This window comes from Crinia signifera, chromosome 4, assembly GCF_055691185.1.
Source record: "Crinia signifera chromosome 4, ASM5569118v1, whole genome shotgun sequence".
Taxonomy (NCBI): domain Eukaryota; kingdom Metazoa; phylum Chordata; class Amphibia; order Anura; family Myobatrachidae; genus Crinia; species Crinia signifera.
In genome coordinates, this window is record NC_139220.1 from 278,980,129 (window position 1) to 279,045,535 (window position 65,407).

Genomic DNA, 65,407 nt, shown 5'->3' on the forward strand with positions numbered 1-65,407 from the left:
CTCAACTGTTTTGGTGGGGTTTAGATCGAGGTTGTTGCTGCTGCACCACTGTGTCAGCTTCTCCAGTGCATGCCTGTACAGGGTTCAGACAGTCGGGATCCCGACTGGCCGAACTTAGACAGCATGGCGAGCGCAACAAAGCCCCTTGCGGGCTCGCTGCGCTCACCACGCTGCGGGCACAGTGGCTCACTATGCTTGCCACCTATTCTATTCTCCCTCTATGGGGGTTGTGGACCCCACGAGGGAGAATAGACAGTGGCCGTTAGGAACCCGGCTGTCTGTGTTTTAACAGTCGGGATCCTGACTGTCGGGACCCCGTCCGGCACCCTTCAAAAGTACTTTTCAGTTCTTCAATATGTCTTTCACCCTTGTTTCCATGGCGTCTCACTAATAAAATTATATATATATAAAAAAAAGTACTTTTCAAAAAAGATTTTTTAGGAAATCCGTTTACAGTTTAATGTTCACAAATGATTTTCTGGGGTAGGGGATCCATATTCTCAGTTCACAAGATTAACAAAAAATGGTGATTTTGCTCCATCATGGTACATTGTAGGGTGGTTGTTTAAAAAAAAAATTTGACAAAAGGTAAAAGAATGTGAAGGTAGAAAATGGTGTTAATATATGCCAAACAAGGTAAAACATTTGATACTATTACAGGAAAAAAAATCAGCTGAAAGATGAAAAAGATGAAGAAACGGTGAAATATTGATGGTAGAAATAAAAGTTGGTACAGTACTAATAGAAAAGTTAAAAGATGGTTAAAGTAATATTAAATAAAATGTAGAAATGGTTGGTTATATTATCTGTACAAATTCTGGAATCCTGGCACAGACCCTAGCTAGCGTAAATACATCTGGAACTTGGTATAATAGCTATGTACCGCTTGCAAGGGTAAGCTATGTCTCTACTGACATCTACTGGCCAAAATAATATGGTCATACGCTTATCCTAGGATGCAGGGCCTATTTATCAATGAATATTGGTGGGATATCCCCAATAACATACATTTTTAGGGATATATGCAAATATTGTTTACCTGAAATAAATGTGCGGAGGAAAGCAGTAGATATAGCACAGTGGTTCCCAAACTTGATCCTCAAGTACCCCCAACAGTGCCCGTTTTCCAGGTCTTCTCACAGAATCACAAGTGAAATAATTAGCTCCACCTGTAGATCTTAAAATGCTTCAGTGAGTAATGAGTACACTGGTGCACCTCCCGGGTGACCTGGAAAAGGAGAGCTGTTGGGGGTCCTTGAGAACTGAGTTTGGGAACTACAGATATACCAGATATTTTCTGCTTTCTCCCATTAGTCCCAGTAGTTAATGCAATCTTTAATTCCGGACACATTAATTACACAGGTTTTGTGGTTGATTAAAATCAGGTGAAATGGAGTCTTGAAATCAGCCAGCCACAGAACCTGTGTAATTAATATGTGTCCAGAATTAACGTGATGAGGCGGTAACCCTATTTTACATGGTGTTGGCAGTTACAGATTATATAAGGGTTGCATAACTCCCAACATGTCCCATTCCAGGAGGGACACAATGCTCTGTTCCTGGACTTCCGTCTTAATTTATGATGACCATTTATGAACAGGTTAATTGCCCCTCCCCAGCAAGTGTCTTATGTGCCTAGTGGGAAATCCACCACTGGCCAACCCTCCGACTTACCTTCCACCTGGCTGTACCCTCGGGGATCATCTAATAATGATCTAGAACATTAACTATCATGGACATGTTTTAATTCCAATCACCTATTTTATAAAACTGAGGGGTGATAGAAATGTATACTGGAAAGGGACAAGTGGGGACAGAGCAGGGCAGCAAAAGTGAGTTGGCAAATTCCGGCTCAATCTACTATTAACCTGCCCCACCAGCTATGTACAGGCAGGTTCAAGAAACCCCTCACAATTTGAATTTAGGTTAATGCTCCTATTGGTCCATTCATTCGCTCCCATAAAGGCTGTGTGAGCAGCTTAGAGGAGTGGCTGCACAGACCAATAGGATTGCCTTTCAGATGGCCTGTGCGACTGTAACTGAGCCCCATGGAAAACTGCGGCAGGCACCTCCCATAAGTCACTTGCTTGGGGGCATGCCTTAAATTTGGATGGAACCTTGACTGATATAATAGCAGTGAATGGTGCCAGGCATTGCGGCCTAATAGGTTTTCTGAGGTTAATGGTTTGTCATTAAGATTCCTGGAATAAAAAAATGTTTTCAGATATAATAATTTCCGGAGACAAAGTTAGATTTTAATAACATGGTAACAAGTCCATATGTTATCTGTTTTGCCAGGCATACACCTCCTAGTGGTTACACAGTAAAACTACAGTAATTTATTTTCCTCCACCACAAAATCTGATAATAATCACACAGTAGTAGGTAGGTGTAGTGTGTGCAGAGCCTGATTAACCAATAGGCTGATTAGGCTGCAGCCTGGAACGTTGGGTCCAGGGGGGGACAATAGATTGGAGCTGGGGCAAAGCAAGGTCTCCGGAGATCTTCCCTGGGAACTGTGAGAGCAGCAGTGCCTGCTGGGATTACCGGTGTTACGAGGCAGGGATGCTGGAAGAGGAGATTCTGTGAGAGCTGTGGCTGGCCCAGCTACTGAGGCTGATTGATAGGGCAGTAAGTGGCAAAATGAATGGAGCTGAGGCCCAGGCCTGTTACAGATTTTTTAGATGAATATCAGCAAAATAATTGGTGGTGGGGATAAGGGGGGACGACTTCTGTATTAGCCTAGGGTGGTTGGAATCATCAATCAGTCCCTGAGTGTGTAGCAGAAACAAAGCATTTCCCTATTTTCACAGAAAGTACAGGAGTCACAAACGTGGGGGAACTCTGATGGACTCCAGAGAACAGCTCACTTTATTCATGGAGACTCACCGTGACGGTGGCAACACCTCTACTAAATACCATGGCATTAGCTCAGTCATTTAGTATGTATCCTACATATAACCCCGCTGCAGAGTGCAGTTAGCGCTCATGATCAATTGAGGAAACTGGCGATGAGCAGGATAGCAACGACGCACCCAGGCAGGCTTGGCCACCTCAGGGAATGAGATTAAGGAACCAAGGGTATAGGCAGGGCCGGATTTGTGACTAGGCCCGTGAGGCACCGGCCTCAGGGCGGCACCAATTAAGGGCGGCAGGCAGGCTGACATTCAGTTAAATAGCAGCATGGCACAGCTGGAGGGCAGCGGCGAGTGACGAACGCTGCCGCCGCAGGCATGAATTATATGTCGGCGGCAGCGCCGCTCGTCACTCGCCACTGCCCACCCACTCTGCCATGCACATTACATCACCGCTTAGTGGCTGGGTCCGTGGCTGGATCCCTGTGCTTCCAGAAATGTGGCTGGGTCCCTGCGATTCCAGAAATGGCTCAGGCTCACTGCTGCCGGCTCCAGCCCATTGGCTACTCTAGACACACACACAGTCTATTGGCTGCTGTGTATCCAACAGCTGAGCTGAGTGGCACGCAGATCCCCCCTGTGCTCAGTTGTTAGTCACAGTGTGTGAGCCGGAGAGAGACTGACGGAGACACTGTGCTAATCACTGTACTAATAAGTGCATCCCTCCCTCCTGGTCCTCCGTACCGTGAGCAGTCCAGAGTGCTTAAAAAAATATTAAGGTGGGCTACAGTTACATTTTAATGAAATATATAAATAACAAGGGGGGGGGGGGGCACAAAAGTGTTGTGCCTAGGGGCGACCTGACCCCTAAATTCGCCCCTGGGTATAGGCACAAAGCAGTTTACTACAGGACATACAAACAGCTTTGTGCAAACTATTCCATACTTCATTGTGTATAATACTTCAGCTAGTGAGGGTATGAGGACATTTTATTTCACCATGGCCGAAGCAGGGGATGCGGTCATTTGGTCTACTGCATTATGGTCGACAGTCATTAGGTCGAATCCATTAGGTCGACATGCTAAAAGGTCGACATGACTCTAGGTCGACATGGGAAAAGGTCGACATGATTCTAGTTCGAAAGGTCATTAGTTCGACAGGTCATTAGTTCGACAAGGTCATTAGTTCGACATTGTCTATGTCGACATTCACAAGGTCGACATGGAGTTTTTCACTGTTTTTTGAGCCAACATGTGCCGACAGGCGGTATTTCATGCCCTACCATCCACTAGGGCGTGGTGGGAGAATAAAATAGTGTGCCGAGCGTAGCGAGGCACCGTGCCCGACGCATAGCGAGCGCAGCGAGCGATGCGAGGGGATGCAGTGCACTTTAAACTGTGTCCATGTCGACTGTGTTGACATTCAGGTAAAAAAACAGTGAAAAACCCCATGTCGACCTTGTGAATGTCGACATAGACAATGACGAACTAATGACCTTGTCGAACTAATGACCTTTCGACCTAGAATCATGTCGACCTTTTCCCATGTCGACCTAGAGTCATGTCGACCTTTTAGCATGTCGACCTAATGGATTCGACCTAATGACTTTCGACCATAATGCAATAGACCAAATGATCCCAAACCCCGAAGCAGTAAGCAGCTGGATGAAACTGTGTGAATAATGCTGCTTTCAGACCGCATAACTGGCTTTGACCCTGTATTTGGAAACGTTTCCAAAAACGGGTCTGCCAGATAAAACCCCTTTCACACCGCAGCACTTAAACGGTATATTTTTGACACTGGCAGACCCGTTTTTGGAAACTTTCCAAATACAGGGTCAAAGCCAGTGCAGCCTTCAGCCCTCCCCTCCGTGCAGCTTCCCCCCCCCCCCCCCCCTCGCGCGTGTCGACGCCCCCACACCCCCCCACGTGTCGGCGCCCCCCCCCCCCCCCCGTGTCGACTTACCCCGTGCCGGTACCTCCGTTGTGGATCCCGGCACTGCAGCTCAGTATGCTCGGAAAGCACTTATGAAAAAAGTGTCTTCCAGAAAATGGCTGCCCCATAGGAAACCCTGTTTAAAAAAACTGTCTTTCGTATGGGGGCAGCCATTTTCTGAAAGACACTTTTTTCATAAGTGCTTTACTGAGCTGCAGTGCCGGGAACCACAACGGAGATACCGGCACGGGGTAAGTCGACACGGGGGGGCGCCGACACGCGGGGGGCGTCGACACGCGCGGGGGGCGTCGACACGCGCGCGGGTGTCGACACGCGCGCGGGGGGGCTCCAGTGCTGTGAATACTTAATGAGCGCTCATTAAGTATTCACTGTGCTGAATTTAGGACCCAGCTCATTGGCTGGGTCCTAAATACCGTTTCAGAACCGATTTTGAGCCTAAAATACCGGTTCTGAAACGGGTAGGACCCTGCATTTTAACCGGTTAGAAAAAACAGTTTTTTCTAACCGGTTAAGTGGTCCTGCACCTTTCAGACCGCACACATTACCGTTTTAAAACGGTAAAAAAACGGCAATATACCGTTTTTAAAGTGCGGTCTGAAAGGGGCATAACACTACAGGCAGAGGGACATATGAAGTTACTGTGCTAGGCACTTCTAGGGGATAATTTCCATTCTAAGTATTGCAGGAAACACAGAACATCGTTATGACACAGAAAACCTCAGGCAAAGAGAATGAAGGAAACCGGCTGTCTGTGGGCTGAGGCTTCATACCAACTTATATTAAATGTCTCCATTCTAGGAGCGTCTGACAGGAATGGGATCATTCGTCAGACTGCATTTAGGTCTACAGTCATTAGGTCGACCAGCAGGAAGGTCGACCTGGCTTAAGGTCGACATGGGCCAAGGTCGACATGACTTAAGGTCGAATTTGCATAAAGGTCGACATGAGGAAGGTCGACTGTTCATAAGGTCGACATGGGTTTTTCACTGTTTTTTGATCCGAATGTCGACACAGTCGACATGGACACAGTTGGCAATGAGAATCGGACCCTCGCATCGCTCGCTTCGCTCGCAATGCTTCGGGCGCGGTGCCTCGCTGCGCTCGGCACACTATTTTATTCTCCCACCACGCCCTAGTGGATGGTAGGGCATGAAATACCGCCTGTCGGCACATGTCGGCTCAAAAAACAGTGAAAAACCCATGTCGACCTTATGACCAGTCGACCTTCCTCATGTCGACCTTTATGCAAATTCGACCTTAAGTCATGTCGACCTTAAGTCAGGTCGACCTTCTTGCCAGTCGACCTAGTGGGGTCGACCTAATGACTGTAGACCTAAATGCAGTCTGACGAATGACTGCATCCCGTCTGACAGACCCTGATGTTGCCGTTCTAAAGGTGCCCACAGACACTACAATTATCGAATGCGTTTTGTACTTTTTAAGCACAAATTGCATCTTATGTACAATTATTGGATGGTGTTTATGTTCCCTGGAGCCCGATATTGTATGTCTAAAAAAGTACGTGCTGCACGTACTTTTTAGACTACATCTGAAATTTAACATTACAAACATGGGTTCATCACATGCATCCAAGTGCACATCTCATAGCAAGCTGGAAGAAAAATTGTATAGAACCATTGTACAGTCAAAAACGCATAGCACAGTACAATTGTAGTGTCTGTGGGCACCTTTAGTTCTATCAGTTACTTTTACAATATAATATTTTGTAATGATTTGGATTAATATGAGCTTTTAGTTAGAACATTATCCCTTTGTTTTATTGCTGCTTAAGGCAATGGTTCCCACACTGTGTGCTGTGGCACCCTGGGGTGGCTTGGGGGACTTCCTGCGGTACCCGCGATCAGTGGTCCATGTCCATGCAAAAATTACTAAGGCAAAATGTGGACAGAAGTGAATCCTGTCCATTACCACACAACTGACACGGAGGATTGAAGATAAACGCAATGTACTTCATTATATATAAAATAATATTTATTTTCTGATTTTATCAATGAGAACCTTGTGCTCTAAGGGTGCTGTGAAAAAATTCTGATGGTCAAGGGGTGCCGTGATTCCAAAAAGTTTGGGAACCACAGCCTTCAGGAATGGAAGTCATTTGGCCCCGTTCCGCCATATGAAAGCCCAGTGTATGGTTTTACGCTCTGACGCTCTGTAGTGTGCCTTGTCTCTCCTAGTCAGACTCAATACGTCTTGCATCTTTCACATCAAGCTCTTTTAGGGGCTGTAATTTGAAATGTAATTTGCTATTTGTTCTCTGCCTGTTGTTGATCCATTCAGTGAATAGTGACAGCGGCCATGCTTCAACATAGCGGGTAGCGCTGTCACACTGAAAACTACACCTACTCGATCGATATCCATTGTATCTGGTGGCAATGAGTATATATTAGAGGTTTTTCATACCCTACAAATTTATTAATTTATTGCATCGCCTATGACAGTAGGAGCATATCAGTTTTGCTGCTTTCAGACCGCATAACTGGCTTTGACCCTGTATTTGAAAACGTTTCCAAAAACAGGTCTGCCAGGTAAAACCCCTTTCACACCGCATCTCTTAGACGGTATATTACCGTTTAAGTGCCATTTTTTTTTCACTGGTAGACCCGTTTTTGGAAACTTTCCTACGGGGTGGGGGTGTGTGTGTGTGTAAGTGTAAAACGCTGCCACACAGCGCAGGTTCCCGTTAGGGAATGTGAAATGAGTGCCGGGGTCCCTGCGGAGACCCCGCCACTCATTTCACATTCCCCAAAGGGACCCTGCGCTGTGTGGCAGCGGGGGCCACCTGCAGCCCCACCCCCGGAACGAGCTGCCAGGGGACCCCCCTCCCCTGGTACCTTGGCAGTGTGGGGTCCTAAATACCGTTTCAGACCCGTTCAGACTGCAAAAAAACAAACAAACGGGTAGGACACTGCTTTTTTACAGTTTCCAAAAAACGTTTTTTTTGGGAAACGGTAAAATCACTCTGCACCTTTCAGACCGCACAGATTACCGTTTTAAAACAGTTAAAACAATCTGCAAAATACCGTTTTTTTAGTGCGGTCTGAAAGGGGCATTTGAGTAGGTGGTCCCAAAGTTTACCAGTGTGTATTTATTTTGATAATCCAGGGTGCGGACATCCATTTATAAATAGAGTTAACATCACTCTAAACAACCAATATATTATATCAATTCCCTCTTGGAGGGACCTGCACCAAACTGGTCTCAATAGATTTATCTATCACTGGTAATATGTGCACAGGTCCTGTCTCTGCACGAAACAGTTTCTGACCACCGAACAATACTTATTAAACAAATGTAACAGAGTGATTCTTATCTAATGTAGCTTTCACATCACATAAAACATTTTGAAACGTTTTGAAAAACTGTAATTTTAAATGGTATTTTAAACGGGTCTAGTGTTCATATTGCAGCAGATTACCATTTAAAAATACCGTTTAAGTACCATTCACATCACCAGTCAAGCCGTTTAACCTCTGAACACGTTTCTACCCACAGCTTATTTCCTGGTTCAGGGAAGGGACAGAAGACAAGGGACAGCCTATCACAGTGCTCTAACCTTTATTTTTTACTAAATACCATTTCAGTGCCATTCATGCCCCTTTCAGACCGCACTTTTAAAACGGTAAATTGCCGTTTTTTTACCGTTTTAAAACGGTAATGTGTGCGGTCTGAAAGGTCCAGTCCCACTTAACCGGTTAGAAAATGCCGTTTTTTCTAACCGGTTAAAATGCAGGGTCCTACCCGTTTCTGAACCGGTATTTTAGCGCAAAAATCGGCTCAGAAACGGTATTTAGGACCCAGCCAATGAGCTGGGTCCTAAATTCAGCACAGTGAATACTTAATGAGCGCTCATTAAGTATTCACAGCACTGGAGCCCCCCCCCGCGCGTGTCGACACCCCCCGCGCGCGTGTCGACGCCCCCCCGCGCGTGTCGACGGCCCCCCCGTGTCGACTTACCCCGTGCCGGTATCTCCGTTGTGGTTCCCGGCACTGCAGCTCAGTATGCTCGGAAAGCACTTATGAAAAAAGTGTCTTTCAGAAAATGGCTGCCCCCCATACGGAAGACAGTTTTTTTAAACAGGGTTTCCTATGGGGCAGCCATTTTCTGGAAGACACTTTTTTCATAAGTGCTTTCCGAGCATACTGAGCTGCAGTCCACAACGGAGGTACCGGCACGGGGTAAGTCGACACGGGGGGGGGGGGGCGCCGACACGCGGGGTGGGGTGGGGGGGGGCGTCGACATGCGCGGGGGGCGTCGACATGCGCGGGGGGGCGTCGACATGCTCTCGGTCGACACGCGAGGGGGGGGGGGGAGCTGCACGGAGGGGAGGGCTGAAGGCTGCACTGGCTTTGACCCTGTATTTGGAAAGTTTCCAAAAACGGGTCTGCCAGTGTCAAAAAATCGGCACTTAAACGGTAATATACCGTTTAAGTGCTGCGGTGTGAAAGGGGTTTTATCTGGCAGACCCGTTTTTGGAAACGTTTCCAAATACAGGGTCAAAGCCAGTTATGCGGTCTGAAAGCAGCATCAGACAGCACAAAAAACGGCTCTGAATTGGCTTTAAAACGGGTAGGACTCTGCTTTTTAAACGTGTTGAAATACCAGTTAACTTTAAATGGTATTTCAACTATGACACTTTCACACTGCAGCCTTAAACGTTTTAAAAGGCAAAAAAACGGCAATATACCGTTTTTAAAGTGTGATGTGAAAGCTACATATTAGTGAACGTATTTACATTTAAACAGAAACTGTTGCCACATCAAGACAGAGTTTAACACATTATATTGTATCATATTCTTATAGAGACGTATTAAAAACACACAAGTCTCCGCATGTGCTGTTTTTAAACACGCACTACTTTCACTTTGTCATTTATATGTTTTTTTTATATTTCGCATTTTTTTTTTTTAAATATCCAAATAAAGGCTATATTTTATTGGTATCATTTATTTTCTTATGGTGCACCACATCATTACACACTTCTCTTTCCTTTTGCATATTCTAAGGGAACAGGAACTGCATGGGTTTTCAAAGATGGCGGGTGCTAGAATGAACACTGAATCATGTCACTGAATATTGTGGTAAGATACCCGCTATTGGACAGTTTTGTTATGCCATTTCACCTTCCTCAGTGACCATGGAAGAGAATCAGGAACTCTACACAAATATGGCGTCCTTGCGATTTTTTTTTTTTACCTGCCTAACTGGAACGAAAAAAAATAAAAAATAAACTGATAACTGGTGCCGTGACACTTTTAATGCACAAATCTGTGAACTTTTCACAGATTCCGTCTGTTGCCACCCTACTTTAATGGGTGTTAACAAGTTCAACTGAAAATCCTCAGACGTTACATCCCAAAGCTACCTCCATTTTTGACCTGTGGTAATTTACCACAGATAATTGAATAATGGCCTAAGTGTTCAGTTAATTTTACCAAGCATTGCTTAAAAATTACAGTCCGGCAGCCAATCAGGAGCGGCATTGGTGGCCGCCGGATCGCGAGCTCCTATTGGCTCGCGGTCCAGCGGGAGCAGATTTGGCTAACCTGCTGCTTTGCTTAGACTATACAGCCGCGCAGCGCACAGCTCTTTCTGCCCAGCTGTCATTTTTTTAAATTGTGTGTGTGGCAGCAAGCGGTCTAATAGGTGGTCCGGTGCACCCCCAAGCCCACCCCTTAGATTCTCCTATGCCAGGGAGTGAAGGTCACACAAAGCTCTGTGGACTTTTTTGTACTGCTTTACCCAGCATGCTCTGTCACACTTTCATGCCTGTTCTGCCCAGCCCTCATGACAAAGCTGCCCTATATACACCCCATTACTGCACAACATTTTACAGTGTTTCACAAGAAAAGAAAAGTTCAGGCAATTAACAATGAGGGCCCTAGTTGTAAAGGCAACCAATGGCAAGTTTCTAAATACGACAGGGCTACTGTAACACGCACAGATACACACACCTTGTAAATCTTTGCAGAACTGATGGAGGTAATTGCAATGTGCACTGGGCACACCACACCACCAGTCACTGAAACAACATGGAGACATGCTACAGATTAACTGGAATTTAATGGAAAAAAAATGTTCATTCAGCAAATACCACTTGCAAGATAAGAATAAAGTCCACATGATGTTGGTAATATAGAGGTAATGCGATGGAATGACAGAATTGTGCAGTGATCAAAACACATTATACCCCTCCTGAAACATATTGCTACCGCCCCACACCTAAAAAAATAAATAATTGTTATAAAATAAAACTATCCCAAACCAAACAATTCACATGTCATTTTTTTCTCTTCACAGTGCAAAACTGACCTTTTCGGCTAAAAAGTGTTCCCTAAAGCTGGCAGCTGATCCCTCAATGTGCGTAGCTGCCCAAACACAGGCAAAAATCCATATTTAAACAGGTATCAGAATTTAAACATGTGGCAAAATGTACGATTTTTTTCAATGTAGCACTTGCGCCAAATGGCTGGCTAACTTTATAGACCGTGGTTGTCCCACAGCGATAAAAGGGGGTTCACCTAACAGTCACAGATGTGTGGGACACACAAACCTGTGTACTACGTATTTCTGAAGGGTAAAGGCACCCACAACACAGCTGTCTGATGATTTGGCACAATCACCAAACAACCAGACCAGTGAATATTTTGGTCTACAGCAAATTGTAGTGGACATAGAGAAATTAAATGGAATCCCATTTAGACACGTTACGATATAATATATTTGGTCACTTTGGTAGATTAACCAATCAAAATAAGCCGCCCGAGTTAGGCAGCAGTGCGGAATGCCAGCCGAACTCTGATTTTTTTTTTTTTAAAGGGGCAATCACTGACTAGGAAAACCCATGCCTTATAAGCAATTGCCCCTTTAAAAAAATGTCAGTTCGGCATCCTGCCCCTTGTGTGGGCAGCTTAAATGCACTTAAACTGGTCTGTACATATTATCTCATACAGAGGGAAGCACAGCCCGTGTAAATGTTGGTATTGCCTAAAACCAATCCACAGAGCTTGTCTAGGATATATATTAGAGAATCCCACTACAGTCCCCATAATTCATAGTCATGTCCCTAGTGCCCAATCAGAATAGGGGGTTCCTGGACCAGTCAGAAGCTCAGACAGTCACGTAACATAAAACAGCATCTGTACTAGGTAACTGAGGAGTGTTGGCTGGAACGGCCTCAGTATTACTATCTGCTGTACTATTGGTCACTACTCAGCTACACTACACCATTTACCTTTATCCTATTCTGGCCTTGTGCAAATATCCCAATTGCTGTATGTGCCATATAGGTTTTCTGCATGAGGCTTAGCCTGGATGAGCAGCCCTGAGCATTTTATATTCTGTGCATCATACGTGCTATGTAGCTTAGTGTTTACATGTGTCACACATGAGCTGTAAAACTATGCTTCATGTAAGCAGTACACAAATGTCTCCCTACTCTGCAGCCTATGTCCTTCCCAGGCTCCTACACTGCAGACATGGATGATGAGCATTTAGCAGACAGCAGACATTGATGAGCTTAGAATCCCAGCAGTACTACTATGGTGCCTACATTATTCCCCAAGTCTCAAATGAGCCTGTCCTCCTGCACCTGTTGCTCACAGACCCCGGTAAAACAGATCCCCCCTGCTTCTCCGTGGTTTCCCTCGTGGCTGGAGATCCGTTGTTCAGTGGAGTGGTTTGACCAGATTTCCAGAGGCAGATCTTTGGGCAGAGGCCGCTCTTTTAGATGGACATCTAGCTGGCGCAATAGTTCTCTTGGCTTCCTCTTGGCAAGGGCTTCAACCTCTACAACAGGGACAAGACAAAAGTAGTTCTGTCAGTACTACACGGAACTCCGCACAGCCATGTTCTGGTGCAACAGATGTGGCAGAAGGTATTTCCCTCTTTCAGTCAGACAGGGCACCGTACGAAGGCTTGGGTACACAATAGAACCATATCAGGATCATTGGCCACAAACAATCTACATGGTCTAGTGTGTATGGCCGATTGCACACTTCATGCAACATCTTCTGGTTGGCTGTGCTGCATGGCCAATCAGACAATATCGAACAGGGATTCTAATAAACACACGGTAATCTCTCATCTCTCCCTCAAGGTTACTGACTGGGAATTCCAAGTGAAAATGATAAAAGTACAATAATTCCATAGTTTCCTTCACTACCAAACATCGGTCATGTAATTATCACAATATTGGGAAACTGGCAGCTTTATCCCTGCATTTTCTCTCATATTAGAGGGATCCAACTTCCTCCTTTACAAACGGGTGAAGCCCAGGTACACATAATGAGAACACAAAGGGGTCTGATAGAATGAGGAGCTTGGAACGTGAGGATGCATCCTCCTAGATGCATGCTGGTCTATTGCTTGACCGTGGCAAGGCAGCTTCATACGCTTCCAAGCGCTTTGCCCTCAGCGATCCCCAAGGAAGGCTTGTTCCTATATCCACAGGGCAAGCCTTGATCCCTTACTTGTCTCTGGATAGAAGCGTCTCTCCTGTGTACTAACACATGTTGCAAGCAGAACTTGTGTCAGCGGTTATACAAATAAGAGGACTTTGTCTCGGAGATGGACATTTAGAAGCAGCGTTGCACAATCACACTCACCTTTGAGGATGAAGCCGGAGTCGCTGATTGTTTTGTTCTGCGTTTTCCATAAATGGTAGAGGTGGTAGAAGATGGCCACATAGAAGTCATTAAGCACAGCAAAGACCTGCTGCCTGCGGTTACACTCCCTGCAAGCACAAGAGGACACCGTGCACTCACAGGTTACTCACCTTCCTGAAATAACACATCCAATAGCGGCACAAGCAGGAATAGAGAGATGCATTTTCCAGGTCATAGCCGCAGTGGCGTCACTAGAGGGGTGCAGAACGCACCGGGTGACACCATCCAAGGCGGCGACACCAAAATAGCAGAGCTGCTCTGCAATTTTGGGGACAACAAGCAGCAGAAAGGAAGTATGTGTCATACACAGTGTGTGGGAGAGAGTTGGGGTTTCCCAGCAGCTTCCCATGCACTAGGCAAACCAGTGACGAGAACATTGCAACCATGCCACCAGTACACGTGTGTCCAAGTAGTCCACAGTGCCACACTGACACCAATCCCAGTGACTCTTCGCATAGGAACTGTAAAGATGAGGAGCTCTGTGATCTGGTCTGCCCATATGACACCCCCCTAGGCATTACTTAGTGTAGCAGTGCTCCTCATAGTGACTAAGTAGGAGGATTTGTTTATACCTCTCTGGATATTGGAATTCCATACTCTTATACCAGCGATCATAGCTATAAGACACACACACACAAACATACAGATGTCTGTCACTCACCTACTTACACGCTCCTCTCTTAGAGTCTGAATACAGATTCTGGTGATGTTAATAGACATGATACAGAATGGGAAGTTCTGCAAGAGACAACATTTATATCCAGAATGAGCATATAAACCAGAACAAGAGAGGGAGAGAGAAGGCAATGTGGCAGAGTAGACAGGAGGGGTCCCAGGGGAGGAAGAATAGTGGTAAGGGGAAGGGAACAGGGCAGGATAGAGAGAAGTGAGCAGGACAGGAGAGAGGGGAGAGAGAGAACGGTGTGACAGGGAGAAGAAAGCAGGGCGGGATAGAAAGGAGGGGGGGGGGGGGCAGGGCCGACAGGAATACCATCTGACCCGGCCCAAAATACTAGTGTCACATACTGGGTAGAATGACAAACACTAAAGCATGAGGACATACAATTCAAGACAGACCTGTGTGTGGTGCTGAGACAGGCGGAAGATATCATGTGCCAAAGGCAGTGTTCTGGGCTCCATCACCATGTACAGCGGGTGCATCAGACCTAGCAGGCCAGCAGCTCTCAAGTCAGTGCCAGGATCCAAACCTGCAGTGGAAGGAGATGGGCACCTCACACACGTGTTGGCAGCACATATTACCACACACAATGGAAGCAGCCATTTTAACGCTGATACAATACACAGGGCTAATTATTGATCAATGACCTAATTCATAACCGTGGTGACATCTTCGAGGACTGGACCCAGGACCAACATCTCGTCGCAGTTGTTTGCTAGTGGGAATTTGATTTTGCAAGTTTAAACGTCATTTTATTGTGCGTTTTATGTACAAATTAAAAGTTTCACCTGTATCATAATACTACACTATGATGTCTTTTTGTGTTTTGCCCCTATTGTAAATACCCGTCACTGGGTAAGGGGTGCCTCATGCTTCTCATCATTTCAGACATCCGTCATTTTATTTCAACTGCTGGAGACATCCAATGAGTTACGTATTGCTTTGTATTCCTCACCTAGAGGTGACACCCTTTGCACTTTGTAAACAGCTAGATGGCGCTAATTCAGTCACCAATACCTTGTTCACTGTCTATCTGTTTTTACTGGTTTGACAAACACTGTTTCTGATAAGCTGCATGTCCCAGCCACTTGCGCCCTTCTTTAGCCACTTGCGCCCTTTGTTTTTTATAATTCATAACCGATTCCCTCAGTGCTAATGGCACTACTCAGACAGGAGTCTGCAATGTCACCAGAACGGTATCTAGTCCCTGGGTCAACTAGGTCGACACCTATGAATGGTTGACATACCTTAGGTGGACACCGTTGACACTCAAAACATCGACACGTTTTTCATGTTTTATTTTGGTGTTTAGACCGACTTGGTTCATACTTTACTATACAAGTGGGTATAGAGTGAGAATAGAATAGTGTGCCGTGCACAACGTGGCACCGTGCCCGGAGCATGGTGGGCACAGTGAGCCATGCGAGGGGACGTGGTACACTTATACGGTGTCCATACATAAACTAAAAAAAAAAGTGAAAAGCTTGTGCCGACCTTTTGACTGTCGACCTTAAGCCTGTGTCAACATTCTGTCAATGCAGACCGATGGTGTGTCGACCATTTTCAGGTCTCGACCTAGTGACTGTTGACCATTAGTGATCGACCCCCTATACCATGACCCACCAGAATCTAAGCAGTACATAGCATTGAGTCTACAAAATGGCTGCCTCCACGGTTTGAAGTATGTTTGTTTTCACATTAGTCTCTGAATGTGGGGATTACATATTTCCTAATCTGGTCCATTTGTGGCTCGTATTCCCCCATCTGTCCCACAGCTCACCTTGGAACCCCAGCTGGTCCCAGTGCGATCCATACAGTGGACAGTCAAAGCGGGCACCAGTCAGCTTCTTGTATATGGTCTGTAGGACTCGAATGTGAACCTGCTGACTGTTATCAAGGGGACCTGAGCAAAAACACAAAACATTTACTGTAACACACGGGCCTGATGGGGAAAACAAAACATATTGACCACTGATGTTATCTGGAAAATGCTGAATAGTGTAAACTGCCTCAGTTCCTGAGAACACATTAACCTCGGCTGCTCTCTACACCTGACGTGTGTCTGAAATACCTTACCATGACAACTCCCCCCTCTCAATGCTTACACTGTGCTATGGCCAGCACCAAGTCTCTCTCTGCATGGAGTTCTTTATTAAGTCGTGGAGGTCCAAACAGCAGATGTGCGATTGCAGAGAAGCCGGAGCGTCGGGCAGTGGGCTGAATCTTCTTCTGCAAGAAGAAAAATCAGCATTATCTCAGACAGTCCTACTCCAATACTAGAAGTAAGAGGACGTGCTACGTTTATATATAGCTGCTTCCACTGCTTGCTAAACACGTCTCTGGGGCAAAGTTAGAGGCATCCAGCAGGAGGAACCTTTCCTACAGTGTTATGTACATTAATCCCACTGTTCAAGACAGAATATAACATGGAGTATTGAGGTTCTCTGCTGCTAGCCTGTGAGGTTAGTGCAGAGGTATACAGCAGCTGTTGTGGAACTACACATACCAGAATGTCCTAACACCAAAACCGTGGCACGGCATGCTGGGGGATGTGTAGTTCCAAACTGGATCACATAATAATTACCACTGCCTTACAGGGTATCTGTAGGCAAAAAGCCCTGGAAATGGTGTTCGGGTGAGGAGGGCAGAATTTACCATTCCCGTTCCAGTCTCCCTGTTATAGTGTTACTACTGAGCTGCTCCTGTATAGTATCCATGGCGTGCGTCAGCCATGACAGGCTAGAGTGGATGATAAATGGAGGAGACATAAAGGAAGTACATAAGATTTCTTCCTTCTTGTTGCACAGATGCCCCACCATGCACACAAAGTAATTACTAATATACCCAGTACATTTAGGGTAAGGATACCCAGTGCTATATTTTCAAACACAGCCTGTAACATGACAGTTAAGCCCCATAAACACTAGTGATATTTTATCGGATATCGCTAATGTCAGTCCTGTGCGATATAGTTATATCATGAACACAGGCCTCCCCCCCACCTAGTCACATACACAGGTTACGGTCACTGGTACATGGTAGCACACAAATACCCAATATCTTCCTGGACAAATGTTACAAGTTATTCCAGTTTGACTGGAGTGTTCTTTACAAAGATTCCCAGCAGGGAGTGTGACCCAGGGGCTAACGTACTAAAGGGGCCTACACACAGGGAGATGCTGAAGCGTTCTGAATGAGACTAGATCACTCAGAATGCTTCAGAAAGCGTTCATAGCACACAGCAATGTGTCAGCTGCATGTGCTGAACGATCTTTGAGGGCCAGTGTACTATCTAGTGAGATCGCCCCATGTGTAGGCCCCATAAGCCTTTGAAACTATTAGCCAATAAGCTCCTAATTGTCATTTTACAAGCAGCGTTTGAAAAAATTTCAGGAGTTCAAGGCTTGGTAGTTTCTCTCTCTAAAAGGTGCCCATACACTAGTAATGGGCCCCATACATCAGCAATTAATTGTGACAATTTTCAGATATGGAGATGATTGCCACAATTAATTTTAGATGTGTGGGCTCCCCCTTTTGGCAATCCCAATCAAAATCGCCAATCGATTGCTTAATCAGGTTTTTAAACATGTTTAATAATCTGGTATTATCTGCAGATCTTTTTTATATGTGTGGGTATTCCCAATTCGTCTTCTTCATCTATTTACATTATGAACAGCAATCGATTGGGCAATTTCCAGATATGAAGATGCAATCTTTAGATGGAAAAATCTGCCGATCACCGAAATAATCTGTAATGTGTGGGCAAAGTCAGATAGATTGTAAAATCCATTTGGTACTTATGTAGTATCTGGGCGTCCGATTTAGAAATCGGATCGCATCGCATGCGACCAAATCGTATGCGATGCGATGGTCAAGATTTTTCCATAGGATTCAATGTTAAAATGGTCTGAGTCCATTTTAACATAGAATTCAAAAAGGTCCTTTTCCTTTCCCCACTATCCAAGTGGGCATGGAGTTGGATATAAACCTGTGGCGAGCGTAGCGAGCCACCGAGCCCGAAGCGTGGCGAACGTAGTGAGACCCGCGAGGGGACACAGAATACTTTTTAAGAAATATGCGGCCCCTCGCCACGCTTCGGGCTCGGTGGCTCGCTGCGCTCGCCACGCTATATAAAATCAACTCTATGCCCACTTGGATAGTGGGGAAATGAACAGGACCTTCTTAACATTGAATCCTATGCAAAATCGCATCAAATCGCATCGCATCTGATTGTATGCCTTAAGGTAAGGCATACAATCACAAAATCGGCAGCCCAGATACTACATAAGTACCATCCATTTATCTAGCCAAAAAATCCCTGTATCTGAAAATCCATAAATTGTGATTGCTGATGTATGGGGCCCTTAATGATTTATCTTCAGATCTGGCTGGTTGGAACAAAAACATGGTTATGGATGAGTGACAGTTTGTCATTTTTCCAGCATTTCCAAGCAAATGGTCAACTGTCATTTGCTCTCATCCATAACCAAGTTTTTGTTCCAACCAGACAGATCTGCAGATAAATCTGTGTGTGTATGGCCACCTTAAGCCTTAGTACATCTGCACCCTTGTGCATTATGCCGCAGTGGCGGTCACTAGTTTCAGACCTATAATATCCATGGCAATGACATTGCAGAGGGCGATGATATTTAGAAAAATAATTATACGGAATGAATGCAGAGCAAATGACATCATTAAGCCGTGTTTACATGAATTAGAGGGATTGTGAATGCTAAACCCAGATACATACCATGTACTCAGACAGGTCTGCTGTCTGGAAATATTGCAATGCTTCATTAAAAGAGATCAGAGGTGTCTGTCCAGGAAGATCTCCCAGGAGCGCTGACCACAGAAATGAAGTGACATGTTAGTATAAGTGCACAACATATCATTCTTTACCATCACCCAACCCCATGTCTTACTTATCTGCTGCAGTGCAATACATCTTTGCTACATCTGTACTAACATCTTACAACAATCAATAAATAACCAAACGCTCGAAAACCACCAGAGACAATAAGGTATATTTCTGCAGCAATGACCAAAATACAGGCGATTGCCATCCTCATATACAAAACATAAGAATCACAGCACTGATATATACACCTTTCCTATAAACACTTCATTAAAGACTACTAAAACAGGTCAAATTACCACCTTGGTCAGACAGTAACAAACTAGAACCCCCACTTCCTTTCTAGATTTGCCTCCATCATCACACAAGGATTGGTCCATCTCCAAGTAAGTGGGAGTGGGGTGGAAAACTTGGCCCAGAGACAATAAGGAACCTGGATATTTTCTGGTACAGGGATCATATGGATGATTGGGGGTGCTGCCGGGGGCACTGGAGTGGTGCAGAGGAGGCCAGACAGCATGACAGGTATTTGGCACAGACATAAGAGAGTGGATGGCTAAGATTGGGCCTATGGAAATAGATCCGCTGCTTTCTGCAGAAACATGCTCTCCATATATTACACTGCCAAGAACTCTCATGACCAGGAGTGGACAGTGGTGTCCACACCATCTAGCCTTAAGCTCCGGGGAGGTGGCCAAGAAAGTAAAACTATAAAATAAAATAATTTCTAAACTAGGACGAGTGTGGTGCGCACCCTCTACTCATGGCACGGAAAGAAGAACCATAGGGAAAGGATTTTACATGTGTTCTATGTGTAGAACATAATCCATCTGTGCTCCTTCTGCCCAACCAGGAGACTGACATCTCAGAAGGAGAACCTTATGTCTAAGCTTAGCATAGATCTCTGGTACATACACAGACCTCACACTATATTTATCTAATCGTAGAGAATGTATACATACCGGATTTCTCACAGTACAGCCCTGGAAGAAAGTCAGAGCTACAATTACAATGTAAATTAATTCAAATAAAATAGTAAATAATCTGAAAAATAGCAGTAACAATATGGAGCAGATACTATTAGCTGCACATTGGTCTGTAGAGCCCGAAGCTATTCCATCACAGACCTAGGACCCATGAGCAGCAGTGTTGCAACACCCATGTATTGCTGCTCACACTCAACCAGCAGCTGTGGCTCAAGTCATTTACCTAGCCAAGAGCATGTCGTGTAATGCTCAGAGTCCACAGGATGGGATCAGGCAAGCAAGCTGCACACCTATCCCCAACAAAGGCATGCTGGGAATGGACGGAATGCAGAGAACATTATCTTCTCCGCTTAGTTCCCCAACACACGGAAACTTTATTCATCACATGCCTCTCCTTCTAGCCTCAGCAGATACCCGTGCTCCCATCCGGATCATAATTGTTTGTTTGCTCCCCATCACATAGCGAATCAACAGCACATTATAGTCACACTATTATTATTACAATTATACAGTAGATGGCCTATGCCATGTAGGCTGGGTTAACCACTGTGCTGGGCTTTAGCTCACCACTTTACAGAGTCCTCTTATAAAGCACAGACATGGTCACATGATGTAAAACTGACCTGACTGTATATTATCCAGGGCATCCCATTCCTCCTCTGCTCTGAGGAGTTCTTCATTTTCTATGGTCAGAGAGAATACATTCATGTAAGTACACTGCAAGCCGATTGTGCTGGACACAGGCAGACACGGTCATAGTTTACGATATATGTTAAAGCAACATTTTCCTATGTACTAATTCCTTAAAAGCAGAGGGGAAATCGCCTGTGCCGCAAGTACAGAGATCTGTGCAGTTCGTGAGATTCAAATTTTTTTTTTTTTACAAAGCCAAACCTAGCACTGCCATTAAAGTAATTACAGCTTCCCATCTAATTATATGAATGTCTTAGTTTGGAATATTTGATTACTTGCTGCAAATCAGTGACTATTACATTTTGCCCAGCATTTCCTTATTTTGGGAATCACTGCGTCTTATTAAATAAACGTGCTTGCGTGGGTTTTCTCCGGGTGCTCCGGTTTCCTCCCGCAATCCAAAAATATACTGGCAGGCTAATTGGCTTCCAACAAAATTAACCCTAGAATGTCTGTGTGTGCATGTGGTAGGGAATATAGATTGTAAGCTCCACTGGGGCAGGGACTGATGTGAATATTTAAATATACTCTGTAAAGTGCTGCAGAATATGTGTGCGGCATATAATTAACTGGTAACAAATAGGCTGACGGTTCAGGACCAAATACAATGTGATAGGTAGAAGTAGTGTTAGCAGCTGTCACACATAAGATAGAAGGAAAGGCAGAAGCAGAACGAAGCAGTATCTTGTCTAGTAAGCACACTTTCTCCAACAGGACTGTCTAGGGCCCCATAAGGTCTAACAATTCCCAGCACTAGATTTCTGCCTCTGCAGAGTACTTTAGCGCGAGTGCATCCAGTTAGGAATGAAAGCGACATACCCAGCTCTCTCTCAGGCTCCTCATCTTTGCTCACCAGGTTCAGTAAGATGCTGCTATGTTTCACAGCAGAAATCTATAGCATGGAAAGAAATCAGCAGAAATGGTCACATTGTTACATGGCACTAATGCCATACGCAGCTGTACGTGTACTGATCCAAACAGAAACATATACTAGTACACTGCACGACATGCCACATTCATTCTGACTGAGCTGCTTCATTTACAGGAAAAAAAAAAAAACACAGCTGTAATATAAATGGGAGTAATTCTATATAAGGTCAGGATACAAGAACCATAGACCAAAGGTATAGGATATATTCCATATAATAAAATGAACAGGTAAGCACGGAGTATCAGGTGTTTGCGAGATCGGTGTGCGAGACCAGTGGGCCCCCGCGCACAGTGCAAGACCAGTGTGAGCCGCGCATAGTGCTCAGTGTGCGAGATCAGTGTGACCCGTGCATAGTGCTCAGTGTGCGAGATCAGTGTGACCTGTACATAGTGCTCAGTGTGCCCCTGTGTATAGTGCTCAGTGTGCCCTGTGTATAGTGCTCAGTGTGCCCTGTGTATAGTGCTCAGTGTGCCCTGTGTATAGTGCTCAGTGTGCCCTGTGTATAGTGCTCAGTGTGCGAGATCAGTGTGACCCATGCATAGTGCTCAGTGTGCGAGATCAGTGTGACCCATGCATAGTGCTCAGTGTGCTCCGTGCAGTGTGACCCATGCATAGTGCTCAGTGTGCTCCGTGCATAGTGCTCAGTGTGCGAGATCAGTGTGACCCGTGCATAGTGCTCAGTATGCCTTGTGTATAGAGAACAGTGTGCCCCTGTGTATAGTGCTCAGTGTGCGAGATCAGTGTGACCCGTGCATAGTGCTCAGTATGCGAGATCAGGGTGCCCCTGTGTATAGTGCTCAGTGTGCGAGATCAGTGTGACCCGTGCATAGTGCTCAGTGTGCGAGATCAGTGTGCCCTGTGTATAGTGCTCAGTGTGCCCCCATGCATAGTGCTCAGTGTGCGAGATCAGTGTGACCCGTGCATAGTGCTCAGTGTAACCCGTGCATAGTGCTCAAAATGCCCTGTGTATAGTGCTCAATATGCGAGATCAGTGTGACCCGTGCATAGTGCTCAGTGTGCGAGAACAGTGTGCACTGTGTATAGTGCTCAGTGTGCCCCCATGCATAATGCTCAGTGTGCGAGATCAGTGTGACCCGTGCATAGTGCTCAGTGTGCGAGATCAGTGTGACCCATGCATAATGCTCAGTGTGCGAGTTCAGAGTGCCCTGTGCATAGAGCTCAGTGTGCGAAATCATTGTGCCCCTGTATATAGAGCTCAGTGTGCGAAATCATTGTGCCCCTGTGTATAGAGCTCAGGGTGCAAGATCAGTATGCCCCTGTGTATAGAGCTCAGTGTGCAAGATCAGTGTGCCTTGTGTATAGAGAACAGTGTGCCCCTGTGTATAGAGAAAAGTGTGCGAGATCAGTGTGATCAGTGCGATATCAGTGTGACCCGTGCAGTGCTCAGTATGCGAGATCAGTGTGCCTTGTGTATAGAGAACAGTGTGCCCCTGTGTATAGTACTCAGTGTGCGAGATCAGTGTGACCCGTGCATAGTGCTCAGTGTGCGAGATCAGTGTGACCCGTGCATAGTGCTCAGTGTGCATTGTGTATAGAGAACAGTGTGCCCCTGTGTATAGTGCTCAGTGTGCGCGATCAGTGTGACCCGTGCATAGTGCTCAGTATGCGAGATCAGTGTGCCCCTGTGTATAGTGCTCAGTGTGCGCGATCAGTGTGACCCGTGCATAGTGCTCAGTGTGCGAGAACAGTGTGCCCTGTGTATAGTGCTCAGTGTGCCCCCATGCATAGTGCTCAGTGTGCGAGATCAGTGTAGATTGTGTATAGAGAACAGTGTGCCCCTGTGTATAGAGAAAAGTGTGCGAGATTAGTGTGATCAGTGCATAGTGCGAGATCAGTGTGACCCGTGCAGTGCTCAGTATGCGAGATCAGTGTGCCCCCATGCATAGTGCTCAGTGTGCGAGATCAGTGTGACCCGTGCATAGTGCTCAGTGTGCGAGAACAGTGTGCCCTGTGTATAGTGCTCAGTGTGCCCCCATGCATAGTGCTCAGTGTGCGAGATCAGTGTGACCCGTGCATAGTGCTCAGTGTGCGAGATCAGTGTGACCCGTGCATAGTGCTCAGTGTGCGGGTTCAGAGTGTCCTGTGTATAGAGCTCAGTGTGCGAGATCAGTGTGCCCCTGTGTATAGAGCTCAGTGTGCCCCTGTGTATAGAGCTCAGTGTGCGAGATCAGTGTAGATTGTGTATAGAGAACAGTGTGCCCCTGTGTATAGAGAAAAGTGTGCGAGATCAGTGTGATCAGTGCATAGTGCGAGATCAGTGTGACCCGTGCAGTGCTCAGTGTGCGAGATCAGTGTGCCCCCATGCATAGTGCTCAGTGTGCGAGATCAGTGTGACCCGTGCAGTGCTCAGTGTGCGAGATCAGTGTGCCCCCATGCATAGTGCTCAGTGTGCGAGATCAGTGTGACCCGTGCAGTGCTCAGTGTGCGAGATCAGTGTGCCCCCATGCATAGTGCTCAGTGTGCGAGATCAGTGTGACCCGTGCATAGTGCTCAGTGTGCGAGTTCAGAGTGCCCTGTGTATAGAGAACAGTGTGCCCCCATGCATAGTGCTCAGTGTGCGAGATCAGTGTGCCCCGTGTATAGTGCTCAGTGTGCCCCGTGTATAGTGCTCAGTGTGCGAGATCAGTGTGACCCATGCATAGTGCTGTGTGCGCAAGATTAGTGTGCCCCGTGTTTAGTGCTCAGTGTGTGAGATCAGTGTGACCCGTGCATAGTGCGAGATCAGTGTGACTCGTGCATAGTGCTCAGCGTGACATCACTGGGATGTGAGGTCAATATGACCTGCGTATAGTGATTAGTTTGTATAACATTTGAGATACTGGTATGTATGTGCAATATGCGTTATTTAGTTGTTTTGATGTGTTTTACAACATTTCTTTGATAGTAAACATATATGCATGATTGATAGGACATGGTCTATAAATTCAGCATTTCTGTGTGATGTTGACATGTATACAGTAAATATGTGTAAGAATGTCACAATGGAGAGGGAAAAAAAAGCAGTATGGCCACAAACCAATATGTGGTGGTAGTGGTGGTCTGGTTGACCCTGTAACAAGTTTCTCGAGTCAGCAGCCAAAGTAAAACGACATTCAAATGGCCGCTATGGCTTCTCACATAGGCTCCAACTGCTGCCCAAGGATCCAGTCACCCACGCTCCCCAGCCGATTGCACAATGAATGGAGGAATTATTCCCCCAAGCACATTTTCTAAAAGTATTTCGGGCAGGAGATTTAAAGATAAGATTTTCTTACCCAGATTTATTTAGTGCCAGGGTGGAGGGGCAATTGAGTCATATTTACCCTGGCAGTGCCTGGAGAGGGTCAGAAACACACAGGGGGGTGATTCTGGTTTGCAACAACAACAAAAAATAATAATCCTTCTTTAATGGACAAAACCATGTGCACTGCAGGTGGAGCTGATGTAACATGTGCAGAGAGAGTTAGATTTGAGTGGGGTGTGTTCAAACTGAAATCTAAATTGCAGTGTAATATAGTGTACACACACAGTTCCGATGTTGCCGATATAGTGAACATCGGAAGCCATATCGCATGCAGATCGCATGCTTTTTTAGGGCTTGCGAGCCCGATGCACTGCCGATGCACGCTCCCGTGTGAGTGCAAGTCGGCAGCCAGATAGAGAGGGCAGGCAAGACTATATAATGTAGATCTGCACTATATAGTCTAAATTGTGCCACTGCAGGCATGTCGTGTGATGCGAGTCCCGGCAAAGCGTGTGTACACACCATAAGAATAAAGCAGACAGTATGGTACTTATGTAGTATCTGGGCTGCCGATTTTTTGATTGTATGCCTTAAGTTAAGGCATACAATCAGATGCGATGCGATGCGATATCGCATCGCATCGCATACGACCATGCGATGCGATGCAATGACCCGATTTTTCCATAGGATTCAATGTTAAAATGGACTGAGTCCATTTTAACATGGAATTCAATGGGAAAAAGGGGTCCTTTTCATACCCCTACTATCCAAGTGGGCATGGAGTTGGATATAAACCTGTGGCGAGCGTAGCGAGCCCGAAGCGTGGCGAGCGAAGCAAGCCCCGCGAGCGGACGGTATTCTGTGTCCCCTCGCGGGGCTCGCTACGCTCGCCACGCTTCGGGCTCGCCACAGGTTTATATCCAACTCCATGCCCACTTGGATAGTAGGGGTATGAAAAGGACCCCTTTTTCCCATTGAATTCCATGTTAAAATGGACTCAGTCCATTTTAACATTGAATCCTATGGAAAAATCGGGTCCATCGCATCGCATCGCATGCGATATGGTCGGGTGCGATGCGATGGACCCGATTTCAAAATCGGCAGCCCAGTTACTACATAAGTACCGACAGTATTTACTCTCCACAGAAACAAAAGAACTCACCCAAAAGTAACTCTCTCTGCACATGTTACATCAGCCCCACCTCTATTAAATAAGGAGTTTGCTGTTGCAAACCAACCAGAATCACCCCCAGAGTGCTTAGCCCACCCTGGTTGTCACAATACTCACCGGCATGGATTTCATGGATGGGAGAAAGTCGCTGTGAGTTTGGTGAAGCTCAGAATTCACTGCCCAACCATTCACTACCTACAACAGGAGAACAATGACATTAGACACTTGCCAACTGAATGCTGTACAGATCGGGTCTCCTATATTCACAATGCTTGGGGACAGAGCAATTATGGGATATCAGATTTTTATGTTTATTGGAATATTTGTATACCGTAATGAAATATCTAGGAGATTAGAAACAAGTCTAAACACATAATGCATTTGTGCTATATACACCTTAATGTGGATTGCATTCCCTAGATATCCCTGCATGCCCCAGAGTTATAATGGCAGGGCAACTTATACCACTCTAGACCATGTCTGGCATGAATCATGGTGCCCTGATGCCATACGCCAAAAGAGCCAAGCTCATTACTTAGCTGCTGATTGGAAGTCTGTAGTCTGTACACCTGCTGTATGAAAATCATGGCTGCCATTATTAATAACTCAGCAAAATCATTTACCAAAACACAGCAGCTCTATAGACTTAGTACCAGGGTTGCCTACCCTCCCGGAATGGCCGGGAGGGTCCCGGAAATCAGGTCCCCCTCCCGGTCCCCTGGAAAGGGTGGCAATCCTCCCGCATATCCCCTCCAGCTCCTGCGATGTGTCCCTCGGCAGGGGGGTCCGCAGGTAAAATGCCGCGATCTGACTGAAATATCGGCATTGCACGGCGGGGGGCGGGGCTAAAATGCCGTGACGCTGTAGACATGCCCCCAACAGGGCATCATCTGTGTGGCCACGCCCCCGGACCACCTCTTTTTCCAGTCCTGGAAATGGCCCCGCCCCCCTGCCTGACAGAGCTGGCTGCCCTCTCCCGGAGAGGGCAGCTCAAAAGTCGGCAACTATGCTTAGTACCCTATCCGTCTGTCCACAAACCCCGCTCAGTCATCCTTCTGGTCATACTCCCACTGCTTGAAAACAAAATAATCCCTACACCGAAAACACTCACAGTTTGACTAAAGCTGGATACACACTACTACTACCACTACTATTTATAGTTATTTATATAGCACTTTTCTCCTAATAGGACTCAAAATGCTTTCATTAGCCTTTTACAGCACAAAATACAAAAAAACTTAACAAGAGACATTCGTGAAATGCTTGGGTGAACAGGAACATCTTTTGAATGTTTCCAGAGTGGAAGCTTCTCGAGCTGAGCGGGAATGTGAGGATTATCTGTCCAAACCTTCTGGTTGGAATGGAAATAAAAAATAAAAATAAAAAATAAAAAAAAAATCGGGTAACGGATGGAAGCAAATGACAATAGACCATTTGATTCCAAACGTTGGAAAATCAGACAAAATTGGATGTTCACACAAATTAGTAAAAATCCAGTTGATTAAAACAGTTTACTCAAATTACCATTTTTGCCCATTTTCCATCTTTTGGGAGCAAATGCAGATGGACATTTGCTCCCATACATTACTAGATTTTACCTCTAATCAGAAAACTGCAAATAATCTTATAGTGTGTATCCATCGTAACTTAACCTTCTTCTTTTATTATCACCTTTAAATGTTTATACTCCCTATTCGGTATAATTCTCACACCCATACCCACTACTGTACATACCTCATTGTCCATGATCAAGTTTTAGTGGTGGTTATCAGAAGCAGAGAAAATGTGCCCAACTCTTCCAATATTTGATGCACCAATCAAGCCTGGCATGCGCCATGTTGCCGAGAGCCTGGTTTTACTAAGGCATGAAAGGTAACAGTGCAGGTAAGGCCTGTGATTGATGCAGACCAGGCAGATCCAGGCCCCATAATGCAACAGACTGCCCTATGTATCACATGAGCCGTTATGCAGGAGCTGCCAAGATGGAGACAAAAGAAAAGAAGCATATTTAATGGTGAAAAATAATTAATATTAAAATGGCTTGGTTGTGGAGAAAAAAAATAAAATAGTTTTATTTTTAAACTTTCTTATTAAAACACACCATAAGGGGCAAATTGTAATAAGCTGCCAGATGGTCTGGAAATTCTGGCAAATTATAGTTTTACATACAAATATTACATGCAGGGCATGTTGGGATGTGTAGTTCTACAACAGCTGGAGGGCCACGTATTTCCCACACCTGCTAAAGATGGTACACTTTCTAGTCAAAATTGTACTGCCGGCACAGTCTATTTTGTCTTGCGATACCAACCCCGCAAGGGCGCACATCAGCCATACTTGCCTACCTGACCCTCTCCATGAGGGAGAAAATGCTCTGATCCTGGACTTCGTAATGTATGATTGCCATCACCTGTGGTGAAACACCTTTACCTAGCTCCCCACAGGTGATGACAATCATACATTACCAGGGAAGTCCAGGAACAGAGCATTTTCTCCCTCATGGAGTGTCAGGTAGGCATGTATGACATCAGCATTGCAAGCTATACACACACGGTGCGATATGTACTATGTTTTCTACCAATATGGACTATATCGTCCATATCGGTAGCTTATATTGCACCGGATGTATGCCCCATTAGAACTCGTTTGAAAAATCTGTTCTTCAAATAAATGTAATTTTAATAACTATCACACATTCAGTTATAACATGGTTGGCAATTTGGCATTGGTGTGTTAGCTATTGTCCTGCATGCATCATTCCTGCATTTGTAGTATAAAAGGAGCAATAATCAATGACTAGAAAGCATTGCATTTTACATAATTAATGAGAGTGAACTGCATGAAGTAACCAGTGTACTGCACTCAGGAGAGAGCCATGAGCACGAATATTCTGTACCAGACTGCAAAGAAACCATTACATCAAGGAATTCTATACACTTATAGCCTCACGTGTAGAATAATGGCAATATATGCACTATATCGGCAGTATGCATACATGGTATACAGGCTGCTTTCACAGCAGCAATGTACTAAGATATTATAAATTCAGCTGCTACCGTTCTCTCCCGATAGCTGCCTCCAATCTCAGCGGCCATCAACTTTCCCGAGTCCTGGCAACCGAGCCACAAACTGCATGCTGGGAAGTGTAGTCTGATAGGACAGCCGTGCTTGTTAAAATGATAAGGCGTGGACCACCGTTCCCAGAAACCTTCACTGTTTAGTAAAGGAACCGTAACTATCTTGACAGTTACTATCATTGTCCCTGGTTATAGACACCTTAGTGTACGGCGGCGGCCATTTTCCCGGAGACTAACCGTCATTAGAGATAGGAACATGTCTCCTGCTAGAGGAGACATTACATACGGCTCTCTAGTCTAGTGTATTAGCCCAGATCAAAATGCAGCCGCAGATTTGTTTCGCACTCTCCTAAATCTGGGAGAAGAGTGACGCAGTGAATGATATATACCAGAAGCGGCCATTGTCAGCGTTCTCTCATCTTAATAAACCGGCAGCTCTGCGCAATGCAGATTCGTGGCTTTGATCATTTGCAAATTGTACGCCAGGATCGCAATAGGGCCGGTCCCTATAGTAACAACAGTAGCAGCAGTCATAACAGGGTATGGGTAAAAACCGGACCAGGACAAAACCCCCGGACCGCCGGACCAGACATCAAACTCTGCATTTTGGAGCTTGTAGCGTCCGGTCCGGGGGGTGTCCTGTCCGCGGGTGTCCTATCTGGGGGTTCTGCCTGTGACACCTGTCACCAGGTAGAGGAGGAGAGGTAGAATAAAGTCTCCCTGTATGGTCCGGGCATGTACCAAAAACCGGACGGTCCGGACCACAGGGGGAGGCTGTAATCTCCCCTTCCCCATGTCCCTGGTGATAGCTATCACAGGGACCCCCCCCCCCCCCCCCCCCCCGAACAGGACACCCCCCGGACCGGACCCTATAAGCTCCGGACTGCAGATTTTGATGTCCTGTCCGGACAGTCCCGTCATTAACATGCAACATTATGGGATTATGCACAGATATACATGTGCCTTGCGTTTTCATATACCCTCCAACAAGGGGCGGATTTAGGGATGACGGCGCCCCTAGGCACAACAATAACGCCGCCCCCCACCCCCTGTCTAAGTATATTATTTTTATTGATTACTTATAAGCCCTCATTTGATAATAGCCAATATAACGGATTTATAAAAAAAAAGCCAATAACTGTGACATGTTCTTTTATTATGAATACATATTTACTATGTAGGACAGTTTACAGGGGCAGTAACTGTCTGTGCTATCCATTTACACTCTATTTGAGATGGAATAAAGTACAGTACAGTGGATATTTAGCAGTTATTGGTACATTTTGGGCTGACAGTACCATCACAGGCATCCAAGTGCCGCCCCCAAACTTGTGCCGCCCCTAGGCACGTGCCTAATGGGAAATTCGGCTCTGCCTCCAACATAACCCATTGCATTCTGTAAAAATGCTCTGTTCCTGGACGTCCCTGGTAATGTATGATTGTCATCACCTGTGTTGAAACACCCTTCTCGTCAATTACCTAGTTCCCCACAGAAGCTGGCAATCCTACATTAGCAGGGAGGTCCAGGAGCAGAGCATTGTATACCGAATGCAATGGGTCATGTTGGAGGGTATGAATATGTGAATGCATACCTCCCAACATGACCCTCTCCAGGAGGGACACATTGCTTTGTTTCTGGGCTTTTCCTTAATTTATGATTACTACTACCTGTGGTGAAACGCCTTTCTTGTCCATTAACCTGTGTGAAACAGGTGATGGTAATCATACATTAAGAGGAAAGTCCAGGAGCAGAGCATTCTGTCCCTCCTGTAGAGGGTCATGTTGGGAGGTATGTGAATGTACACAGCATTATCGTGGAAAATACTGTCTGTTTCTGCATGTAGCTTACACATTACACAGCTTTATTCTTAAACTGCAATTTAGATTTCAGTTTCCACAAAAATCTAACTCTCTGCAAATGTTACATCTGCCCTCCTATAGTGCAACGGGTGCCGGACGCATACTTACTACCTGACCCTCTCCATGCGGGAGAAAATGTTCTGTTCCTGGACTTCCTTGTGGTGAAACACTACTTAGCTCCCCCCAGGTGATGGCAATCATACATTAACAGGGAAGTCCAGGAACAGAGCATTTTCTCCCGCATGGAGAGGGTCAGGTTGGCAAGTATGGCCGGACGGAGTCCTGACAGTCGGGATCCCGACAGTTAAAACACAGACAAGACGGGTTCCTGACGGCTACCGGCTATTCTCCCTCACTGCCACATTGCAAATGCCAGGTCGCCTCCGGGATTTAGACAGGGCGCTTGTGTCAGGCAGGGAGGATCAGCAGTGCAACATGTGGGACAGGGGAGGAGGCAGCACTGACGCTACTGTCTCCTCCATAGCAGTGAACGGGATCCAGGTTGCTCGAGATTCCCAGTCCACACAGGGGAGCGTGTGGTGTGAAAGGGCCATTTTCAATACCCCAGGTCCAGCAACCTGGCAATCCGACCCAGGGCAAAAGCAGTTTTTTTACGCGGGTCGGAACCATCTTGAGCAACCTGGATCCCGTTCACTGCTATGGAGGAGACAGTAGCGTCAGTGCTGCCTCCTCCCCTGTCCCACATGTTGCACTGCTGATCCTCCCTGCCTGACACAAGCGCCCGGTCTAAATCCCGGAGGCGACCTGGCATTTGCAGTGTGGCAGTACGGACGGTGTAATGGTTAGCATTAGTGCCTCACAGCACTGAGGTCATGGGTTCGATTCCCACCATGGCTCTAACTGTGCGGAGTTTGTATATTCTCCCCGGGGTAACCCGTTTTCTCCGGGTACTCCGGTTTCCTCCCACAATCCAAAAATATACTGGTAGGTTAATTGGCTTCCAACAAATTAACCCTAGAATGTCTGTGTGTGTGTGTGTGTGTACATGTGGTAGAGAATATAGATTGTGAGCTCCACAGGGCAGGGACTGATATGAATGTTCAAATATTCTCTGTACAGTGCTGCGGAATACGTGTGCGCTATATAAGAAACTGTTAATAAATAAATGTGATCGAGGTATAAGTCACCTGTGTTTAAGGCAAGGCTCTTGGACTCATGAGATGGATATAATGAGAATAGTCCCTACCACGCGGGGAGTGGAGTGGGGAGCATAGCTTAGAACATAAATGCTGATGGCACGGATCAAGGGATAACCATAACCGCTGTCCTTACATGGGCTTATGTTATAGCTGAGTTAGCAGAAGGCACTCAGAGCATAACTTATGTATTACAGAAGTACACTGAACCTAGGGGCCTGATTCTGGTTTGCTCGGTCCCCTGCGTATATTTGCACCAGGGATTGATATTCTGTCTCCACACATGCGTATATGCTTATATACACATGTGCAGGGCCGCTGTGCAGACGCCTTCCGCAACTTGCACAGTTGCAGAGGCATTCGCACAGTGGGGATTTCCTGGGCGTGCTCACAAAAAACAGTGGGTGTGCCCAGGAAAACGCTAGGAGTCCCCATGCAAACGCAGGCAGTCCAATGGCTTCCAGGGGCGGGCGGCTGATGGCACAGGAGCCGGACACTGCAAATATAGATCAGTCAAGACATATTTGCGAACAGGGAATGTACGCAGCCTAGCGAGCAGGTCTGAATCAGTCTCCAAAGCATTAATAAGACCTCTCTCTGCAGGCCCCACTATGCACTAGCATGTGGAAGGTATTCTCTGCCATGGGGCACAATAATAGGAACCAGTGCAGCTCAGACACTTCCCTGTAGAATTGGGTGTGGTATATTTGACCGACAGTCAGGATTCCGATAGTCATTACTCAGACGTCGGAATCCCGAATGCACAGGGGGGGGGGGGGGGGCGCAATGGAGCCCCTTGCGGGCACGGTGGCGATCTGCCCTCGTCACCTATTTTATTCTCCCTCTATGGAAGTCGTGGACCCCCACGAGGGAGCAGTTGGGATTCCGACGTCGGAGTAATGACTGTCGGAATCCCGACTGTGGGGGAGCCGTCCGGCACCCGTAGAATTGTATCGCATCCAGTCCAGCTTTACGCTTACTATTATAAAGCTGATGCACGGATTGCACTTTTATCTCTGCATACTGGAATGATGGTCTTTGTTGGGTGGTCTCAATGCTTCCCTACACCCTAAGGACCCCTTGTATGTATTGTTAAGCACCAATTTTAAGGTTTGTGGTGATGTCTTCATGCTGCCAAACTGTTTATTGCCTTATATTGGAAGCCGTCAGCTGCTCCCTTCTTTAATGCCCTTATAAATCACATCACTGCCCTTCTTCATGATAACATAAGTACGTTTCCTAAAGTTTGCACCCCATGGTTTTCCCATTTCAATGGTACTTTGCCTGCACTTGGATGATTCTCCCTTTTATCATTGTATGCTGCCCTATTATGGCATTTATTTATCTGTCACTTCCCTTTTGTCAGTAATATATTGAAGATACATTGTTACCTCCCCCCTCACCAGATGTCACCTTACTGTTATTTTTACAATATATCCTTGTTTGTAGATTATATTTTATAAACAAAATATGGCCGTTACTCTACTTGTACTTATATCATAAAGCTTTATGTCCCATTGCGTGTGGATGGAAAGGTCATCAGTGTCTTGGGCAGGCATTCCCAACCACGGTCCTCAAGGCACACCAACAGTGCAGGTTTTAGTGATATCCAGGCTTCAGCACAGATGGTTTAATCAGAATCCCTCAGATACTAATTAAGTCACCTGTGCTCAAGCCTGGATATCTACAAAACCTGCACTGTTGGTGTGCCTTGAGGACCGTGGTTGGGAATGCCTGGTCCAGGACAATGACAAAGGTAGAAATTAGTTTTTATTTCAGGGGTTTTGTGTCCATGTCGACTTGTACCCAGATAATGATATTGGTGATGCAGCAAAAACTAACGACCCGCGGGTAATCACTTAACGATATAGTTGAGTGCAATCTCCAGGACCCCCTGCGAACATGCAGTCATTAACGATATCATCAGATTGGACTGCAGACAATCCAAGTTATCATTAATCATCTGCAGGTGAGTTAACGATATACTGGGTACACACTGAATGAGATATATATGTATATCATATATGTATATGGTTCATAAAATTGTATAGTGTATAGCCAGCTTTACTGATTTTGGTTACTGTTTGGCTTTTATTGGTCTATTGTTTGTGACAGGCTTTTGTTTGTGCCGACCTTGGTAATAGATTAAAAGAGTAAAAAAAAAGCTGTACAATAGGGTCATGCAGAATTGTCAGATTTGTTTATGTTGTTCTTTTATCTGGCATTAGAACGCCTCAGGATATATTATTACAGATTAATGTCTTTCATTATATGTTTGACTCACTAATGAAGGGTAATTTGAGCCCCCTTTTGAAGCCTAATAGATCCATATCGGCATAGCCAGTGGCAATGTCAGGTGTCCCCATAGTCTGTCACACACAGGTAGTACCGACATACCCCAGTGACTGCAGTGCAGAGAACTTTCAATGTTTATGACAATGTAATCAGACAGCTGCCACTCCGATCTGTAATAAATGCAGGGTACATGTAGCCACTGCAGGTAACACAGCAAATGTATTTACCATGACACATTTCCTGTATCCTCTGCTGCAAACCAATCAGCCAGTCAGAGAGCTGCTTAAGAAAGCTGAATACTTATTGTATTCACTATAACACAGCGATCAGGGAAAATATTATCAACACACATGCTTAGTGTAATCAATACAAATACTTGCACACTGATCACACCTGAGAAGTGCCCCTTTCACACCGCATTCTAGGGTCTGACACAAGTCACTGAATACATCCACAGCAGCTCGAAACCCATTCACACCACTGGCTGGACCAGGGATTATTGTCGGGGCTTCTCCCTGCAGGCACTTGACGATTGTTTTCTCAAAGTGTCCCTATGCAGTGATTGGGACCCATTCACATTGCCCCATAACCTGGGTCCTTCCCAGATCAACTTTGGTAGCTACCTGGGCTGGATTCCCAGGTTCGGTGCACTCTGGCTAACTCTTTCAATAACCCAAGTTTTAGCAGCGGTTAGAAAGGGGTATCATTGATATACCCACTTACCAGAAGTTCCCAGAGAGAACTAACATACATTGTGGGCACAGGAAGATCTTACTGGGAAATGGATACAGTGCTTTACTAGCATGAGCTTTTTACATGCATCTTAATTATGTATTTTTTATACTTGATTTGATAAACACATAATGAGCAAAGTATAAATTTTTTGCATACAGCGCAAGCACAGATACAGATTACGAACTCAACCATATTGTGCATCGTACAGAACTTACCTGAATCTGTCTTTCTGTGAAACTGGGCTTTTTGGGGGCAGCACCATTGAACTGCCCTGTCTAGATAGGGTGCTATGGAAGTGTCATGGATCATGTGTATGGGGAAGAAAAGCCAGTTTCTCACAGATTGCTCGCATCTACCATGTGACCGATGATAACTGTTGGTGGTGTAAAATGAATAGGCGGCACTGGGTTCTCATCACAGACCCATGAATACCTGCATTAGTTCATCGGACTGTAGAATTAGCAAAGGGTAGTAAATCAGGCTCCCAGGGCAACCACAAACTACAGCCACTTTGTGTGCACCTCAGAATGATCCCCTCTATGTGACCGCATATAAACATACAAAACTTTCAAGGTTCTATTGTGTATTATCATAGCACAGGATTATTAGGTGCACAGGTTTCCTTTCTATTGATGGTGTATGGGATTACTGGCCTTTTTGGTTGTGTAAAATGTGCATTTACCAGATAGACATAAATGCTGCCCAATAACTTTAATGTTTTGTTTATATGAAACCACAAAAATCAGGTGCACATATTATCAAAGACTTTATTTAATATTCTAATGATAAAAAAAGTTCCAACATGATTATCATGTGATTTCACAGAGAATGTCATTTTATTCAACCCCTGACAGCTCACACAGGTTTTCACAGATAGAGGGATTAAGACGAATCAAACAAAAGGATAAGTGAGAAACCTAACCATCTAGACTAGAGGAGCCGGTCCCCAAATTAAGCCCAGCACCCAACCACGTCCCCAGAGAGTGAGTACAATAGTATTATGTAACCGTAGCGGTGGGATACACACTGCTATGTATTCTCAAAAGTGATTAGAATAAAGGGTCATAAAATTCAGTTTCCTCTCTTTAACATTTTTTTTTTAAATTATAATAATCATTAGATTGGTTACACTATGCAGGCATGTCCAAACTATGGACCTCCAGCTGTTGTGAAACTACAAGTCCCATCATGCCTTGCCACAGTTTTGCTATTAGGGAATGCTAAAACTATGGCAAAGCATGATGGGACTTGTAGTTTCACAACAGCTGGAGGGACATCGTTTGGACATGCCTGCACTATAGTTTTCAGGAATGTCATTAAATGCCTTGTACATTGCCCCAAAAATTGGTAGACACTATTTTGGGCAAGCAGCCAATTAAAATAAGAAGTGTAGGAAACATTTAGAAAAGATGGCGCACATAATGGTTATGCTGCCCATAGCAACTAACCAACGTTTGTGTTTTTTATGGCATGATTTAAAAAAAAAAAAAAAAAAAAAAAAAAAAAACAATACATTAGCTTGCTTTGCTTCAAACTCTTTGTGCCCCCATTTCAGAAGTGTGCAATATTGTCTTAATGCCAGTGTTTATCATGTTGTGGGGGGATTTAACAAAGGTTGGAGAGAAAGAATCAGCTTTGGTTATGTTACAGGCTGTGTTTAAAAAATGAGTTAGGAGCAGATAAGTTGGTACTTGATCTCTCTCCAAGTTTCGATAAATCTCCCCCTGCATATTTTAGTATGATGCAACACATTCTACCTGGCTGACTAACATGAAAAGACAGACAATACAAGAACATATGATTGCGGGGAGATACAGAATATTCTGTATGCAGGGATATGGAGGTGACCATATTAAGTTGCATTAATGATATCATAGTAGATACACAGTGATAGTTCTGCTCAGATGCCTGCATCATATCGGTCAGACTGGCCAACAAAGCTTGCTATCTACCCATCTGATTGGCTAGACATGTGGTGTGAAACTCATGGACCTCCAACTGTTGTGGAACTACATGTCCAAGCATGCCCTGCCACAGGTTTAGCAATCCATTAAATAAAACCTTTGGCAGGGCATGCTGGGATGTGTAGTTCCACACCAGCTGGAGGGCCATGAGTTTGACACAACTGGGCTAGACTATAATGCTATGGGGGTTATTTACTAATGAAATCTAGTCATCTACAGCAAAATTCAGTCAACAGCGCCGGGATCTCTTGTTTGGCCTCATAGAAGTCTCATTAACTGGATGTTGATGCAGTCAGTGAACTTGATCTAACTCTGGAAGATGTGTGTGGCCACCCTAATTTCCGTAATCAAAGCCGTTTGCGGATTGGTTGAGGATAAAGTTCCCAGGTTATCAGTAAATAATCTCTGGTTTATGCAATTGGTGTGTGTTTGTGTGTGTGTGTGCGTGTGTTATAAAGAGGGGAACATAAAGACATATTGGTACAAGACAATAGGGATGGTGAGAGAAACCTTTCCCCTATAGTAGGTCATTTGTGGCACAAGAAATAAAAACAGTAGGTGGTCCATAAAACCTGTCCCCTAGAGGTCACAGCAATGGAAAGACACAAGAAAGTACCACGATGACCTCTGTAGTTATGGGTTAAAACTTTGGTCATACTCCTTGGTCTACACCACGGGTTCTCAACTCCAGCCAAGTGCCGCCAACAGGAAATGTTTTGTGGGTTTCTTTAATCCTGCACAGATGAGTTGCTCTACGTCGCTGGAGTCGGTAATTACCTCACCTGCTTCCACAAACCGAAATCCTCAAAGCATGATGTGTTGTGGGTACTTGAGGGTTAGAGCTGAGAACCCCTGGTCTAATAAAAGTAAAGACAATAAACCCACTTGTAGGTAGGAAATAAGTGTGCAATGTGTAAGAGAACCATCTGAATATCTGCCTCACAATTAAACTAAAAGCATTACATTAAGTACATTAGGTGTTTTCTTGTGGTTAAAGCCCGTGATAATATAACCGTCTCAGTGCAATAGGAGCCTGTCTCACTGTAAAGGTTCCTCCTCCATTTACCAGGGGCTTCCATAAGCTCTCACTCAAGCATCTCCACATAGTTGGCAGGGAACATGCCGTAGCTTCCACTTGGTCCATAGCCGCGCCACCAGCCATCGTCAATCATCTCAATGTGTGTGATGAGGTCATCTGGGTCAAACGAAATCTCTGTATCATCAGCTGCCGGGAGGTGGAGAACACGTTCAATGAATTGTAGCATTAGTTTAAGAAGCTACATTTTATATTTGCTTATACTACTGTATATGTAAGACTCCATCTTGTGCCAAGCATGATATTAACCATACAAACTCCTATTCTATCCTAGAAATACTAGTTATTCCCTTAGGTGGCTCCAGAGGAGGGGCTGCAGCACAGTTCAAAAGGTACTTATGTATTATCTGGACTCCCATGTTAAATGCACCCCATTTTTTCATACCCCTACTATCCAAATACGCATGGAGTTGATTTTATATAGTGTGGCGAGCGCAGCGAGCCACCGTGCCCGAAGCGTGGCGAGGGGACACGGTCTCATAAGAAAAACGGGAGCCCAGATATTACATAAGTACCGTTCAAAATTCAAATACGGGAGCCACACCAACTGCCATTCCAAACTGACTCACTAGCAGTTGGTGGCTCCCCAATTTTGAACTGTGTTGCAGCCTCATTATTTCCTGAGGCGTGTGGTAACATTCAATGTGACAATGCCATGCATCCACAGTGCACACGGCTGTCCAGTGGCTGAGATTATGCAGATCATTGCCTTCGTAGTCACCAGAGACTTTCAGCCAATTGAGCCTTTATCAGATAATCTGGTTTGATACACAAGAAAGAGGTTTCCACCAGCAACCAGGTGTCAGTTGGGCAACATTCTTACAGAACAGTGCTGCTGCGCCCGTTCGGCACAATAACAGAATCAGAGTCACAAAGCAAATATGGCGGCCCATCAGCCTATGATACTACGTTAGAGACGTAAAAGAAGGTTGTTCTTTGGCAGTTGTTCGGGATGAACTGATTTGAACATGGTCCTCGAAGCACAATAACAACTCAGGTTTTAAGGTTATCGATACTTGAGCACAGATGGTTGAAGCAAAAAAAAAAACTGAGGTACTAGTTGTCAGTTGGGAACTCCTGTTTAAATGTACAAATTTGTAAAGCTGCTATTTTTATGTTCATATAACGGATAGATAGATAGATAGATAGATAGATAGATAGGATGGAAGGCAGTGGCACGGTACACAGGGATGTTTTATCTTGAATAAATTTTGTACATCGATACTCCAGTCTCCTGAGTGCCACTGCCTTCCATCCTCTCTATTACCAAGCTTGCGGGGGGCACCAGGAGCAGATGACAGAAGAGAGGTGGAGTGCCGGACCTACACGTCGACATATATATATATATATATATATATATATATATTTTATAGATAGATTTGTCCCCTGATGCAACTGTCTATTTATCTTGTACCTAAATTGCCTTGTACTGATTGTAAGCTTGCGAGCAGGGCCCTCCTACCTTTACCTGTCTGTAAATACCCAGTTTGTTGTATCACTGTTTCCAATTGTAAAGCGCAACGGCATATGCTGCGCTATATAAATAAAACGGTTAATAAATAAATAATAATTTGTGGGGTTTTTTTGCTCATCTATGTATTGTCAGTCGCTGTGGAACCCTTGTGGCATCATAAATAAACGATAATAGTAACCAATCATGTTCTATGAATTTTCTTCATTGCAGTCATTAGATCACAACTGACTGACCTAAATGACAATCTTCCCCAATTTGTCAGAAATTGGGATGCAGTGTTGGTTTACGGAGCTTGCCACTTTATACAGGGTGCTGCTATACACTAACAAATGCTGATCTATTCCGAACCAATTGCATATAAGCTGTATTCTGTGCACTTTTATATTATGTATTAAAGCTGAAATATTATTTACCATGTCTTTTTTTGGTACTTGTTTCCTAGCACGGCCACAAATCGCGGCCATCGGGGGTAATTTTAGTGGCCTGCGACGCGACAGACACGATGCCCCCGATTTTTCCATTGAAATGCATTGAAAACAGTGAAAATCGGGTCGGTCGCGTCGTGTGCGCCTAAAAATGCTTAAATGGTCCACCCGCGATGGCCGCGATTTACCCATAGGGAACAATGTTAAATGGCTCAATTTACCCGCGATGACCCCGATTTCCCATAGGAAACAATGTTAAATGGGTCAATTTACCCAAATCATCATAGGGAAGAATGGTAAATGGGCCAGAAACCCCAAAAAAAAAACCCTGAGCAGTGAAATGTCCCCCCAAAAGTAGTTTACGCCACCCCGCGATCAACGTGAACCCGAAGCGTGGCGAGCCCGCGAGGGGCGGCGGTACGCGTCCTCCGACCTTTTCATGCCCCCACTATCCACGTCGGCGTGGAGTTGAGAATAGAATAGTGTGGCGAGCGCAGCGAACCACCAAGCCCGAAGCGTGGCGAGCGCAGCGAGCCCCGCGAGGGGACGCGGATACCTTCACAGGTAAACGCGTCCCCTCGCGGGCTTCACAGGTGTCCGCGTCGCCATGGACACCTGTGAAGCCCGCGAGGGGACACGTATAACTGTGAAGGTATCCGCGATGACCGCGATTATGATCGTTGTGGCCGTGCTAGGAAACAAGTACCCTTTTTTTTTTTTTTACTTTAATGTCTGGGAGGTTTATTTTGTATCACCCTGTATGTAATAAAAAGTACACATTTACTGTCTTTATATTGGAGTCCAGGGTACTCATTACCCAAATGTGTTAAGATTACCATAGCAAATAACAAAATGATCATGGCATTACTTTGTTCGGTTTCCATGGTAACTCACATCAATTTGTAAGTGACGTCTCTTAAAAACATAGTCGTTTGAGGTTTGCTTGGTTCTAGTCTATTTAGCTTGGAGAATAACATAGATACCGTTCCAATGCTGGGTGACTTCCATCTATTACATTCCATGGGTTCCATGTACCACGAATGCTTTCTAAGCAAATCCCTGAATCATTTCCCATCACTGTTTTGTTTTTTTTACAAAATAAAATATAAAATGATGTGCTGAATTGTGTTATTTCCTGTTACCATCAGACGGATGAGAGATTGCATCATTTTAACATACAATGTTTGGAAAAATATCTGCAAATATAAAACCTGTGGTTTAATCGCTTTTCTGCTATGTTATTTCTGGGGTGCTTTTGGGGGAGAGATGTGGTAATCCATTTTCTAAATTTAGGATTTAATTCGCAATCTTGTAAATCAACATGGAAGCTACTGAATAATGAATAAAAGTAACAGGATTCATATTTTTTTTTAGTTATATTTCAAAATATATAAAAATGAAGTCACATGTAAGGAAATCTGCTCCCATATGTGGATTTGTTACTTCTGCTTTTATACTTCAGTTATGAAAATGCAGTGTTCCTTCTAGCAACCTGCTTCTTTCAAAACTGCTGCAGTTCCTCTCCCCCGCCTGGGATGTTGCTCTCTTGCTGTGGAGATTCTAGCACATTGTGGTCTGTATTTCGGCACCGATATGCAGACCAGACTTGCTTTAGAAACATCACAGCATCTCCACGGGCAGGGAAGATCAACTGCATGGGTTTTGTAACATGCAGGGGGCTCGAATGGACACTAAACGTATTGCTTTTAATGGCAAAGAGCATGTTCTCAATGTTTCGGATTTCTTTAATTTATTAATTGTCCTATGGAACAAAGCCATTCTATTTAATTCACACTCCAAAAAAAAAAAAGAAGATAATTTGCTGACTGAGCATTAAGACCTAAAGCACCTGACATCGCAAGAAATGTCTTGTTTTGCATGTTGACTAAACGCATTACACCGCGTGACATGATCTGTAAGGGACAGCAGCCCAATTTCCTGTGCCCTAGTTAATGGAGTTAGCAGATAGTGTCCCAGTGTTTAGCAGTTTCATGTGCGTTACAAAATGAACCACATACTGTTACATTAGTTTGCAGAGAGAAGGAACAGGATCATATGAAGCAAGGGGAGATGGCAAGGAGCCAACTAGGAAGATAAAGGGGGTGGCAAGGATATGCAACGGGGGACACAGACTCCTGCATAGGCACAAAAAACAACGGAGGCCATTAAACAGTAAAAGTGGACCAAAACACACACTATTATGGGAAGACCTAGGCTCTCCTCGCCTGCTGCGCCTGTCTGCTCTAGATTTGCAATGGACCAGTTAATTGGTTTGGAATTTGTCTGCAAGGAGCACAGATGAAGTAATCAGTCTGCTTGTGACGCCAGGAGCCAAGATGGACTGGAATAATCACACAACACATGTCCATGCATCTCACTGCAAGAAGACTACCTCCCTGCGACCACACAACACTCCTTCATACAAATGTATTGCACTGTGGGTCCATGCCTATGTGATCACATCACCGCCATCAATCCATGCCTGGAATTAGCTACCATCACTATCAACCGACCTTTGCAACAGCAGTAGAAATGGTACAAGAGAGTCATCTGACATTAGATGGATCTCTGCATATACACAACTCGCATATGAATGGGGACCAACAGCGCACTTATCCTGTATTTTGACCACCTGCAGCCTCCCAGTTAACTTGCTGAGCCACAAGTGCAGATGTAGTTGCCCTTACCTGTATGTACGTTCTGATCCATGCACAGATGCTAAAAGTCACAAGTCACAGAGTTGTATACAACTAAAGTTCCATACACACTGGGAGATTATGCATACACACTGAGCGGCTTTCCCCCTGCCTGGCACGATCAACAAGGGGGGGCAAATATTTGGGCATACGCATTGGGTGGCTTTGAGCTGAAAGCTACTCAAACTCGCCCAGTGTGTATGGGCCTTTAGTCTCAAATCTTCTACAACAGGCTTTTTAAACTACAGTCCTCAAGTACCACCAACAGGACATGTTTTATGGATTTCTCATACATACAGTAGGTGATTAACTATGTTGCTGAGTCAGTAATTAGCCCTGCTGCTTCCACGGACAAAAATCCTCCACACCTTCTGGGAAAAATTTCAGTGTTGTAAGGTACTCAACTATTATATTACTAGTAAGCCCGCTGAAAGCAAATGCTTCGAAAAATAGATGTTGTTTCACTTGTTTCCAACAGATAGCAGTGTAAGCCCGCTCGAAACAAATGCTTCTAAAGCTAGATGTAGTTTCACTTGCTGCCAACAGATGGCAGTGATTCTGTGACACACGGACACTATAGAGATTATATATATATATATATATATATATATATATATATATATATATATATATATATTATATATATATATAATCCTTTACATATATTTTGTCCAGGTTTTTTTTCTAGTATTTAGTAGTTTGTACCTATAAGGTCCAATTCTAGTTTCTAGTCACTCACCAGCCTGGTAGTCGTAGAGCGCCCGCGCACACAATCCACGGTCCTCCTCCAATCCCGTCTCGTATACTGGCTCCTCCTGCTGAACACAAACAGAAAGCAATGTGCCTGTAACTCAGGCTGCACTCTAAGCAGGAGAGCACAGACTGTAGAGACTGGGAACAACATATAGAGGAGAAACCTCTCCGGAACTAACCTGGGGAGGTTCTTCATATACTTTGTGGTCTTCTGGTGGCTCCTGGTACAAATCCTCCTCTTCATGCTGAGGGACGGAGACTGGTTCTGCACAGAAATACAATCTCATTTTTTCTGCTACATACAGTACATTAAGGTATTTCCTTTTTCCAATGTCACGTCTATTGGTTAGTTGTACCTTTCACATTGACAGTGGGTGCTGGAGGTGGATGAGATACAGGGGGAACAGGAGAATCTGGGGGTGTCTGATGGGCACGGTACACAGGGGATGCAGGGGGTTCCTGAACACGATTTATAGGGGATGAAGGAGGAGACTCAGGCTCAGCCTGGCTGGTTGACTTCTGCAGAAAGGGACTGCGCAGCCTCCCTGGAGACAGACACCATGGGACAGAAAAAGACATACTCCATAAACAATGATGCCACAGGAGACGCAAAGTGAGGACAGGACTATAGAACAACATCTCACACACTGTGATAGCTGCCACTCATACTTACCAGGCTGTGCACTCACTGGAGTGGCACTCGGGAGAGACCGCTCTTTTTGTAGAAACATCTCTCGTGGATTTACAGACTTCTGGGCATCAGCATCCTGGAGAAGGAATTAAGGTTATGATAAGAGAACTAGCCAATGTCCTTTACTCTCAGTTCCCCACCTAACTCTGCAGTGCATCACATTCATACCTGCAAACCATCCTGAATTTGTAGGACAGCTGCGGTTTCCGGACACTGTCCTGTTGCCCCACCCACTACAGTGTTCCAAGGTGTGTGTGTTTGTGTGTGATGTATAGCTATATACGCTCTCACCTGGGACCCACGGCAGGCATGTCCAAACTATGGCCCTACAGCTGTTGTGAAACTACAAGTCAAATCATGACTTGCCACAGTTTTGCTATTAGGGAATGCTAAAACTATGGCAAGGCATGCTGGGATGTGTAGTTTCATAACAGCTGGAGGGCCACAGTTTGGCTATGCCTGCTGTGTGGTTAATAGACAACTGTAAAGCGCCCTCTCCTCTGCCATGCACTGGATTTGATCATATATCTACTGTGCTAAAAAAGTCCATTTCTGCCATCTCCCGTCCACTCACCCGCTGTGTTTTGTCTGACTCTTGCTGCAGCTTCCTGTGTGGTGTTAGAGAACAGGAGGTTACTACCTGTAAGCGGTGACTGCTGTAGTAACCAGGCAATGGTCTCATCTGTAGCCTTACTCACCTCTGGGCATCTATCTCTCCTGACCTCGCTCTAAAACGTTTTTCCCTCTCTTCAGCTTCTTTCTGTTCCCGCTCTTTGCGTTCCCTCTCCAGTCGCTCCCTATCCATGTTGGACCTTTTCTGCTCGTCCTGCCTGCGTTCCTCCTCATCTTTCTGCGGGTAGAAACTTTAAGTGTTAGCCGAGGACATACAATACAGCATTCAGAATCAACTTTATTGACCATGTATGCTTGGAATTTTTTGTGGATGGTCCATCACCGAGCAGCTTCCAGCAGATACGGCCTACCTAGTACGGTTGGTGGTTCTTACCTCTGCCTTAGCCCAGAAGTTTTCTTTTCCAACACGTTTAATTTCGGACATTGCATTGGTTTTCTGGTAAACAGAACCCTGCATTGGAAAGGAAAATACAAAGTCAGTCTTTATTGTTCACGTCCTTCCCAGTGTTCCTGGACATCCTTTTTTTCCCCAAAAAGTTAACTGCTCACTGATATCTTAGTACAACTGGCCGTCCAAATGCCTTCTCTGTTCCCACTGATCCCCGACTAGCAATCTTCATCTCCCTCACCATCAGTCCTTGATCCCAAGTAGCTCGGGCCACCAGCACTGTGCTCCGGAGCTTCCCGTTTACTCTTTCAACCACATGGCTTTGCGTTCCACTTGAAATGGTTCCTGGCTTCCCAGGCCTTCTCTAGCTCATCTATCCCCCCCTTGGTTGCCCACCCATTCTCTCCCAGATCAAGTAGCCCACTCCATCTCTCCTGGCTGCCCATCCGATCTCGCTGACCACAAAGTCTCTCTCACCACAGGGCCCTGTGGAGCATCATTTCCTCTTCGGCTCTCTTGATGGAAGTTGTAGTTGGCACCAGAAGCTTTGCCCACCTTATCCATGATAGTCTCCGGCTCTACATCTTCATCAGCACGGGCATTCACTGTAACATGTGCTCCCTAAAAGAAGGCAAAAAAAGAAAACAGTAGAGAAGAAGGGGTTAATAAAAACCACAGGAAAAGAAACACAACAGAGATATAAATAAAGCCCTGAGCTAGAAATTATCACCATATGTGGATCTGCTTTCAGATGATAGAGAGGAAAAAAAACGTAATAGAGCAATGCATGTTGGGAGTATTGGGAAGATCGGAACGCAATGAAGAAGGGTCTTGTTCACTCAGGGTGGGTGTGCGCTAAAGGAGAGTCATTTAACCATGCTAGGGGAAAGTCCCCAGAGAAAAACCCTAAGAAACTGGATTTATGTTCACAGGGGGTAATATAATGTGCACACCCAAATAACCGGTAATTATCTGAAGATGTAGAGAGATAAACCCAAGCGGTGACTGAAGAAGTGGGAAGAGACAATACGAGCTCTAAAGGATGGGAACAAAGTGGAGCAAGTTATGAAGGTGGTTCTGTAGAGTTGTATTGAGAGGTTACAAATATAAATACTGTTCTGCAATGCTCGGACAGTCTGCTGCAGCCTAGTTGCAATGTAAAGTACCAATTCTGCCCTAGTCATTGTGTATTGTGCAATAAAAGGTTATGGATTGCTAGTGTTCTAGAGATCTACAGGTCATTTTTGGAAGACATTCCAGTCTCCAGTTTATAACAGCAGTGTAATTTACCTACTTATGTTCAGGGGTGCGCCCCCATACTTCCCTTTGTCAATGCCACTGCAAAAAAAATACTGCTTAAACAATAAAAAAAATATGTAAGGCAATTAGCTGTGTAATCACCGGAATGCACTGACACTATCCAGCACATGCTGTAGAATAGATCAGATGATCTAAGACAACTGTTCAATGTAATGAGGAAAGCAGCACTGCATACGGATGTGTGGGCGTATTAAAAGAAAAGGAAAAAAAACAGATAAAATTGATGTGACCCAGATGCTAAATGGGATACAGAACATACAGATGTGTCCTCATACACCTTTGGCTGCAGTCGTGCCAAAAAGCCCCCCCCCCCACAAATGGCATTCTATGTAACATTAAACTACACTAGCATTGGCAGTCATTTTTGCAAAAAATTGTATTCATGACGCAATATGACTAGGGCTGATTGATTTGGTATGTATATCAGTGTGCGGAATCTCACACAGATACTGAGTCACATATGATGTGCTATGATTCAGCACCTGCGGCTTTTTCCTTACCAAGTTCTGTGGTGCTTCATATACAGACTCAATCACACAGATTATAAAGGTGCTGCAGATCACATTAATCAGCAGAGTCTCCTGGTACTTTTCTATTCCCATCACTTGTGACTTAGGGCCTGATTCTGGGGCAGATGTAACATGTGCAGAGAGACTACGATTTGGGTGAGTTATTTTGTTTCTGTGCAGGGTAAATACTGGCTGCTTTATTTTTACACTGTAATATAGAAATCAGTTTGAAGTACACCCCCACCCAAATCTAACTCTCTCTGCACATATTACATCTGCCCCACTAGAGAATTTACTTTTGCAAGTGAACCAGAATCATGCCCTAAAACTGCTTTCACTTAGCTATGCTGTGTCGGACCCGGGATCTTAAACCCGAGTCCGGCACTTTCACATTAAACCCGGGTCTCCCATTATATACAGGGTAACCTGGGTTTGACCCAATCTCGTGTCGAATTGCCAGATTGGTCGACCAGGTTATAAGGTTACGGTTGCGTGCACACCGCACCTCGACCCAGCAACAACCCAGGTTTGGGGTGCAATGTGAAAGTGGTATGTCTGAGGCTAGCGGAATTGCGCTGGACCCGTCATCTCACTTGCACCAATGATCTACCACTGCGTGCGTATAGAGCATAGATGTATGAGGACACATCTGTACAAAGACAGTTTGTGGTTTGTAGTCTACAGTGAAGGTCACTACGGACAAGTACTAGATAAGACAAGGAGAACCCTACGCTAATGCCAGCTAAAGAGCTGCAGCACTGTGAGGTAGTGACTGGAAATCACCGAGGAGGTCTGAGGTTCTGATAGACCCTCTGCTGTCTGTGTAAATAGGTATCCGGAATCTCTCAATCAGTCACTGTTAATGAGGTGAAATGGAAAAGAACTTGAGATGGATGTGTGGCGAGTATCATAAGAGATCATTGTGATGGCTACAGGTCATTTGATGTGTCAAAGCCTCTTTCTCCAAAGCTGGGACAAGGGACACCAACACGCCGGTGTGAACATATCTGTGCACTTCAATAGCCACACCAAGTAATGATTGTAAGCTAACCCTGTGACATCTTTAATGACTAATAACCAGTTTACACACAATACATAATGAGCAGGAACCGCCCTGGTTGTCTATTATTATAGCTAGAATGGCCTCAGTGAAGTTGTACCAGGGTGACAGCTGAGCAGGAGTTCCAATGGACAGCATTGAACTGGGATGGAGAAACACCAAGGGCAGCAGTACATACCCCCGGACAGTGATATCCCAGCATCAGTACATACTGTAGCACAGGCCAGTCTATAGATTTCACAGACAGATTGCCGGGCATATGGGGCAATTTCAAGGCATTTTCTAAGCGATCTAACTAGATTGCTTAGAAAATGCCCCTACATCGCTCCATGTGTAGGGGCCATAGCATAGCAATGGCGCGACGCGTTTGCCCGGCAATTAATATCCAGCTTGCTGGATAAATCTAGTAAGATTGCCGGTCAGGGACAGCGTACACACACCGGAGAACACTGGCCCTGACAGATCGCTCAGCACACAGAGCCCACATATCTCTGTGATCTAGCTCAGAACGCTCAGCAAATCTCCCCATGTGTAGGCCCCGATACACCGCTCATGACACCTGGTAATCAACAGATGTGAGTTCATCGCCGCTATGAGGACAGGAAAGAGACTACGCGGCAGTGACAGCAGACACCATTACCATGTTCAACAGAAATTGACAAGTGCACTTGTGGCACCAACCTATACAACAGCAATGCATGCTGGTGGCTCTTTATAGCTGTTGAATGGTTTAAGAGCAGAGATTCCCGCAGAGCAGTTATAGGCAATGTGTGTGACTCCAGCTGCTGTGGAACTGCAGACCCCCCCAGCAGGCCCTGCCTGTTTGCCATTAGGACATGCTAAGCCGGTAGCAGGGCATGCTGGTATGCGTAGTTCAACAGCAGTGGGGCATGATAGATAGTGCTTAGCCCTGTAATAAGAGTGTAAAGTCAATGCAAATAACTAAATGTTCCAGATGATCATCACTATTCCTGGGGGATAAAAGATGATAGTGATATGGCCTCAGAAGGATTACACAGGTTTCTGGGAAAAGGTGATGGATTGAGAACCAGGGAATCCTGTACCTTTAAAAAGTTTGCCATTGTGCTGACGTGATTGGCACACACTCCTTTCCGAGAGTCATTCACACCTTCCCCTGTCTATAAGAGAAAGAAGCATGAGACAAGCTACCATGGGCAAGTGGCGGTAAAAGATTAGGAGATCTTGCTGACTCACCCAGTTAATAAGGACATATTTGGGAAGGCCGGAGTTGGGGTCCAGCACTCTGCAAAAGGCGTACATCACTTTCCCACTACTCAGCTCATCCACCAGTTCCTCCAGACCCTCGTCTGTGATAGAGAGGAGAGAGATGGAAAAATGACAAGACACAGTACAGAAGGGGGGGGGGGGGGGGAGACATGAGCTGGAAATGAGATGAGGTCACACAAGGTAGAGACTATGGTAAAAGTGATAAGAGGTTTCTCACAGGCTGAACACTGATAGGCTGCTATGCAGAGCATCAATTACAGTGAGGTTTCCTGACAACGGTTACAAACCACACGCACACATACCTCCAGTCCCTGCCAGTCTGATGTCATTGCTGTTGCCTTCGTAGGTGTAGAGGGCCCTGAAATGAAAAACACTTAAAAGTAGCAATGTGTATCTAAAGGCTAAAGAAAGCCAGAGAACCTGTGCTTTGTCTGCTGTTGTGGAACAACAAGTCTCAGCATACAGTACATTTGCTGACCTAGCTGTCTTACAATGGTCCCAACCTAGGTCTATGACGGCTTACCAGCTGTCATGGAGTCTCAGCATGTCAACAGACACAACACGTGCAGTTCGGCCACAGCTAAATTGACATGTCCGCAAAGCCTCATTTCGAAGTAATACACATGCAACCTGCAGAGGAGGTATGATGGACAGCGATCCAACCTGTAGCTACGTCATCACGTTCCTCTTACCACATGGTGCCGTTCCACTGTTTATATATATATATATATAGAACAGAAGGAGCGGCACTCGTAGCATAAATAACGAAGCAATAAACGGGTTTTCTTTAGATCAACGTTTCAATTTCATTGAGCGAAATTTTCATCAATGAAATTGAAACGTTGATCTAAAGAAAACCCGTTTATTGCTTCGTTATTTATGCTACGAGTGCCGCTCCTTCTGTTCTATGTACTATTCATCCCTGTGATGGCACCGGCTATTTGAAATACATCGTTGGGAGTGCCAGACCCCAGGCCGTTATATATATATATATATATATATATATATATATATGGTACTTATGTAGTAACTGGGCTGCCGATTTTGAAATCGGGTCCATCGCATCGCATCGCACCCGACCAAATCGCATGCGATGCGATGCGATGCGATGGACCCGATTTTTCCATAGGATTCAATGTTAAAATGGACTGAGTCCATTTTAACATGGAATTCAATGGGAAAAAGGGGTCCTTTTCATACCCCTACTATCCAAGTGGGCATGGAGTTGGATATAAACCTGTGGCGAGCGTAGCGAGCCACCGAGCCCGAAGCGTGGCGAGCGTAGCGAGCCCCGCGAGGGGACACAGAATACCGTCCCCTCGCGGGGCTCGCTTCGCTCGCCACGCTTCGGGCTCGGTGGCTCGCTACGCTCGCCACAGGTTTATATCCAACTCCATGCCCACTTGGATAGTAGGGGTATGAAAAGGACCCCTTTTTCCCATTGAATTCCATGTTAAAATGGACTCAGTCCATTTTAACATTGAATCCTATGGAAAAATCGGGTCATCGCATCGTATGCGATGCGATATCGCATCGCATCTGATTGTATGCCTTAACTTAAGGCATACAATCAAAAAATCGGCAGCCCAGATACTACATAAGTACCATATATATATATATAGCTCAGAGTGTAGTGGTGAGTGAGCACTTCCCACTCACCGCTATTTCTCATTTCCTAGTTCTAAGAAACTTGGCTTCCTCTAACGGCGTACAGTCAGCACACAGACGCCATTGATTATAGGCCTGATACAGAGGCAGGAACGAATTCAGCGACATGGTGGAAATGCAAGTTCCTTATTGTACAGTATGCTGGGAAAACACTTCCAGCTTTGGTATGTAGCACACATACAGGGGTACTGGGTTTCTCTACTCAGAGTCAGTATGGGAGGGGGATCCTATCTGTAGATCTACACATTACACATGTACCTCCAGAAATTCTATCCCCGCAGCTAAATCTTACTGTGGAAAACTGCGCTTTTCCGCCTAACAATGTAGCGCTGGGTCGGCAAACAGGTGACGGAGATCGCAGACACAGCGAGACCCCAATCCTCCAGTACAGAAACAAGGACTTTATGTACCAGATTCTATAGACATTCTGGGTATCAATGTTCTTTAGCCTACATTATACACGGGATACGGTCACTAGGTCTACAGCATGATGGTCGACAAGCATTAGGTTGACATGGGGGTTTTTCACATTTTTTTTGAGCCGACATGTGCCGACAAGCGGTATTTCATGCCCTGCCACCCACTAGGGCGCGATGGGAGAATAAAATAGTGTGCCGATTGCAGCGAGGCACCATGCCCGAAGCATGGCAAGTGCAGCAAGCCATGCGAGGGGACATGGTGCTACATTTCAGTCGACTGTAGAAATTTGGGACAGGTTTTTTTTTTTTTAAACCCCATGTAGACCTTTTGACTGTCGACCTTCCCCATGTCGACCCAATGATCCATACCCTTATACACACACAATTCATAAGACGGCATAAAACACAGCCAGGTGACATCATGCAGCGATGAGCTCCTGACATGTAATTACGCGGGTGGGACGATCTGCTTGGGGTTTGGGTTTGGCCAAGATTATAAAGCTTATTAAGACTAACCTCTTCCTTATGTCACACCGCACAAAGAGACTCACTAATGTACATAATTCCTTCCCTATGGCAGACTGGATGCAGTGCATTTCTGTATACAGATCTTCCCTAGTCTAGGTGTTCGGCCTCACACCCCATCTCTTAACCAACATTTTAAGCCTAGTAAATCACATTAAAATGGTTAAGACTAAAAACCTGGGTACTTGTGTATTATCACGGCGCCCATCGCATCGCATACCACTAATTAAGGTATGCGATGGGACCGATTTGAGGCTTTTCCCGGGCAGAGTGTACAATTTTAATATCGTGTCGCATCGCATGCCATTATAATGGCATGCGATGCGACGCAATTTCAATGTTAAATGCCCAGCCAGACCCGATTTTTTATTGTATCCCCACCCTGATGGGTAATAAGTATGTTAAATGCCCCCCCCCCCATTGTTAACGCCACCCCACTACCAATGCCAACCCAAAGCGTGGCGAGCGCAGCGAGCCCGCGAGGGGCGGTGGTACGCGCCCTCCGACCTTTTCATACCCCCACTATCCACGTCGGCGTGGAGTTGATAGTGTGGCGAGCGTAGCGAGCCACCGAGCCCGAAGCGTTGCGAGCCCCCGAGCCCGAAGCATCGCGAGCCCCGCGAGGGGACGTGCATAACTTCACAAGTATTACGCGTCCGCTCGCCACACTTCGGGCTCGGTGGCTCGCTGCGCTCGCCACACTATATAATATCATCTCCACGCCGACGTGGATAGTGGGGGTATGAAAAGGTTGGAGGACGCGTACTGCCGCCGCTCGCCACGCTTTGGGTTGGCATTGATAGTGGGGTGGCGTTAACAATGGGGGGCATTTAACAGTCATTACCCTCTTTTACCTAGCTGGTGCTGATGCTGTTGACAAGGCAACCACATTTATATAAATGGAGGGGGAGTGATGTCAAACCATTCCTTTGTTTGCCATACAGCATATAAAACAAAGATTAATAACAGGAAGTGCTGATGTGCAGGTCATTTAACAGGATGTTCTAGAGCAGCAGTTCTCAAACTGTGGGTCCTGACCCCAAAGTGGGTCCTGACCTTCTCAGAATGGGGTCACGACTCCATGTTGCTGACCATCAGGCTGATGACTTTAATAATGTCAATCAGTGATTCAAGGAGTCTGATAAATCTGTTGAGTTGTCTGTTATTTTTAGCCTCCTCTCATCACTTTGTGCCTCCACAATGCTGCCATGTGCTGTCTGCTGACCACACATGTAATGTGATGACCTTCTGCAGTAACTTGCTGGGGTCCTGTCATTATTTGTATTTTCTGATGGGGTCCCAGAGCAAAATAGTTTGAGGACCCCTGATCTAGAGGTAAAAGGTTTCAATAATCTGTTCAATTGTAATACCAGTGGGGAACTCTATTGCCAATCACTTGTGTTTAAATTAGACTGTTTAAGCATTTTGTGAAGCAAATGCTTGCCAAAAGGGATAGATGTACAGTATGAAGACACCTCTGTATGTGCTCCAGGCGTGTGCTGTGGGTCACGAAGGACAAAGTGATGGTAGAGTTAAATGTCATTACAGCTATGGCCACCATTGCTCTAGTGGTAGAAGCCACCTGTGGGTGGAGGCTATGGTCGCTACAATATAAGTAAAATGGTTTGGTTCGCAAATGCTCCAACATTGTGCATCTGAACCAAGCTCTGATGACACCCCCCTCAGGACTATCGGTGGGTACGTCTTCCCCCAATGCCTTATGGCATATACACTGGCAGTGAAGTAAGTCAATGTTGTATGGTATCTCTGAGGGATTTCCTTGTGAGATCATTGAGCAGGACATCCTCGTTTGTGGTCGCCACATGGAAGAACATATGCACCGTTGCAAGTTCATCCAAAGGATCTGTGAGATAAACATGCACCGAGCTCCCATATGTTGGACATCCCCTAGCTTCAGAGGGTGTTCAGATGGATCCAGCTAAGGCTATTCAACACGTCTACCTCAACAGAGAAGGATAAGTCTGCAGCGCTGATTGGGTATAACCAACATTTACACAAAATTGAATGGTGTTGGTTGAGCTGTCATGCTGCTACTACTACTTCTCGCCTCAATGCCATGCGCTCCTCCAGAACCATGCTCCAATTCTTTTATATTCCGGCTGTGAGCTCTATTGATGCCTCACATTGGTCTTGCTCCTGCTGCCTACAGAGTAACAAATCCTCAAAAGCGCTTGGTGGGCCATTCCATGTGACAGAATGGGACCTTTAGACACAATTCTATTCCATTTCATGCAAAAATAAGGAATTTGGTACTTACCGGTAATTCCCTTTCTCCGAGGCAGCAGGGGACACTGCAGTCTACACGTGTGGGATAGTGTGGGTGCATTGGAGGAGTCGGCACTTTAAGAAATTTGAATACAGCTGGCTCCTCCCCCCGCTATCCCCCAGCAGACTCCAGTCTTAGAAACTGTGACCGAGAGAGGATAGGGGCCAGGGCTCGATCCCTGGAACAGAGGAGACACTTCGCAGAAGAGAAAAGATTAGCAAGAATAACTCATAACAAGAACTCACAACTTGCAATCGGCAAACATTCAATGTTAAAGTAAAACAACTTGTAAGATGGCAGGAATAAAGCGCTGGGAGGGCGTGCAGTGTCCCCTGCTGCCTCGGAGAAAGGGAATTACTGGTAAGTACCAAATTCCTTATTTCTCCTCCCAGCAGCAGGGGACACTGCAGTCTACACGTGTGGGATAGTACCAAAGCACTAAACCCGGGAGGGAGAGCGCTGAGAATCCTGCAAAACAGCTCTGCCGAATGATGCCTCCTCACTGGCAAAGCTGTCAAACTTATAGAACTTGGCGAAGGTGCTAGCACCCACCCAAGTGGCCGCCCTACAAACCTGTGTGAGCGAAACACCTCTGGCCGCAGCCCACGATGTGCTTACGGCCCTTGTTGAATGGGCGGAAATCCCTAAAGGGAGAACATGGTTAGCCCTAGCGTAGGCCTCCTTGATTGTGAGGCACAACCACCTAGCCAGCGTCTGCTTGGACGCCGGCCAACCCTTCTTTCCTGCTCCATACAACACGAAAAGACTATCCGTCTTTCTCCATGATGCCATTCTGGAAACGTAGATACGCAGAGCGCGCACCACGTCCAAGGACTTCATATCTCGTGAAAGGGCTGGAACCACAATAGGCTGGTTCACGTGGAACGACGAAACCACCTTCGGAAGGAAACCCTGGCGAGTTCTGAGTTCCGCCCTGTCCTTGTGGAAAACCAGAAACGGGGAACGACAGGAAAGAGCCCCAAGCTCCGACACCCTGCGGGCCGAAGCCAGCGCCATCAACATGACCGTCTTCCACGTCAAGAACCTTAGATCCACCGAATCTAAGGGCTCAAAAGTATCAGATCTTAGGAATTTCAGAACCAACTCCAAATCCCATGGCTCTGAAGGCGGAACGAAGGGAGACTGTATACGAACAACCCCTTTTAAGAAGGTCTGTACCTCCGGAATTAGAGCCAGCCTTCTGTGAAAAAACACAGATAGGGCAGACACCTGGACCTTCAAAGACGCCAGTCTGAGACCCTTCTCTAAACCCGATTGTAAGAACTCCAACAAACGGGAAAGATGAAACACTGCCCTTGGTACTGATCTAGCTTCGCACCAGGCTATGTAGGATTTCCAAATCCTGTGATAATGAGAAGCGGTCACCTCCTTCCTAGCCTTCAGCATAGTTGGAACTACAGACTGCGGTATTCCACGTCTCCTTAACAAGTCGGCTTCAACAGCCACGCCGTTAAACGTAGAGACTCTAAGCCGGGGTAGATGAATGGTCCTTGTTGTAGAAGATCCTGTCTGAGTGGGAGATGCCACTGCACATCCGCTTGAAGAAGCTTGAGGTCCGAATACCAGGCCCGACTCGGCCAGTCCGGGGCAATCAGAATTACTGAAGTGGACCCTCTTTTTATGCGCTTGAGCACTCTTGCTATGAGTGGAAACGGCGGAAACGCATATATCAGCTGGAAATCCCATGGGATGGAGAATGCATCCCCCGCCAGAGCTTCCGGATCCCGAGACCTGGCACAATACCGAGGTACCTTCCGATTCAACCTGGAGGCCATCAAATCCATCTGAGGCATGCCCCACTGGACCGTCAACTGATGAAAAACCTCCGGATGAAGGGCCCACTCTCCCGGGTGGAAGTCCTGTCTGCTCAGATAATCCGCCTGCCAATTCTCCACGCCCGGCAGAAACACCGCAGAGAATCGGGGGACAAACGCCTCGGCCCATTCCAAGATAGGACGCACCTCGCGCATGGCCGCACGACTTTTGGTTCCTCCCTGTCGATTTATGTATGCGACCGCAGTCGCATTGTCCGACTGGACTCTTACCGGACGTCCCCTGAGCAAGTTGTGTGCCTGACCCAAAGCCAACCTGATTGCTCTTAATTCCAGGACATTTATCGGAAGACTTGCCTCCTGGGCCGACCACCGCCCCTGAAAGGTCTGGTTGAGAACAAAAGCTCCCCAGCCCCTGAGGCTGGCGTCGGTGGTCAGTATCGTCCAACTGCATGGACTGAAACTCCGGCCCTGGAGTAAATTGGGAGTGTGAAGCCACCATTGAAGTTACTGACGAGCTGCTCTTGACAGGGTAATCTTCCCGTGTATCTGTAGATGCGACCCTGACCACTGTGACAGTAGGTTCCATTGGAACGTTCTGGTATGAAATCTGCCGTACGAGATGGCCTCGAAAGAGGCTACCATCATCCCCAGCATCTTGGTGCACAACAGGATCGAAACTCTGCCGGGAGCTAGGACCTGTCGTACCTTTGACTGCAGCGCCGCGATCTTGTCCATTGGAAGAAATACCGCCTCCTGCGCCGTTTCCAGAATAAGGCCCAGAAATTGAAGCCTCTGTGTTGGATTGAGCTGAGATTTGCCGAAGTTCAAGATCCAACCATTTTGGACCAGAAAAGAACATGTGGCCAGAGCGTCTGCTATCAATTTGTCCTGAGAAGAAGCCTTTATCAAGAGATCGTCCAGGTACGGGATGATCGTTATCCCCTGTAACCTGAGTACCGCCACCATGCAGGCCATGATCTTGGTAAAGACCCTGGGAGCGGACGACAGGCCGAAGGGCAGAGCCCTGAACTGGAAATGAGAAGCCTGCATTGCGAACCTTAGAAACCTCTGGTGAGGTTCCCAAATAGGGACGTGCAAATAGGCGTCCTTTATGTCTAGCGACATAAGATATTCTCCCGGTTCCAGTGATGCAATCACGGACCGTATGGACTCCATCTTGAACCTGTTGTAACAGATGTATTGATTTAAATCCTTGAGGTTTAGGATAGGCCTTACGGAGCCGTCCGGTTTGGGGACTACGAACACATTGGAGTAAAACCCCTGTCCCCTCTGATGTTCTGGCACCGGTATTATTACAGAAGCATCCAAAAGCTTTTGAACTGAATCCTGTAAGGCCTTTCTTGTCTGATCCAGCTTTGGAAGGCCCATTGGAAAGAATCTTACTGGAGGTGGCGCTGAAAATTGAAGTCTGTATCCCTGTGTAATAATTTGCAAGACCCACTCGTCCCTGCAGTGAGCCTTCCAAACCTGAGGGAACAACAACAGACGAGCGCCCACCCTGGATTCTCCCACTAGAGCCGCTGAAACACCTCTCTATCCTTCCTAGAGGCAGCCATTTCAGCATTCAGATTAGACAGCAATGATTGCAGCACCTCTGAGGAAACAGCAGCTGCCTGCACAGGTGCTGCAGGAGCAGCAGTAATTTGAGAAGCCTTATAGCAAATCTCACAGAGGGAACACCCTCTAACATGTTGTGTGTATTGCTGCTTACAGCTCTTGCAGGAATAAACCTTCAAAGCAGCCTTAGATGAAGTTGCTTTTCCTGCCATCCTGCCCAGTAAATGTAACAATACTGACAGACACACAACACCAGTCACACAAGAAACACCCCAAAATACAGCCCAACAGCAGGGAAATACCCAGTAAAGTAGCCCTGAAGTCTGGCAAGTTACAGGGGAAGAGGAGCCAATTAATAACCCCCGATTCTTGTGTGTGTAATGTACCCCTTAAGACTTACAGTGTCCCTGTAGTCCAAGAAGCAAGCTCCGCCCTCCTCTCTTACGCTGAGGCGCGAAATCCAAGCCCGCCCCAAACAGCCGGCATACTGGAGGGTGCGCTGACGTCACCACCGCGACTCAGCTCTCTCTCTGCCACCGACCATCGCGCTTAATGGCCGCCCTCTGTCTGGCGCACAGCGCCCTTACTTGTCACCGGCGTCCCTGGAGTTCGGGGGAGATAGCCCAGGACCCGCGACGCACACCGCATGCAGCTGCGGACGGGTCCCCGGAACGGAGGCTCCGGTGGCTGGACAGTGGAGGGAGGCTGCATGCAGGCCCGACCATGTCCCTCCAGGGTCCCACGTCGCAGACAGGCATTCCCAGCCTGTCTGTGTCCAAGTATAAATAAAAAATAAATAAAAAGGAAACAAAAATCCTAGTCTCCTTAGGAGACATAGCCCGGGAGTCCGACTCCTCCGGACACTTTTTCTAAGACTGGAGTCTGCTGGGGGATAGCGGGGGGAGGAGCCAGCTGTATTCAAATTTCTTAAAGTGCCAACTCCTCCAATGCACCCACACTATCCCACACGTGTAGACTGCAGTGTCCCCTGCTGCTGGGAGGAGAAAGGTTGAATAATAAATCTAGAATCATAAATCAGTTAAAGATTAAATGTACTTGTGACAGAACACTGAAAGTAGCACAGAAGGTTTAACTGGTAGCATAATGCCCCTTTCAGACCGCACTAAAAAAAAAACGGTATGTTGCCGATTTTTAACCGTTTTAAAACGGTAATATGTGCGGTCTGAAAGGTGCAGAGTGATTTTACCGTCTCCAAAAAAAAAACATGTTTTTTGGAAACGGTAAAAAAGCAGGGTCCTACCCGTTTCAGACCCGTTTTTTTTTTTGCTGTCTGAAACGTTACCCGGGCAGCAGTGAACACTATTGGTCCTCAGCGCAGTGCATATTTAATGAACCGGACGCTCATTACATATGCACATATGTAATCAGCCGCTCATTACACATGCACAAATGTAATGAGCGGCCGGCTCATTAAATATGAGTGTTCATTCTAGCACCCGCTATCTTTGAAAACCCATGCTGTTTCTCTTTCCTGCCTGGGGTTTCTCTGTCTGCTGTGGTGTTTCTAGCACAGGTCTGGTTTGCATATCAGTGCTGATAGACAGACCACACTGTGCTAGAAGCATTACAGTAGACAGTGACACCCCAGGCAGGGAAGAGGAACTGCATGGGTTTTCAAAGATAGCGGGTGCTAGAATGAACCCTAAATATGCACTGTGCTGGCTCAGAGCAGATCAGCTACTGCTCACTGTCAGACCACCTACCCTTACCCTTCCAGCATCCTGCAGCTCTCCTCCCTGCCTGCAGTGCGGGAGCTCCCGCTGGCAGTCTAGGTGCGGGCTCTGGTGCCGGATCCCCTCTCTCTATGGGCCAGATTCTCTAAGCTTCAAAAGTGATAAAATGGAGAGTGATAAACAGCCAGCCAATCAGCTCCTACATGCCATGTCACAGACTGTGTTTGAAAAATGTCAGACAGGAGCTGATTGGCTGGCTGTTTATCACTCTCTATTTTATCACTTTTGAAGCTTAGAGAATCTGGCCCTATACCTCCAAGAGGTCACTCCCCATCGCTGCTTTCACACCGCAAACCTGCTTTAGACCAGGTATTTACATGCAATGTGAAAGGGGTTAAACTTGCTCTGACCTGTTTTAAGAAACATTTTAAATACCTGGTCTAAGCAGGTTTTGCGGTGTGAAAGCAGCATTACTGCCCCAAAGCACAGAGGTCATGGCCCTGTTTGTATATCGTCCCAGTGCTTGCGTGGGTTTTCAACAAGTACTCCGGATTCCTCCCACAATCCAATATAGATTGTAAGCCCCACTGGGGCAGGGACTGATGTGAATGTTCAAAGGCACTGCGGAATATGTATGCGCTACCTTTGTCAAGGTGCAGTAGCGTGATTTATATAAAATGTATTTTGTCCATTTGTTTAATTAGTCAATTTAGTAAAGCTTTTAAAAACTCAAAAGAGATGTTGCCCATAGCAACTGATGACATGATATTGCATCCTAGAATATGATAGACAGAATCTGTTTGGTTGCTATGGGCAACATCACCTCTTTTCATTTTTAGAAGCTTTAGTAAATGTAACCCTAGTTCGGGTTATGCTCAGACTGAAGGAACCTGTTGGTAGTCTTTGCTTTTCAAGTTCATCAATGGGCGACCAGTGCTGGAGGAGATAACAGAGCACCAACCCGGATTACTGTTCTACGCAAACCCCTCACCACAAATATATCATTTTATGCACAAGCTCCAAATACAAAACCTGGATATAGTGTACACACATGGAAAGGACCTCGGTGTCGCTGCCTACACATCATGTGCCCGATGCCGATGGTGGCCTGGATGTCAGAGTTTGGTGTCTTCTCCTTCAGGCAATTAGAGGAGCTTCATGATGAGACTACCAGGGATGACGTCTGCCAAGTGTTGTCTCGTTTTATTTTGCCTGGCTGGCCATCTTCATTCTTATAACCTCAAGTGTTTCTTGTGCTTCCACAATGAATGGAATGTCTTAGATGACATCCTCTTGCATGGTCAGTGTTTAGTGATAACTGAATCCATTCAAAAAGGTTTCCATACTCAGCAGACCCACCTGGGGTGCCCGGGTATGGCATCACTATTCTGATGGCATAGAATGCCCTGTTTTGGCCCTCTATGGCTCTGGACATTAAGCAGGCCGTTTAGGCCTGTGTCCCCAGAAATGCTCTATGGGCCCATCGTGTCACAGAACTGGCCACTCTCCAGGAGTCCATGGTCCATTGATGATGCACATTCATCTCATGGGAAGAGCGGCTTCTTTAGGTGGATTCATGTTCCAGATGGTCTGAGATAAGATAATCTTCCTAATTTGAAAATTGCTGCAGCTATCAACACAAGGAACAGACATATCTGCACATGAGAGCCCATGCAAGCTACTTACTGACAATGCCAACAAGTGCACACTTAGGACCACAACATGCTCTGCAGAAATCCAGGTAGCAGCTCATGATAAAACATCCTATTGCTTAAGACCATTGTCCCCTGGGCAGACTGCCAGCATCCAGACCCCTTTAGGGTTTGTCAGATTGGTATTTTTCAACAGGTCTCAGCGGGCCATACGCACTAAGCTTCAAAAGTGACAACCTAGAGAGTGATAAACAACCAACCAATCAGCTCCTGCTTGACATTTTTCAAACACAGCCTATGACATGGCAGGTAGGAGCTGATTGGCTGGCTGTTTATCACTTTTGAAGCTTAGTGCATCTGGCCCTATGAGTGAAAGTGAAAACCTGCTGGGAACACCACAGTTGCTGGAAAGGGGGTTTGTCCTCGTGTTTCAATCCTGTTATCAGCTGAAAATGCTGATCTCCTCCTGAAGAATTGTCAGTCTGCATTGCCAGCTCCTAGAACTGAAAGGAGCTGACTGCTGCATATAATGTACCAGTGCAGTACCAGGCTCCTATCACTGAGGAGGAGACAGCGTTTTGGAGTCACCCCATGGAGGATGACACCCAAGTGCCACACCCCCTTATAATGCCAATATGTAGACATAGCGCTGTATTTGATTGGTGGAAGTTGCATCACTGCTACCCATTTGCAATACAGGAAGTGTTTGTTATACAGGGAGCATCTCTCTGCAGGCATTGTTCAGCATGACTGCAGCTAGTAAAGGCACACTTCTGCAGCGCTCCAAAATCCTCTGGGACAGCTTGGAAGGCCTGGATTTTAATTGCCGGTCATGGCATATCTGCATGCAGTTTGTATGTTCTTAATGCTTTTGTGTGGATTTCATAATTAATTAATAATATCCACTTCCAGCATCACCTTACCCGCCTCCATCATTACTAGGGTTAACTAACCAATTCTGTAACTAGGATTACACTACCCACTGTCACCATCATACCATTGCTACCAGTGTGAACAGAGTTGCATTAGCATTTAATTTGCACGCCATTTTCCAGAATATATCCTGCTCTGCCGCATTATGATGGGTAAATAGTGCTCCTATCTTCAGTTAAACTGCTGTGATAAGGGCATGCCCAAGACGACGCCAGCGGTCACCTACTGCTAGACAGATGGCCTTCTTTATTCCGTTTCGGCTGAAGGTGCAGTATGATGCATTTGCACCATCAAACATCTTAAGGAAACTTTATGAACAATTGAAAGATTACAGTGTTATCTCCCTTCCTGTGCAGAACACACCTGCTTTTATTGCAATAACGCCAGCTATGCCCTGCACATGCTGCTTGGGACGGGGCCTGTATTATCATTATCTGGCACCCTACATGTAACAGTACCTGCAGTAAAGGCCACATAAACCATCAGACACTGGTACAAATTCAGACACAGGCCCTGCGTGTGACAGATTGCAATATGACATTCTTACGCAAGTCTCATTAATGGCCACCCTATAAGGCACTGTAAGGTTTGTACAGGAACTCTAGATTCTAGTAGAATCTCTCTATACAAAACTGCAAGAATAGCAGTGTTGAACTACAAGTCACAGCATGCTCTGCATTTGACAGGATGTGCTGGGACTTGTAGTTCCACAACAACCTCAGATGACTATACAAATACATTTTATACAGAATGTCTGCATGCAATATGCAAGGCTCTCTGTACCCTGCTGGTTTACATGAATGCTCCCAGCCCTGCACACACCTCCCTGGCTGGGTGAGCCTGATGCATGCAATAGGTGGGGTGGGCACACTCACCAGTTCGTCTTGGTCTTCCCATCCACAACATCCTTATATGCGGCCTGCAGGGCTGCTCCGTTCTTACTGAGGTTCACAGACATGATTCACCCTCTGCTGTTACTGCTGCACCTACAGCCCTTCCTCTACCCACCCAACAGCAGCAGCAGCTTCCACTTCGCTACTGCACCTCTTCCTCCTTCTGCAGAACCCGGACTCCTCGGGCAGCGCCCTCTGCTGGCGCCACCGGGAACCAACGCAACCTACACATGTCCTGCACATGAGTCACCTATAGTACAGATGGGTTTCCTTTCCTGTCATGTGGTCCGTGTGGTCACTAGTGCTACATTGCTTACTGCTATATACAGAGACAAAGTCTCTCCTACATGTGCAGCTAATGAGGGCCACATGCTGCCAACTCGTTTGTGCATATTGGTTATTTGCTAAATGTAGTTATATTATATCCCAGATGTATAAGGATTCCTTTTGTGTCTATAAAATCCCTACCTGTAGGTTGAATGCTGCTCATATAATTGGGCAGATGTACTAAGCCGTGGAGAGAGATAAAGTGGTGAGAGATATAGGGCCAGATGTATCAAGCTTCAAAAGTGATAAAATAGAGAGTGATAAACAACCAGCCAATCAGCTCCTACCTGCCATGTCACAGGCTGGGTTTGAAAAAAAAACAGGTAGGAGCCGATTGGCTGCTTCACTTTATCACTTTTTGAAGCTTGATACATCTGGCCCATAGTGACAAAAATAAACACTTTTTTTTTTTTATCGTGAAATGGGGGAGCGGGGCCACGTCACAGTTCTTATCATTCAGTTCAATGGGGAAAGGGCCAGAAGAAGGGGGGGGTTAGTCCTCTTCTTCCTCAGGGCTATCCCGGATGGACTAGTCTCTGAGCAGGCTGTGGATCAGCCTGCGGCAGTCCTGCACGGACATCCTCTCCCTCCTCAGGATGAGGCGATTCCTGGCAAACCACACAGCGTCCTTAAAGCAGTTTATAAGGCGCCAGGCTTCCTGGGTCGCCCCAACGGTGTGTGTGCTGGGGAACAGTCCATAACGCACCGAATAGTACAATAGGTGGCTCCTTGGCACACAGTCCTTAAACCATACCTCCCAACTGTCCCGATTACAGCGGGACGGTCCAGATTTTCGGGTCCTGTCCCGCTGTCCCACCCGCGGCAGGCATTGTCTCGCTGCGGGGGGTGGCAGTTGGGAGACCCCCCAATCTAATAGAATAGACGCTGTGCGCATGCGCACAGCGTCTATTCTCGTGTGAAAATGAGGTTGCGGCTAATTAGCATAAGCCGTGCCCTCATTTGCATACGCCCCGCCCCTTTTCGGGCGCTCGCGCGTGTCCCTATTTCCCCAACACAGAAGTTGGGAGGTATGCTTAAACTCAGTCTCTAGGGCATCCAGCAGCAACTGTGCATAGGTGCAGTCCCAGAAGAGGTGCATAGATGTTTCCTCGCGAACGAGGCACCAGGGACAATGTCTGTACACAAGTTTCGGGAGTGCATGAATGACCGGTGAGGCAAGCCCCCCTGGATGGCCATCCATGACAAGTCTTTATGTCTATTAGTCAGTCTCTTGGATGCCACATACTCCCAGACAAACTTAACAGTTGCCGCCGGGAGCCCTGGGATCGATTCCATAGTGTCTCTGGCTCTGATGAGCTTGTGGACAGTTTTTGGCTTCCACAAGTCGGGTTTCAATCCCTCCAGTTGGTGTTCCATCACAAACTTGGACATGTCCAGGTAGAACCACGGAGTGGTCCAGTTGTAAGGGATGGAGCTGTCCCACTTGTCCCATTTAAGGGTCCTCCACAATGGTAGGAGGAAGAAGCGGGACATGGAGTTCCCCGCAGAGCCAACACAATTGTCAATCAAAGTTCTGCGGATGCAGGTACATACAAAGAAGGCTCTCAGCATAGTTGGAATGTCTGGAATGCCCTTGCCACCTTTGAGGGGATCCTTGTACATAATGCTCCGCTTCACTCTGTCCATTTTGGAGCCCCAGATGAAGTGGAAAGTGGCCCGGGTAATGGCCTTGCAGAACGCAGTTGGCGGCGGCCAGGCCTGGGCTGTGTACTGCAGGACGGGAAGGATCTCGTTCCGCAGCACAAGGGCTTTCCCTACGATGGAAAGGTCTCTGAGGCTCCACAGTCCAATTTTCTGTCTCACTGTCGCAAGTTTCTCATCCCAGCACTTCCGGGCGGCTCCATCATCACCGAACCAGACCCCCAGAATTTTGGTGAGGTCCGGTTTGACGGTAAATGGGAAAGGAGCCGAGGACGACAGGTGCCAGTTTCCGAAGAGCATGGCCTCTGACTTTCCGCAGTTGACTTTTGCCCCCGAAGCACGGCCGAAGTCCTCACAGGTCTGGACGAGTGCTGCCACCGAGCGTTGATCCGCGCAGAAGACAGTGATGTCGTCCATGTACAGCGAGCACTTGGCCACTGGGTGGTCTGGACCTGGTGCGGTGATCCCTCTAATCTCTGGATTCTGTCTGATGGATAGGGCCAGGAGCTCTATAACACAAAAAAAGAGGTGAAAGAG

The 65,407-nt window shown here is 46.0% G+C and overlaps 2 protein-coding genes across 5 annotated transcripts; both read right to left on the minus strand.

The window, feature by feature from the left end:
• Window positions 1-10,874: 10,874 nt before the first annotated feature.
• Window positions 10,875-29,263, minus strand: ELMOD3 (ELMO domain containing 3). The gene is made up of 13 exons (XM_083184725.1): window positions 29,112-29,263; window positions 27,790-28,029; window positions 26,173-26,250; window positions 21,529-21,601; window positions 20,640-20,699; window positions 19,993-20,013; window positions 18,926-19,017; window positions 16,281-16,404; window positions 15,956-16,078; window positions 14,574-14,704; window positions 14,158-14,234; window positions 13,437-13,564; window positions 10,875-12,618 (listed from the first exon to the last, which is right to left on the minus strand). Exons 2-13 carry the CDS (start codon window positions 27,799-27,801, stop codon window positions 12,398-12,400), a joined length of 1,140 nt encoding a protein of 379 aa, XP_083040851.1. The 5' UTR covers window positions 27,802-28,029; window positions 29,112-29,263; the 3' UTR covers window positions 10,875-12,397.
• A 6,665-nt stretch (window positions 29,264-35,928) lies between these two features.
• On the minus strand, window positions 35,929-63,062 carry DBNL (drebrin like). Of its 4 annotated transcripts, none has more exons than XM_083184727.1 (13): window positions 62,864-63,061; window positions 49,739-49,794; window positions 49,404-49,516; window positions 49,253-49,327; window positions 45,777-45,920; window positions 45,285-45,362; window positions 44,977-45,128; window positions 44,853-44,886; window positions 44,261-44,354; window positions 43,944-44,132; window positions 43,767-43,852; window positions 43,574-43,649; window positions 35,929-38,368 (listed from the first exon to the last, which is right to left on the minus strand). In XM_083184727.1, exons 1-13 carry the CDS (start codon window positions 62,944-62,946, stop codon window positions 38,229-38,231), a joined length of 1,320 nt encoding a protein of 439 aa, XP_083040853.1. In that variant the 5' UTR covers window positions 62,947-63,061; the 3' UTR covers window positions 35,929-38,228. The 4 variants fall into 4 exon arrangements, with proteins under 4 accessions (XP_083040853.1, XP_083040852.1, XP_083040855.1 ...); XM_083184726.1 differs by having other exon boundaries at window positions 43,574-43,652; window positions 62,864-63,058; XM_083184729.1 differs by lacking the exon at window positions 43,944-44,132 and having other exon boundaries at window positions 62,864-63,062.
• Window positions 63,063-65,407: the final 2,345 nt, after the last annotated feature.

Bases quoted from the DNA above. Each gene is read 5' to 3' on its own strand.
- ELMOD3 (XM_083184725.1), bottom strand. The intron at 21,602-26,172 runs GTGAGTATTGTG...TCCATGCTATAG, and splicing joins CATCCATGAAATCCATGCCG to ATTTCTGCTGTGAAACATAG. The intron at 20,014-20,639 runs GTCAGTTTTACA...ACTTTCTTCCAG, and splicing joins CCTGGATAATATACAGTCAG to GGCTGTACTGTGAGAAATCC.
- DBNL (XM_083184726.1), bottom strand. From the start codon at position 62,946: ATGTCTGTGAACCTCAGTAAGAACGGAGCAGCCCTGCAGGCCGCATAT. The intron at 49,795-62,863 runs GTGAGTGTGCCC...TTTTCATTTCAG, and splicing joins GGGAAGACCAAGACGAACTG to GGCCCTCTACACCTACGAAG. The intron at 49,517-49,738 runs GTATGTGTGCGT...TCTCTATCACAG, and splicing joins CAGACTGGCAGGGACTGGAG to ACGAGGGTCTGGAGGAACTG.